Raw genomic sequence first — 53357 nt, forward strand, 5'->3', positions numbered from 1 at the left:
ATTACGATTGACATTTTTTCAAACTATAGTAGAGTTTTATATATACAGATTTATATACAAAATATAATTTGTCATAATAAAATTTCTCTTTGTTTTTGATTTAAATTAGTACTGAAACTCTATACTTAATTTTATTTATAGAAGATAGTAAATACTGTTATTATATGAAATCGCCAATCGGTGAGAAGGGTGAGAGTTGTTACTTGTGATTCATATTCAGTGGTATATTGTTGATATATTATAATTTATAAAGGTAGGTAACTGTAACAATTTTATTATTCACGAACTTATTAATTAGTAACCTTCACACTGTTTTAATTTTATTTAAAAAATTAACTATAGCTTTTGAAGAAAATCTGCGTATACTTCAATATATTGCTTGTTAATTTATAATTATATACTTATATTATTTTAATACACGTTTGTTTTGTACAGTTTCTGCTGTACAGGTGTGTATCCAAGCGTTAATGTAATATATTTAATTATGTGTCCTTCAGGCATTGCGTAGTTATGTGTATTCTTGTCTTGTGTCGAATATATATTTTGGGTAAATTAATATTGACTGTTTTATTTTAAGTCTAATATTTTTTTTTAAATTTAAAGAATATATTTTTTTTATTGTTTAACATTTCAATGTTTATTGTGTACATAAATAGTTATATGAGATTTTTTTTTATTTATAATTTTTTTTAAGATTGGATTTGAAGAATACAGTCTCGAGTACCGCCCGAAATAGGGACGTATAATAATAAAATGTTGCCTACAGTCGATCCCCACCCTTCATGATAAGTACGATAATATAAAGAAGCGCATCATCTCTTTGTATATAATGATCCGATGCCCGATTGGATTCGATGACTGATTGTATCAGTCGTTGAATATATCACGCATTACGCCATATTATGCAGACCTTAGGATATCCGACCTTGTCCACAGTTTTCAACCAATGTTCCAGCGCACAATAATTATCATGTTCGTTATTACCGTTCGTGTGTAGGTTCGATAATTTGATTTACGGCCATTGGTCATCGTTGAGGTTGATTTTTTTTCTTAAGGTTATTAATTATTATTATCATGTTATTAATTGTTACTGTATGTATGTATACCTCTCTCTCTATCTCTCTATATATATAACATTATAATATACAACAGTCATTATCGTAATACTAATCATTGTTTTCGCGACCCCTCCACGATTTATTCACTATTTGTCACGGGGACCAATATAGCGCCCGCGCAGACAGTTTGCACCAACCGTCAACCGGAACCGAATAAAAAGCAGAAAATAATGTGTTTTCTAAACTTTTATTTGACTTTTCTCAAGCGTCGTAATCCATAATTTGTTTTAAAAGGTTACCGACGGTAATGTAGTTATTTCATGTCTATATAAAACACGTAATATTATGTAGCATGCACGACCGAAGGGTATTAACAATAAGTAATAACAATAGGTAGTAATAATATTAACGATAATAATTATAATAATAATAATAGTTACGAATATTAATAAATATGAATTTATATTTAGAAATGATAAATGTACAGACACAATAGTTTTTTGAACGTGGTAATATTAATATTGTCGAGGAAAAACATTGCTCGTGTTTCAGTTTGTTCACCTCTATTTATTGGCGATTCGCCATTGTAGTAGGTAACTTTTTGGTATTCTCGAGTATTTTTCCTTGTGTTGTCGTTGTTTGATGCGTCAAGCTTACAAACGGCCATTATTATAATAGTTCATCTATAATCAGCTGTCGACAAAAAAAATAATATCTAAACGATATTAACATAGAACAGCGTATACATACATATACTATTCTATACGTATACATATAATGTACAACTTATGTTTAAATATTACGTACAGTGAATTATTTCGTTTGAAAACCGAATAACTTAAAAAAGTATCAAATTGTTTAGTTGTATATTGTATAGAATATTATGTATATTATGAATATTGTATATATTATTATCAATCAACCGATAATGCCAAATTATTTATTTTACAGCATATGGGCAGCCCGGTGCGCGTGTCTATAATATTATTATGATTTGTTGCCGGACATTTTCAGCAAGAAATCACTTGTTGTTTTATGTTCGTCGCCTGGACCATTATTGTCGCTGTGTTTATCGGCTTGTTGTACCTATAACACGATATTATTATACTATATATCGTTGTACTTTGATTTTAGCTGAACGACGCGACGATTCGAATAATCGATCGCGCATCGCTGTAATTGCAATGCGCACACATCTGAGGACGGACTGCAGCGGTTACGTCGATGGCGTGTCCGAGACCAATACCAATAATATATTATAATAGGTACTATAGGTATATAATAATAATACATAATATTTACAATCGCGTGTCATTGCGCCACTCTTCTAACAATATTTGCGGTGCACGGTTTTGTACGTACAAAGGATCTGTAGATAGGTATTATTTGTTGGGGGACTGCTTGATTCGATAATATATTATTGTGTTGCATAATCCCACTAAAATACAGTTAAAACGTTTGTAAAAAAAACATTCTTGAACTACACGAATACATGATTAAAATAACACGTGAATGCGTTTTTGTTCAATTTTCAGGTCTATGATGAAGATTACAATTTAAAATTGCTCGCTTTGTAGACAATTTCAAAATTTTAAAATCGGCCCAAAAATGCATTTAATAATTTATGAGGATTACATCACGACTTCTTATGTAATGTTTAAATAGATAACGTGTTACTACACACGTAGATTCAATATGGTCATTGCTTTTCTATGGACCATAGAACAGTATATTATACAATAATATACTATATAGGTTTAGGTACTCCATTTTATGTTTATGTTCGATTTTACAATCGGTTCACTGAGAACTTTTTTCACATATATATTCCATGTCGAATAAGAATTTTGATTTTATTCCGCCGACAATGTTTGAATAATTGTATTAATAGGAACAGGGCGCCTATATATATATATATAGGCCTCAAAAGTTAATATCTTTTATTGCTTCTTAATCAGCTTATTCAATAAGCTGTTCTATCCGTGCTCTGGTATATTTGACCATTTGGTATAAACCAAACTATATAGTAGTATATAAATTGCGACGTGTTTTTATTTATTTTTCTTTGGCACCACGGATTGCTTGTTAGCGCGATGTTGTTTATACATATCCCGATATCTGGTTGAACGTTTGCTACAACCAGTGCCGTATCCAGGGGGTGGGCTTTTGGGCTTAAGCCCCCCCCGAAAAATTGAAGGTTTTATTGAAATAATTAGTGCATTGGAAGAACTTATGTCAATAGAACATGATAAAGCAGTTTTTCCATTACATAAATCTATGTGTAATTTTAATTTTATTATAACTATCTGTATTTTGGAAAAGGTCCTTGGAATAACTTATTTTATTTCAAAATATCTTCAAACAGAAAATATTGATTTATCCATTGCAATAGAATCTGTAGAATTGACAATTCAAAAATTACAAGATTTACGGACGGAAGAAACTTTTTTTTCTATATTTCATCGTGCTTGTGAAATCGCAAAAGAAGTTGGTACATCACCAACCATACCAAGAGTAGTCGGGACTCAAAAACATCGAGAAAATTATGCCATACTCAATAATGACCATGTCTCTTACTACAGACAATCATTATATTATCCATATTTAGATGATATTTTAGCATCATTTAATGAACGTTTTAAAATGAACTCTAATATTTTTATTTCTTTATCTTCTTTATTACCAAGCAAAATTGGTAATTTATCATTTAGTGATATACAGCCAGCTATTGATTTTTATGAAGAAGATTTAAGATCTAATAACCAAAACATTCACATGGACTTATTAAAAAATGAATTTGAATTTTGGAAGCAAAAATGGTCTAATGAAGAAAATAATTTACCAAAAAATGCATTAGACACATTATCAAAATGCCCCGAAGATTTATTCCCACATATAAATATTTTATTAAAACTTCTTGCTATTTTGCCTGTATCAACGGCATCGGTTGAAAGAAGTTTTTCTTCTTTAAAAAGAATCAAGACCTATTTAAGAAACTCTACCGGTGAGGCAAGATTAAACGGATTAGCTCTTATGAATATCCACAGAGACATACAAATTGACACAGATGCTATTTTAAATATGTTTGCGTCTAAAAAGGAAAGGCGTTTAGATTTTAAATTGTGACAATTTAATAATGAATGCATAATACATTAAAAACTATGTGTATATATTATATGTTTTAAATTTTTTCCTATAAAGTTAAGTATGTTAAAGCCCCCCCCGAAAACAAATCCTGGGTACGGCACTGGCTACAACAATAATTTATTCCCACGACTAGGCTTGCACCGCGGCGTGTGTGCGTACGTTTTTTTCCCGTGTCCATGATGTGCCGTGCTCGGAAAGTACCTATACCTGGTCTTGTGCCTACCGCAGTCGGGTGATCCTGACCTTCGTCAGTAGTCTTTCATAACCCGCGCATCGCGGCTGCAGCGACGCCATCGTCTATTTGAATTTTTTCTTTCTCGCCATTACGTTATATTAGCGTTAACATTTCCAAGGGCGCTATCTTAATCGTCATCTTTGTCTAAATGTGGGTACTCTTAAACGTAATTTTTTTCTTTTCATTAATCACTTCCAAGACTTCCGCACGTGCTCTCACAAATTTCTCGGAACGTCGCATACTTAATTAATTTATATTCATAATAATATGTATAGTATTGAGATTTTTTATTCATGTGAATGAATAATACATTCAATCTAACCTATATTTTATGCGCGTTTTAATATTTATTCACTTCTAAAACGTTTTATTGAGTATAGTTTAAAACTTAAATGACATTCGAGTTGTTAATCAACAATGATTTATATTTATCTTCCGATTAGTACAAATTAAAAAAGTGTTATCAAAATTGGCTAACCATTTGCACTTAAAAGTTAATTGTAACCGATAAGAAATACAAAAATGTATAAATACCTACCTAATTTCACTCTGCGGCTGTTTTTTGGTCAATATTTTTAGGTATATCAATATCACCCTTTTAAATTATTTCTATTGAAATAGCAAACGTCTGATACTTGGAAGGGAAGGTAGTAGGTACCTATTTCGTTAGCCAAGTACCACCGTTGCTCAAGTCCACTAAACGGAAAAATAGTCCACTGCTTGTTGCAAAACACACCACTTATTGAAGTAGATTTGAGTAAAAATAATAATAGTATTCTATATACAATGTATATTTTTGTTACAATATACTGTGTAATTTACCGCCATTACTCAGTGGTAAACATCGGTATAATGTGGCGAGACAGGTTTATTTTGTATTAAATAACCTACCATAAGTCCCTATCAAATTTTGTTATTTAATCGCTAGGTATATTTTGCTATATTTTGTAACCATAGTGTATATACTGCAGCGTTTTTATATTAAGATATTATGCATACTCGCTTACAGTTTATTTAAATCTACTATCCATATTATTGTATTATTGTATTACATGTCAGATATACGTATAAGTTATTTAAAATTATAAATGTATTATTGTAGTTACTAGTTATAAACATATACCTAATATATCACCGGATCGCAGGCTGTATAATATTATAATATATCTGCACACACAAATTCGGACGTATCTATATAATATTAAACGACCAGGAAAAAAACGTAGAAAGCTAATGACATTGTTACTCGGATCGCTTAACTGTGAACTATTTCTCAACAATTATATTATAGCTATGGTTCGTTTTACATTATTCTGTTTGTTTTATTCGTTTTACTTGAATATTAATACAATTATTGATTGCTAGTTAGTATTTACACCTTCATATTTAAGGAGTATTATCAATATTGAGAATTACAAAATTTAAAATAATATATTGAAATACTTGGGACAAATTGTTCAAGTACCTACCTATTGTTTTACCAGTTTTAAAGTTGGAAAGTATTTTCATTTAAAGTTTAATGTTTATGCGCTATAAAATTAAATGTCAATAAAATGTATTATCTATTTCTTTAAAATAATGATTAAAAACATGTGTACCTACCTATATATATATGCACTTATGGGAATTTACGTTTGAATGTTATTTTATTTCATTTGTATTTCGAGTAAACTATACAATTATAATATGTTCCGGATTTTTCTGACAACCTAAGCATCTATTTTGTGTAGTTAATTGTGCAATATATATATTATAATATGTATAATATGCTGTGTCATCTGGTAATCAATGTTTAAAGAAGTTACTTTTTCATTCAATATATAAATAGTTATTATGTATTTATATATTATTATTTTTTAAACTAAAACATACAATTTTCATCTGTTTAGTACAAGTTTTTAAATTGTTATTGAAATTTAGCTAAGAATTAATGAACATTTTTTCAAGGTAATTATATTCTTTAATGCTTTTGGAGTTATTTCTTGATTATTGCGCCTTAAATATTATTAACCTAAAATATAAATCAGTATTTTTTATATGAACCATAACTATTTTAGCAATAACTTACACTAAGGCTTGTTTTTAAATGAGACGAGTTATTGGTAATTTCAATATTAGTGTGTTGTAATAATTATACATTTTTAAGTCAAGATAAGTATTGTTGCATTTTGTACAATCATTCGAGCATATCGTCATTATTTTTTTTTAAAGTACACTTTAATAAATAATATTTTAGACTAGACGCATTAAAATACATTTTGTATATACAACTTGAATGTTTTGTTTAATATTTGAACAGTTAAACAGTGTTATAGGTTCACATATTATATAGTTTTGCACTATAAGATTGCATTGTTAAACAAACAATATATCGCTTACTATTAGATTAACATATATGTATATTTTATAATTGCAATTTAAATTGCTCCTCATTTACTATAAATTTAAATATATCTACCTAATCATTTCATATTGTAAACGACGTAAAAACAAAATAGGAAGACATTATATTTTATTCGGGTTATGTTGGAATTTTTCTCATTTTTCATATAAGTAGGTAATTATAGTTTATATGTATAATATAATATTTAAATTATTAGTTAATTGAGTATCTAATTATAATTAAAGTGTATAACCCAATTTTAAAATTTAAAATTATTAAACAAACCTTATTTAAAACCTTGGATAAGTAGCAAAAAAAATTTTAATTTTTACAAAAATGTATATTTCAAGTACCTACTACTAACTAACCAATACAATTTTTTAATAATAAATTACAATGTAATAAGAATCTTTCGTATCAAGGTTTAGAATGTTACTTTTATATATTAGCTTATTTCCAGTTTTTCAAGCCCATATGGCAGCCTATAATAAGTAATCATAATATCATAGTGAATTTTTTCTCATTAATAATAAGAACATAATTAGAAAAATGACTTATGTATATAATGTTATGTATATTGTATATAATATAATAAATTATGGTGTATTATGTGTGATATTGCCTATTAGATTTATCAAAATAGATGTTATAAACTTATAGCTACATACGATTCTACATATCAATTATATGCAAAATAACCGCTTTATTCATTTTTAATACGTAGGTATAGGTACTTACATATTATTATATTATTATGTTTGCTAAAATATTATTGTGCGTTTTACTTGAATATAGGTAAACAAAATAATAGTTTAATTTGAAGATTTTAATATTTTTTTACATTGTCATTAAGTACCTTTAATTGACCTTGCCATTTTGTTAAGATTTGTTGTTCTATGCATTGCGTGTTATCGACCACCTACTTCTCGTACATTGTTGTTATACTATAATATATATCACATATTATATACCGTGTGATTACCGATCGGATCATACACCATCTCTTAGGTAATCGATAACCCAATTTAATGAATGCGTTTTTTTACTTTCAAAGCCATTGTGCCAGGACAATAGTAAAATCGTCAAAATGATAGCAACAACATGCCATTATGCCAAATAATCCCTATTTTAAGCCTCATCATTAGGCACCTGTTCTATATTTCTGATGGAATCGGTAAATTTGCATACTAGCATTTATTGTGTATTCGTTATCACTTATCATTGTAAGTTATTTGACTTTTCTGTTTACTTGTGTCCTTGGGAAGGCGGAAGTTGTATGGGACAGATGATCATTGTCGCTATTTTGAGTTAAGACTTCTAGAACATTTTGTATAGCCACGATAGTAAACAATAATAATTTTCAACCTGCACGTCTCTGCACTAACTGCAAACGACTTTGTCGACCTTGTGTAATGGGCCATTTTGAGTTGCACGATTTCGATCACGTTGGATTCAATTCACATAGGTATTGTATTAGTATTCTAATCATTGTAGTACTTATTTATAAAAAATGTTTAACTGTAGTGTATTTCAGAGACTACCGAATATTATTATCTACAAAAACCTACGCATTGTATACGTAATATACATTTATCTAGGTATATGGTATCTATATAATATAAATTGTCAAAAATCAAAACTAGTTCTCATTTGTCATGCTTTCGCTTGTTATCTTAACGATTTGGAACTGTAAGATGGAAATTATCTTGATATTGGCTAACACGCGTTGTATAATAATAAATAATTTATCGGAACATTCAAATTATTATCGGTATGTTATACTGTATTTCAGTTGATTAAATATGTTTAAATTAATAAGAATTTAAAATAGAAACGGATTTCATTATTAACAAAAATATATGTGATTTTATCTATACCTAATAAAACAATATTATATTCTCATTTCACATAAATTCATAATTACATTTTTTGCTGTCAAATATAGCTTTTGTATAAATATATGTATATATAATATAATATGTACATATAACTTCGAAATCATAATTTTCGTTTATTTCAGTAGTCTGAAGTTTTATTATAGAATGTATATGTCAAGTCTGTCATATCGCCAAGTATTTTGCAAACAATTCCAAATCTCTGGTGTAAAACATTATTCTCGGCACTATTGTAATAACAGTCCTCGGAAACACAACAAATTGATTATAATTAATAAGTATTACATTTTTCTTAGTGCAGTTTAATAATTAATATAATATGTACTTATATCTACCTTTGTATTTGTTTTTACAAATGTTTTGAACTACCAAGACGACTAATTGACTATCGTGCATTGAAAAATAGTGTTAAAGCTAATAAAAAATTTTTTTATAGAATGTTTATAGCTTAATACAAATAATGATTTATTATAGTGTCCCACTGACAAAATAATATTATGTATTTGTACAAGATTATAACATAAAAAATATTATTTCAATGAACTTTTTTCGTCTAACGGTTTTACCTTGTAATACATTTTAAATATTTTACTATTTTAACGTTCGTATAAAATTATTTTTGGGGGACGGAGTGGCCGAGCGGACTAAGGCGTCGGCTACGACGCAGCTTACCCGAGTTCGATACCTCGGCCGCTGGCGGCATTTTTCTTCGGGCAAGTCACGATGTCCGGAGAACAAGTTCCGCCATCCCCCCACCCGGGGCATGGCAGAAACCTACGGGTGCCCCATTAGAAATTCTGCCAAAACACAACAAACACGTGTACCAACCTACCCAATTTAAAAAACCTACAGTGCCCTCCCCCACACCCAATGTCCTATGTTGCCGCGGGTTACCCAATAAAAAAAAAAAAATAATATTTTTAAAACTAATTATTAAAATTTAGTAATTACTATTATAACTTAATACAACTGTTTATAAATTATGTATATAGTTTAAAATTGGTATTTTTTCGAAAGTTGAACAATCGTATAGGTTATACCATTGATTATACATTTTTAAATACTAGTATTTATAACCAATGGTTAACCTATACGATTTTATGAATAAAATATAATATAATATGTACCTACAACCATGCGTGAATATTGTACTCATATTCACTGTGTTTAAAACTAACACTTTAACTTTATCTTGTTATTAATGACCTTTGATTTATTTATCGAATATCGTTTACATATTTTTGTGTACCTACTTCATAAATTATTATCAACATGATTATTTAAATATTTAATAATACCTATATAATATATATATTATATAAAAAAAAAATAAAGTCATACTGGATGGACGGTAATAGTCATAATTTATTAGGCAGGTACTAGGCACCTTACTAATAACGTATACATATAATAAGTATACACATAGGAATATGAGTTAGGTAAGTTCGACGAAAGAAATTGATTATGAATGGTGAATGTAAAACTCATGGTTTTTGGAGACATTTATTATTTGAATCCACTATTTATAATCAATTGTTTACTGATACGGACATATTTTCTATGTTTATGACATTTCTATACAAATTGAAGAAGACTGCATTATTTTATGTTAAATTTCTAACCTATGTGACGCATAGAGCATGCCGCTTTTTGAAAAAAAACTTATAGCCGCTCCCAAGCTCCTCTCGGAATCTAAAGTATATTCTGCATCTTTATCGTCGAGTAGTTTTTTTTTTTTTTTTGCAAATATTTTTACCAAGATAAATCATGTTGTGCATATTAATTGTTCACACTTATGCGATTCCGACAAATTGTTCACGGCCGTCCATAAATTTGTTGATTATATAATACATTTACAATAAAAATAATATTTCTAGGTTAAACCAATAATTCACCATCTGCACGACTGATGCACGTAACGTATCGTATCGTACCGTATAGTAGTTTTAGCAACTTGAAAAATCGTATTTAATTTTTAGCAAACTCGCTGCCGTTTGTCCTTAACACGAAATTCAGTGGTATCTTTTGTTTGTTTATATAGTATCGCAGAAGGCAATAATGTGATATACGGAGTGTGATGGGGAAAAATGTGTACGTATAATATAATATAATGTTGTACATGTGTGTTGAAACTGGTTTGAAGGTTGGAATCGAATTATGACGACACGTTATTATTATTGTTTTCTGTGTGCCATAAATATATATTGAAGTACGAAGACGTTCAATATAATATAGAGAAAAAAACCAACCAGTGCCAAAAAAACACTGTAAGTATACAGTAGTGAACTTCAAAGTCAGCTGCGTGCATAGGTATATATAATATGAGCTTTCGCGTGAAGGGCTAATTCGAACGCGTGTTGCACGCGTATGCGTTTTAAGAATTTTTGAACTCTGATAACCCGGCCCAAACATAAATATAATGTAAATATAATGTACCTATATCAAAACTATTTAACATATTCATAATCGTCCATATATCTGTAAAAAATAAAAACTAGTCATTGGATGAACGATAGACGCACTATAATAAATACATTATATTATTTACATGACTGGGCCCACATTATATTATTGCCCCGAAAGAAAATAAAATACTATTTAGGATCGGGAGACGCCTCATGATTTCGTTTCATGCAATTTTGTTATACTATTAAGATAGGTATCTGTTCCTCGTCTTGTGTTCGCAAATTCTCCGGCCACTGCAGCAGCATTGCTCCCCCCCCCCCCCCCCCCTCAATCATATTATAATAATATTATCACACGTGCCAGTTAACGAATTTATATACATTTGTATTATACTCGGCTCATTGATGTCATGTCCGTCTTGTTTTAAGATCTTATACACTACCGAATACACAAAACGATAAAAGACAATTTTTTTACACCCCTTAAAAGTAGACAGTTGTCAAAATACTAACCGTATTTTAACACAATATTATCGTTGTACGTATTTAATAAGACGAAATAAAACGAGTAAAACCGTCTTTTACGCTCTTGCACGCGGTCACCCGATCACGTTTTTTTTTGTTTTTATATACGACGTGCCGAAACCTTCGTTCAAGTTATATTTTACATATTATTCAATAACCATCGGCATAATGTATATTTATCGAGATACAACGAGGTGCTTTATTATTATTACTCAACGCTGTATATATAATATAATATTGTTTGCGCTTCCCCAAACGTTGCATTATGTGTGCGTTATATTGTTGTGTGGCGTCTCCACTCTCCAGCTCATTTTAAGCGCGCCGATGAAGAATATAAACACCTAGAGAAGAATCTTTACGAAAGATCTACGAATTTTATACACAGCGTACGTCGTAATGATTATAGGAATGGTTTTAAGTATACCTACGGTTTTTTATTTTTATTTTTTTTATTGAAATTTCTTTTTCAAGGTAATTCAGTGACATACTATATATATATATATATATAATAATTCATTCTCTAATAACTATGTAAAGGGGGTCACGTTGACTTATTTGAAGGCTACAGCTGAGTGCGATATTTTAAATACGCAGTTTTCTCTCTCTCTCTCTCTCACTCACTCTCACTCTCACTCTTTCTCCCTCATTAGATATTATGTGATGTTATTCATTCGTCAAACAAGCTTCCTTCGGTATCTCGTTGTAATTGATATATTATGACATTGCTAGATAAAACTATTTGATAATGCCATCCGATAACTAACCTATATATAAAAATTATATAAAAGCAATCGTTTTCGTCGTGGACTTTAATTTCGTTAATACCAAGCTTGTTATATTTATTTTTAATACCTTTAGTATTTTACTACCTAGATATTAGATAAGTATATATATCTAATTTTTTTTTGTTTATGATTATTTGAAGATTTACATACATCAATGTCCGTCTTACGAAAATTTTTTGTCTTGGGTTAATTGATGATTGATATATTTAGGAGAATCCAACGTCAAGTTCGAATTCACTTTTACAAATCATGCAATTATTGTGGGCTCTCCGACAAACTATACCACACCGATGGGCGATGATATAACGAACTATTATATTCATAGTCCATGGTTCAACACTCTCCGACCTTGATTCCTTACTGGTATTAACAACTATAATACAGAGTTCAAAAGTTTCACACTTCGTTTTTTATTCTTTTAATAAACTGTTTATCACTTTTTTCAAATATTATCATTAATAATAATTAGTCAAATGATATACCTTGATGGTTTAATATGAAAACTAATTATTTATTAATTCGTTTTGTTTCGAAATAAAATCTATTAAAAACATAATTTACACAGGAATTAACTATAATACTATGTAGTCTATATCCAGAAAGTTTGTTTCGCAATATATAAGGCGCATATATAAATTACAGATAAAGGAAATTAGTTTTACACTTATCCCTAGCTGAGCACAACAAACCTGTATAAATGTAATGTTTTGAATTAAATTCTGTCCATATTCTAACCTTTTTTTCGTTGGATTAATTTTTCTTATCTTATTTTTGACAGTTAAATTGTATTTGTCAAGTCTTAGTAAAAAATATTTTTCCATTAAAATAATACTATAGATGTTGTATTCATTTATACCTACCATAATTTTGTAATATTTTTGTTTGGTTGTTGAGCAATCAAATACCTACACACAAAAATCTAGTCACCTACTTTGAGATTTTACAATATATATAAACCAAAACACAATGTGTATACTGTATAATACTATATAACGCATATTGTGTACAGTGTCAAATTAGATATAAATTATAAAAACTAAGTTTTTTGTTTTCGTAATGTCAATTGTTTTATTTTCAACGCTGAATAGTATTACAAATTTGTAAGTTTTACTTTATTGTGTTTTTTTATATATATTATATCAGTTAGACTTCTCTAATTCTATTGCATTATACCAGACGTCCTACTAAGTTCGTCTATGCCATTAAGTTTTTTTTTAAATCGTTTTATATCGTTTTATTTCGTCGAAACCGTGTAGGTGCAGCCGTTGAAAAAGTAATTATTAATTTAATTTAGTTGAAAGTTCTAAAGTTCATAATTTTATATGTACCTACACAATGAAATTAATCATGAACCATATTTTAAATTGTTCGGAGAAGACGGGCACATAAATTAAAATATGTTTAAATAAAACAATCAAAAACAAGTTAGTATTACCTAAATAAAATTATAATTATGCTATTTGGTAATAATTTTCAAAATAGAGGTTCAAATAAGTAATAAAAAGTTTTTTGACGAAGACAAACGAGGTAGGAAAATCTAAATAAAATATTTAAAAATATATGGTACATTTATTTACTGAAAGTTTAGTAAGTTTTCACTTAGTTTAATACGATTTTAGTTTAAGATAAAATAAAATATACTCACTGTAATGTTGGACTTTATATTTTGACAACCACTATATTATTATCTTTGTTGTTTCGGAAGAAAAATAAAATTCAATAATAAGTTTTTGATTAAAAAATAAGTACTTAGATATTATAATAAGTAGATAAAGTAGATTGCTACAACTTTTTCAAATGTGTATGTATATTTGCTGCCGTTGCTGTTTTAAAATCGTGACTTAACAAATTAACATTTAACCAATTTCTAAACTTAGCACTAATAAGTTTTTAAAATAATGTAATATTTTTTTAATTTGTTGTTTTTGTAAAAACAATTTATCAACTGTTTGTCAAAAACTGTTTGTACAAAGTCTGTAGGTAATAATTATTTATACTCTATATGTGGTTAAGGTAGTTTCTATGTAGCCCTTTTGAATGTTGTCTGTCTAGCTGACATCAATCAAGTTGTAAATATAAGGGTAACATTATTTTCATTTATAAAAATTGTGTTGTTTGCATTGTAGTATCGTGTAGTGAATATCGTAATGGGATTATTATTTAAGCCTGTGTAAAAAAATTTAAGTGTTCATGGCTCGGCGAGCGACGTGTATAAGGTATATACGTATATACCTATATAAAAATTTCCTCGAAAAACAGTAAATATTGTATGTGTTGATACTTGATGAACATTGTAAAATAAAATAAAATAAACAAATAAATTGTAAATTACAATAAAATGTTACGGTCTATATTTTTAAACTCGTTAGATTATTTTATATTTTTATGTTCTGCGGGTTATATTGGTTATTCAGGGTCTTCTGGTGCCTCAAACAGGTTAAAGTTTGGCCATAATAAAGAGGCATGATATATGGATAGTGTTTTTGTAAAATTATTTAAAATTAATATTATAGGGTGTAAGTATACTATTCCATTTTAACCTATAAAATATAAATTATCATGATAAATATTTAAATCTATCCGTCGCGTTCAAAGTAATTAGGAATGATCAAACAACCTATCATATAGATAAAATTTGGCTTGCACAATCGTTTGTCAATGACTAATAATTCAATGTGAAAGTGAAACGATCGAAAAGTCGTCGCGCGTCGCTCAAAAACTTATTCGTTCGTCACGTGTGCTCGGACCTATATAATTCAATGGCAAAAATAATAGTTGTGGGTCAATTTAAAAAAAAAAATTTTAATTTAAAATTTGATTTAAAAAATCTACTGGTAAAACAAATCTAGGGACGATTCTTTCATTTGATTTATTTATTTACCTGCAGAGCCATAATAATAATATATTTCTGCGCTTATTATATATCATTGAATGTTGTATGTTATAACTAATAAATATCTAGTGAACTAATACTATGCGTTATCGCCTGTTAGGTTAGGTTAGGTTAGGTTAGGTTAATTAATAAAATATTTTACGAAGTTGTGAATTATTACTTATTTATTTATGATATTAAAAAAATAAATAATAATTTACACTTATTATTTAAAAAAAAAACCAAATTGTAATGGACCATAGAAATTGGTAAAATATTTATAATTTAGGTACTTATCTATATTTCAAAAAATCATTAACGGTATTGGCGTTTATGACGTTTCTCGACCATCAATAGTTATCATCATATTTTTTTATTGTCCGTTATACATACGCTCGATATCACTAGTACTGTTAAGAGGACGTCTCACTCACATATGTTCAGTGTTGTCTTTTTTTTTTTTTTATTATGCATAGTTTTATGCAGTCCACAAACTCTGTCTGGAATTTTGAATGGTGATTCGTAACAATGTATAAATAATATACCTATTATACAGTTTCTTCTCTTAGTTTATAATCTAAAAAAGCCTTTATTTTGACTCTTCAAAATGAATGCATATTACATAGCATAGGCCCATTGGTATACTTTATTGACATTATATCAATTGTCAATGAATAATTTGTTACCTGCAGAGTTCGTAGTGCAACAACCTTCATATTTTCAATCGTGATATAATATAAGAATATTTACGTGGGTACTTAATCACATTTTAAAACATTTTTTTAAATAACCGGTAAGGTGCAAACTTTTATCTATGTTTTAGGCCAACCAATTTAAGTAAAGAATGTCAAATTAACAAAATAAAGGATTTAAAAATACGCAAATGTGTATACCTTGTGTGGTTCAAATGACTCCAATACATGTGTTGTCTCCGACTTACAAACGTATAACATAAAACATTATACGGTTCAGCGGAATCAATTTTGTGTCATTATGTTCAGATATTAGAGCGAATTTACTTTTTATCAAACTCGAAGGGAAAAAAAACTATGTTTGTTGGTAAGTATGTTTTTACGATATTTAAAATGTTTAGCTTATCATGACCAAGTAAAATGTTGCGTATCAGAAATGCTATAATAACTCGCTTATAACATGTAAATATCGTGAAAAATTGACGCACAAACACAGACGTTACTCGCTACCTATACAGTACACACACGCGACACGCGGGTATATGACGTCCTCTTAATAATAACGATAAATAATATAATAATAATAATATAAGTGATGTTAACCTATCCTTATGTGCCGCCGCCGCCGCCGCGTGGGATGTGCAGGACGGCGGAAAACTCGGTCGCAGACAGCCGGGCGGCGGCGGCGGTGGAAATTCGCGCGCGCGTGCGAAAACCGCGGCGGCGAGGTACGCGCGCGCGTGCTGGTGTGTGCAATTGCCGATATTTAATACTTTCTCGGCGGCGGCGCCGTAGTGGGGCTGGTGGCCGTCGGGCCCGGCGGCGGCGGCGGCGACGGCCCGCCAGTCGTCGCAAACGAACAGCGCCAACGCCACTCACGCCGTCGTACTTACTATACGCCGCACCGCTCGCCGCCGCAGTGTGTTTTTTTCCGCGTATTTTCGTCGCCTAATCCGCCGCGCAACCGCGGTCCACCCCCCCGGCCGCCGCCCGCACACCCCGCCACGAAGAGTGCGCGCAAGAAGAAGTCATCGTTCCGCGGAAAAGCCAAAGGCCGCGCACACCCGACCGACCGGATCGGTAATCTTACGTCATCCGAGTCCGATCGAAAAATTTTCTTCCTCCTCCCCCGTACTTGTGGTAGTGCACATATCCGTCGGCCCGTCGTCTGCAGTCGTCGTCTGCGGCACCGTCGCATCCCCCTCCCCACCCCGCCTGGCATATACAGCGCAGTGGGCCGCCCCGCATAATATCATATCATCACTATTATAATATATGCACAGTTATTGCTGCACGCACGCATTATAATATCATTGTTGTTTACAAGATAATTATTATTATAAATGATATTATAATACTACTGCACGGCGACAACTACAGCTGCAGCCCGCCGTCGCCGCCGTCGCCACTGCCGCGGCGAGCCCGCGAACCGCTGCCGCATCCGCCGTCAAGTCCGTTTTCCCCGCCGCTCCGCAAAGGTATGCAATTCATCACACGATCGGCGTACACACCGAGCTTATTGTACATAACATGATAATAATATTATTGTTGAACGGTCCATCGTAATCGAAACGTCCGATTCCAACGCCTCCGCATAATAATATCTCTGTACGGTACCCGAAGTCTGTATATGCGATAATAATTATAATGTTACGATAGGCGTTATGTCGCGCGGAGTTAACGATTTTCAAATCGGCCGCATATTATCATCTCATACATCGCGCGGGTCGTCCCGCCGCGACCGTTGCACTGCTGCTGCTGCTGCTGTTTCAAACGTCCTCTCGCGGACAACGATCCAACTATAACCGCCGCGGCGCGGCCGTACTCGTATTGTACCGTAGACGCCGAACGATAATATTATTAATAATAATTATTACTAATCATATATTGTGACGTGCAGCTGGGTCTGAGTGTGAATATTAAACGCGACAAACGCCGTGAAAACGGATCTGGAATCTGTCGTTTTTCGCGCGCCCTCGCCCGCGCGCGCGGTCGGTCCGTTTTATCTCCGTAATATTATTACAATATAGGTACGTACGGTCGTCTGCGCGGTGCACGATACCGGTGCGCGCCACCGCGCGGCGATAAATCGATTTGGCGCGTGGTACATATTTTATAGGCGTAGGTATGATATTATTATTGTTCGTAGGATACATTATAAAACAATAACGATGATGATAATAATAATGTCATCCGAGACGATCGCGTCGATCCTTCCCGCCACTGGATCGCGTGCGCGGTACGCGGAGACGACAATAACACAATACTATAATAGGCATAATACAATAATATTATTTTTCGGCTGCACATATCGGCGACGGCGCTTGCATAGGAATACTATTATTACGTGTAACACTCGCACTCGCCCGAAACATAATATTTGGCCAAAAGACGCGACATAATTAAGATACGTTTATATTATATTATATATTATATTGTACGCGCGCGCGCTCGGACACAAACACATCTCGCATGCGCGCGCAATGACGAAACACGTCTGGAAATCCTTCACGGCGTTCCAATTTGAAACTCGTATATAATGTGTGTGTGTGTCTACCTACAATTTTTTTTTTCATCCCGGTATATCATTACCAGTGCCTAGGCACGGCGGCCGTGTTATTATACTGTTTTTCTGTGGTATATTATACCAGTTCTGTAAACGAGTTCCACGCGCGCTTTTGACGGTCGAACCGCTCGTTGCAATTTTTTTTTTTTCTGGCCGCGTATAGTAATACGCACTACCCAACGGTCCTCTGGTTTTATTCGTCTCTGGGATTAGAATTTTTTCTATTACCCCTCCCCTTGCACAGCTCTCTTGGGAGACAGCCGCAGCTCCCTTGTGTATAGCCTCGCGCGAATCACACGACGACGACGTACAGAAGTACCTACGTCGTATTCGTGCGACGGATACCGTCGAGTGCATACCAGCTGCTATTACCACGGTCTAAGATGGAATTTTTTTTATCCGTATGGCTTTAGTGTAATATTATTAGCTTTATGGCGGGTTTAATATATACGATACAATATTGTAGTGGTGATCGCTTCACGCAGCCCGAAATATTTAATTCTCGCCGCCGCGTTTCGGGGACTCGGCGGTGTGTCATACACCTTACGAAATTTTCGTGTTCTTCAGCGGTTTTCAGTGTAGTACATATAAATATTAAATTATCGCCTAATATGCTGAGACCCGCAGTATATAACATTATCATAATGACTATTATACGTGTAACTCTATATTATATCGAATCTATTAAGGTCGGCGAATGAAAAAATAAACATGTTGTATGTATATATTTGATGTAATATAGATATTATATTATACACACCGTGCGGTCAAATTGCTATTGTCCAATTTCCGTTCGAATTGTGCAAAACACGCGAAAACGATTTGTTGAATAAATCGAAATAGGTCAAAAAATTTAGCCGCAAACCAGCGCCGACCGTGTTGTAAAAATATTATATATAATAATATAACGTTTATGGATGTATATGTGTGTGCAATACATGTAATATTGTTATAATATTATATCTGTGTGTGTGTGTGTGTGTGTGTGTGTTTGCGCATACGCGAATGACATATAGATAGGGAAAGGCATTATACATAATATATTACAAATATAATATATATATATACACATGGTCGTATATCGATGCGTTCGGAGTTCTGTTTACACTTGTTTTTTATGCACAGGTTGTTGCCGTTTGCAGCGGTATATTATTGCCGATGCCGCACTGACATTTGCACGAAAACAAAAATTAAATTACGCGTTTTCGAAAAATATAATATACTCAACGGCGAACGAACGAACGAACGATAATAATAATATTATACCGACACTGCAGCAGATCTACATCACCGCTGTTATCCGCGAGCATATTACAACAATAATAATATGTGTGACCTAGACCCAAACTGCACACAGGTTGATACGTATTATGCGTGTACGTGTCTGCGCGTCGTCTTTCGAAATAATTAATATTAGGTAGGTATATACCTATACCGCGTTTATATGAAAAAAACATTGTCCGGCCGCGCATATTTTCAAACATCAAAGTGTAAAACGCCGTACCTAATGGAAGCTTAAGATTTTTTAAGAACTGTAATATTCTTTCATAATACTTTTACTAAAAGCAATAAAAACACCACGTCACAGATACGATTCTCACCTATAATATTCTTATGCGTATTGTGTAAAAATATCGAATCTTTATTAATTAATGATTATATCTCCGTTAAAACGTGCCGACCCGTTTGTGGTCAAAATTAGTATAGGTGGTACACTCCGCGGTCATTTCAATATATTAATACCTACTGTAAATAACATTATAATTACCGCGGTCTTTCGAGTAATATATTATTCTCATTCTTTATTATACGTTTCAACACCTCGTCGTGGCGTATAATATAATATTATTATTACTATTTTTTTTATTTTTATTAAAGGCTTCGACAGCGGAGGTCATTAGCCCGCAAAGGTTTACATTGATAAGTTGAAATAAATAATATTTGTATAATAATATAATATTATTATATGATACGACAATGCAATAGCGTACTCAGGAAGTTTCAAGGGGGAGAGGGGGGTATACCAATAAATCTATATATAATACACTTGCCTATATGTTTAAAAAAAACATTATTTTCAAGCTTTTTACAAAAAAAGCCGTGGAGGGTGGGTGGATTTGATTCTTCCCTCCCCCGTGTGTACGCCACTACATCGACACGGCGCATTTGAGTTGGCTCCCTCTTTATAGCGATAACTGTATACTGTATAGTTGGGTCCCACGGGTAATTATAGGTATGCCTATAGGAACTATAATACTATAATTTACAATATGAAAAACCAAAGGGTAGTATTGGAAAATTTGGATTTCATCACGTGTCTGCCTATATACCTATCATCATTGCTGTTGTCTGTTCGTATCGTTAAACTTTTATCACGAACATCATTATATTATATTATTCATCAGCAATATTCATAATATTTGATGCATGTAAAAATTACGTATAAGCATAAAAAATCAGTGATTATTACTTATACTAATTTATTACTTGAAATAATTCGGGACCCAACGGTCCTTGCGACGCCGCTCATCAAAAACTCTAAACGGTCGTCGAGGCTTTCGACAATTTTATGTTGGCGCTGTATAGGTAGGTATACGAAATGTTATACTATAATATAAACCACGGTATATACCGTGATATAAACTAACGTGTCGTCACTCGTCATTATTATTATTATTATTATTACGTGACACGTCGTCGTCGTACACCGTGTTACGTGGTTTACCCCGAGGGATTCAATTGACATTTCGGGGACCTGCAGTTGAACGTTTTACGAATTTTACGCGTATCGTGATGTTATATTATTATGGTAACCGGACTCGATCGAATATTCTCCAAATGGCTTGTACCTATATTATGCAGTTGTGGTTAGGATCGTAACGAGAAGACCAAAGACCACGCGACATGTGTCAGTTTCGTTTCGTTTTGATTTTTTTCTTCTTACAATTGCGAACTATTTTACTTTGACGTTATTAAAACAACAGATTAAAAAGTTTAAAATTAATGTTTCCGAAAAACCGTTTTAAATATAATACGAGTTTTAACAAGGGCTATAATATCTGCGTGTGACTATAACTAACGTTTTCGGGTTTTTTCCCTTGATATTTGAATATTGTCAACGAAATAATTTTGATGTTACATTATTTAAATTCAATTCGAAATGTCAGTATTATCAGCAAAACAATTTTAATTCACTTGGTTGACACGATTAATTAAATGTTTTTTTTTTAATTTTTGACTATAACAGGAAGAAACTGATTTCAAAGACAAAATTAAAACGAGTTATACATTTCTGATTTGTCCTTGGTAATGAACGTACATTTTTCAAAAATGATGCAATACTTACTTCTTAGGTACTTACATGAAGAGTTTCTTTTTAAATACTTACAAGTGTTGGGATAAATTGTCATTTATACATATATTATTAATGCAGTTGAAAATTCAATTAAAATCAAAATACAAATAAAAGTTACTAACACCTTCTTAACTGCATAGTATAGGTATGTCGTTTATAAATTATACTGTTTTTTCTCAAACTGATTCAGTATTTTAAATTATAATTATTACCTATTTATTTATTAATTTATTTTAACACCATTTGACATTATTATAAAAAAAAACCATTTATACATAGTTAACGTATCAAGATAATATTGTATATAATTTAGGTCTTATGCACCAGAAATATGAAAATAATTGTTAAGGTCTGCGTATTATTTAACAACTTAAGAAATTTAAATCATTAATATAAGTAAGAAATTAAAATCATTAAAATACAATATGGTAAAGCAAATTGTCAAATAAAATAAGTTATCATCTAGTTATGTGGCCATTACGAACTATAGTAAGTTAGGTTAGGCGTAGTCTGTACTTTCAATTTTAATATTTTTTTACCAGAATATCGTTAATTGGTATGTATACCTATTGGAATATATAAATATTAACTATTTAGACACATTTATTTATTTTTAAACTAACAAAATACAATTTTAATTTATGCCTCATCTGAATAATATTTATCTTACATTTTTAAAGCTGATTTAGTAAATATTAGTAAGTATAATTAGGTATGTACACCTGTATTAGTATGGACGTATAATATTCTGGGATTTTTTTTTTAAATACTTAGTTATAATTTTATTATAACTTAATACATAGTTCTTTCTAAAAACATCATGTCTAAGAAAGGTTCATAGATTTTATAATGTTATTCAAGTACGTATTACAACAATGACAATATTCGAATGATGTTTTCAGAAATTTAATACCTGCACATGTATTATAGTATTTAATGCACAAACAATTCTTCTTTAAGTATGTGTAAAATAGTTTTAATTTTGTTTACTAGTACTAGGTACACAACATATTATACTATTAGGTATTCATGTTCACTGTGCATTTTTTTCAAATGATGTTGATAATAATTCATAACATATATTATATACAATTTATTTGAACAATATTATCAATACATTTTTTAAATTATTGTGTTGGACATTATATTTACGTCTATAGAGAATATGCACGTTGAATTTTAGGTATTATATGAGTAGGTACTTTGTCTGATCACTCTTTAAAATTACTAATAAATATAATATAGTACCTAATATATATAGCGTGGCAGCATGCCTAAATTTATTATAAAACAAGTATAGCAATAAATGTAATGTTATATAGCTGGTAATGTGGTGAATAGTTTGTTCGAGTTTTTAAATTCTTTCATAAAACGTTGATTGTTGAAACAATTTGAGTTGAAAAATATCTATACGATTAACCGTGGAATGTTTTAAAACCGCATGAGGAATACTTTTATATCCATTATCAACATGTCAACTAATTCAAGTTTATATTTAAAAAGTATTATTAATTTTATAGTTGCCATATCATTTTATATTTATCATATATTTCATATAATATAATATTATAACCCTCCTGCGACAATACCGTATGTATAATGTATATTGTATAATTTATTATTCTATACATTCCACGATAAACAACACTTACAAATAAATAAAGTCTATTATATAATATTGTGAAGCCTATATAGGATATGGACGAAAATGCAATTCGAAACATATAGTAATCTTGTTAATCCTTTAATAATCGTATGCAAGAACGTAGCTTATTCACTCACGTACCCAATCACAAAAACAATTTTTAATTTAGGAAACATATTTTATTAGTATTGTTTAAGAATATTATGATAGTAGTTAGTTGAACCGTTGCCTGTAAATTATATTTTCAAATGTGACATGCGAATATAATAATATTTGTCAGTTGGTTCTTACAGATGGAATGTAGTAGGTATAACATATTAAATACAGAAATAGTTTCAATAATTCAGTACATTCAATTGTGTATTATTAGCTTAAAGATTAGTATAACATTGTACATACTATTATATTATCACGTTTAGGGAATTATTTTAAAACAATTTATTATAAATTTTTTTCAGAAAATTACTTAAACCGTTGCATTTAAAATCTATTAAAATTGAAATTGTCATATAATTTTTGTATAAGTGGTTTCATAAAATGTGATGTAACGTGTAATATCATTACCTAACTATTGTTTATTACTAATCAAAGCAATTTTTTGACCCGGGATTTGTATTCATGTACAATGTACCTACCTAGAGGATAATATAGTGTATAATAATATAATCTTAATACGACATTTTGTTAATTTAAAAAAAAATATTAGTAATGGTTATAGTATATCGTTTAAAACATAAGATCGTTTGCCCCTCGACTGTAGGTCTAAAATATAATTTTATTTTGAAAAAAATTATGTTATAAAGTTTTAACTAATAATTAGGTGCACTTACTATATCCGTTATTGTTTATTATTATCGCCGTTTCACGATTATGAAAATAATGCATGAAGTATACTAGTTACCTATCTACTATTCATTAATCATACTTAGGTACTGCAAGTGTTAAATCAGAAGTTAGTTAGTAATTATTATTTAGTGACTAATCACAAATTACTAAGATTTTAATTTTTTTTTTTATTATATTTTCCCTCGGGTATAAAGCAATATTAGTTATCCTGTTTTATAACATAATGAACTTATTTTTTAACTAGAATGTTTATTTTGTAATCTTGAAGTTAAATCGTATAATTACTTACCTATAGGTACAAAAAATATTTTTCAATGTTAATAAATAATATATTATAGTGAGATGAAAAGTCTAATGTTATTTTCATGAAGCGGATCTTGTATTTTAATTTTAAATTTCTTATTTCCGTCTTAAGAATTAAGAGTGACACGTCATCGGCGGACCTTGAATTTTTTACCTAAGTTTTCGGGTTTCTTGAATTTTTTGACTTCAAGACACATTATATAATTATGTAATGACTATCTACTAATAAGTTATTTATCGGACAATAATTTTTCGTAAGATAATTCATTTGCGTTGTCTATGTACAACTGGAATTCGCTTTTCGAATGGTTTTGCATAGTAAATAATATGATCTTGAATCTAAAACGTGTTTAAGAAACTTGCTATGAACAACTCGTTTTTTTTTGAAAATGTTATTTTTATCATAAGTGTGATTAAATAGGAAGAATTGTCTTATACATACAGGGTGTTCCGGTGCATGCTAAAAACCGGACCAACCCGATTGGTCGGAAGGTCATCCCCTTAAGTCCAACATCCTAGGCAACGAGAAAATATAATATAATATAGCTTAGTTTTGACCAAGCCATCATTGTAGTGTGCTTACCAGTGTCCAGCGGTTCACAGGTGAGATATTTATCATAACATATCAATAATTTTATATTAGATATTTGTTGAATATTTCAGTAATTATCACTGAGTAATTTTAAACTTTTATTTCTTAATATATTCGTTGATTAAATAAAATATTTTCTAAATGCCGTTCCATTTAACGTTTGTTTTAGGTTTTTGTATTTGTTATGTGTATCTGAAAACGAATTTTTTTGAAGTTAGTACCTATACCTAATAATAAAAAAAAAATCTCGTTAGAATAAGCCATAAGGCAATAAGACGCCGTATTCAGACATCGCTTGCATTAAAATAAAATCGGGTACGTTGAGATTAATTAATTTACTAATTGAATAAAAAAAATTCGTTGAATCAATAACTGATTAGTAATTATCTTTCTTTATCGCATTATTTCATTGAAATAATTATAATATGTTTTGGATTTATGAGATAAGATTTAAAAACTAAATTATAATTGTATTCATATTACTTAACGATATCAACACACGCTGTCTATTTTAAAAGGACGCTACACCCGTATGTGTTGTCTCCGTCTTACAAATTTACAACATAGCAAAAACTTCTTTGCGCAGGTAAGAATCACTCAGGCTGTATTCCAAGTTAAGCAATCAAATTTCCTAACTAGAAAGAGGATAACATTGGCTGTGTAACGTTGTTTTTAATTTTCGAATATCACAAATACGAAAAAAGTTCTTAATGTTTAAATATTTTTCAGTTTTTCAAACTTAAATAACTTTTTTTTTAAATTCTGATATCGAAAAAATAACGTTGCACAGTAAATGTTCTCCTCTTTATAGTGTAAAAATTTGGTTGCTTAGCTTGGACTACAGCATAAGTAGTTCTTACCCATGAAAATCAGTTTTTGCTATGTTTTAAATTTGTAAGACGGATACGACACATGCTGGTCCTGTAGCGTTCTCTTAAGGTCGATCATATAGATCAGATGCGCTAGGTCATTTTAATGGTTGATTGACCAATATTTTGATAAATAATATACAATGATCGTTTTAATTTAAAATATTCTATTGTAACAATAATAATATTAACTATTGTAATACGGACAATTTTGAATTTAAGTTACATGCTCGAATTATTACAATAACTACCACTGTATTATAAATATAAAATAAATAAACGATAATATTGTTGAATATATAACAGTATCTTCTATAGTATTATCATTTATTTATTTTTTGTTTTTATTAGGTTTATGACTTCGACGACTGAGGTCATTATTAGCCCGTAGGTTGGTAGGGTTGGTAGTTTGGTACAGTAGGGTTGGGGTGGTTGGTACCGTCGGTTAGGGACACGTGTAGCAAGGTTTTTGCGCACTACGAACTCGGGTGGTCACCCATCCGAGAACTAGTGACAGCGGCCGTTGCTTACTCTCAATCACGTCGCGTGATTAATTTCAGCCACTGCGCCGTGCTGAGCCACTATAATTTATTGTTACTCTATAATATTTACGTTTAGTTAAATGTAAGCGATGCTACTTTTAGATATACATTACACGTTGTCTTTTCATTATTGTCTTAAAAATCCCAGGAGACATATAGGTATTCGTTTTCTATCATCACCCGTTAAGAATATTTTTTATGACAACGTTTAATAATAACACTAAATAAATAAATACTAAATAGTAATTTTCCAGATAATTAAATTTCGTTAAATTTATTCGTCAATAATTATGTTTTGTTTATTAAACATAATTTACTAATACATAGTCTGTATACTTCGTGCACTATATAGGTACATGCTTTTCAGTACTACAATACTGTACCTAGCTAAACGCATGGCCGTCAAACGTGACATTGCAGGCTAGTGCATGGTATTTTTCTATTATAATTATGACGCGTGCACTATTTGTGATGTATTAAATTAATATTTTTTATAATATGCAACATAATAATGTCTTAGTATACGAATGCCACAAATTAAAATTCCATAACGAGATTACAGATGTTCGACTTGTTCTCCTCAGAAGTGTTTTTACTTTTATTTAACCATATACTGTTGTTTAGTAATACCATATAGAGCAGGTTACAAAAATAAACATGAGATACAATATTTTTTGTGTCTATCGAATTTCGAGTTTTCTTCACGACATTAAAATCGTTCAACTTTTTGGTTCCGGTTTTTTTTGTTGTTGCAAAAACAGGTCCCATTGAATTCTAATAAAATATTGTCTTATTATTTTTTGACAGTCAGTGTTCTGGTTTTCGTTTATATTGCGCGGGCCCATCGTCTGATTTATAATTATTGCATAATTCTTAATCGTGTTCCGACGAATTCCTTATGTTCCGGCGTCCTTCCCCTTGGAGGCCAACAGGAAGAGTTCCGTCGGCGTGGCGTTCGCAAATCGATCCCAATCTAATTTTCGAATCGAATAACCTTATTAAAGATTACAAAACCGGTACGAAGATCTGCCGAGTGTATCAAATAATCATGTAGGTAGTTATCCAAAACAATTTTTATTTTTTTTTAACGGCGATTTTGAGTATAGTCATTAGGTATAGGCCATTTGGGCTGCCAGACGTCATTATAATTTATATTTATATATTTTTATAGTCGTAATATATTATCGAGTCACAGTGCGGTGAGTTAATCAAAAGTCAAAACTGGTATTGTTAAAATAATAGTAGATTACCTCTTCAAAATAATGTAAATTGTCATACCCAATTGTCATGTCGTTTAACTGTTTATTATTAAATCTATTAATATTTCTCTATTATAATATCGTCTTTCTATTAATATTTAATTTTCTATTTCAATTTTGATCAACACTCACTCACCCACCCAACTTTAAGGCGTGGCCCGAATAGCTGCACATGGACCATATTATTGTTACACGCCACTGTATCAAGTCGTATGACGTGCGGAAATCGTCGGAAAATTCCCAATGTTCGCGGTGTTTATACAATAACATAATTATACTAATTAACACACCCTATGTAATCAATATTTTGAATGGTTAGATATAGGTGAGGAGAGAACCCAAAAGCGAGTAAAACAAGTTGCCTATACCTGCGGCGCTTGTGTGTCTAATAAATCCGGAATTAAATTTTGCAATTATTATTATAATATTATTGCAAAACGAGATTTTTGCATACCCGTTCGGGTATAGGACAACAAAATCCGCTATTCTCGTCTCATAGATACTTGAAAACGTAAACGGGAAATACCGGTATTCTGGGTGTATCGACAGCCGTCACGGTGGAGGTCTGTAAAAATAATTATGATAATTTTCATCATACGCGTAGACGATATTATGACGTAGTCCTCGGCTACAGTGACGTTTAATTTTGGAATTTACCGCGTAAATATGTTAAACCCCTCAGGTGCGACGTTATTTAGCTCTTGTCGCGTACCTACGGATTTCGATGCTCTTTACATTTTTCATATTATGTTTCACGTCTTTTTGTGGTATGAACCGAATCTCATTTTGAATATTTAAGTTTAATGGTATTTTTTTTTAATTTTTCATGATTTTTTGAGATTAAATCGAAATAAAAATATTTTTTTTCAAGTTAGGTAAATCGAATTTTATATATATTTTACTATCGACGCAAATATTTAAAAATTAAAATGTGTCTAATCTCAAATTTAAAGTTCCATAAAATTAAGAAAATCGATATGGACCAATAGAAAATATGTAGGTATGTTTCTTATTTTCCTTCGTTTCCAGTCTTATCGTAGTCGTAATATTTTACAGTCTCTAATTGTTATCAGACTAGTGGAAGGCTATATTTGTCATCAATTTCTTATGTATTTATAATGTACGTACAGTGCTTCATATTATAGTACAACAACTATCGTAGGTGTGATACACTTCTGTACGAATTTAAAACCATTATGTCATATCGATATAATTACGTCAAACACATTTTTTTTTGTCCATATTTTTCGCTCTCTTTCCGACGTCTTCACGCGTCGTTTGCTCGGAAAATCACGCACGCCGTACACGTAACGACTGTAACTAAACGCCGGGCGAGCGGACAACATAATATTATGATATATATATATATCGATCGACTGGCGACCACGATAATAATACGATACTTAGGTAACGATTTTTTGTTATTTTTTCGGCAGCGGCACGAGTAGGTTAGGTTACACGTAATTTTACACAGATATTGCATAGGCGCGCTGATTCTGTTTGCTACCTATGTAATATAAATGTATGTGCCTAAGTATTATAACATCTACGCAACGGTGTTTTACCGTGTCGGCGGCGGAGATCGATTGGCGAAATTGGATTCGTGACACAATACCAACCCGACATGGGTTCTCGTATAATATGTATTACGCTTGTCCTTTCGTCGTTTCTTGCGGCTTTTTTCCCGGTCACTTTTTTTTTACATATTTTTACGGAAGAGTACACAAACGAAATTTAATTTTACGCGATTTCCTGAATCGCGAGTCTGAGCAACAGCATTCGTTTCGTTTTTTTTTCAAGAAAAAATACCTTCGTGCCGTAAACACGATCAATGATTTAATAACACACATATAGTATGATAAACGTACGATTAATATATTAATATATATATAGACTATTGTGGAATCGCGGAATAGTCGTTGGACGATTTATTTGTTTATTATTCAGTATAATATTATTATTATTATTTTCGTATAACATGTCTCTTATAAACTACTTCGCAGTCGTCGTACTTGCCGTTTCCGCGTGCCCGCAACCAGTTTTTCTTGATCAGTACACGTTACAGGGTAACCGGGAAAACGAAACGTAAAAAAAAACCGATCGTAATAATAATAATAATAATATTCACGATATCATATAAATGTGACAATATGTGCTCGCACAGTACACACGTACGTATCGAGCGGGAAGCACACAGGTCGCCGACGCGAATAGAAAATCGTTTGCGAGTCACTTTTTTTCGCCCCGTCGACCATATTATCATACATACATAATATATTTACGGACTGCTCGCACGCACAGACAATTCGGACGGTTTACAAACGAGGTGATGTACCCCATTTATACATTTTACTGCATTGGTTGTCCGGACAGACAGTGCATTTTATTTCATTCGATACGCAACTTGTAAAATATTTCGACCTTTTGCCGCATATATTGCAATCACATGTACCATGCGCATATTGCAGCATGCTGTCATATAATTTTATTTCACTTATAGCGGTTACCTTACAAAATATCATCTCTCAGATAAACTCGTATATGATGTATAAAATGTGTTCGATTTAACTTGGCGGCGGCGTTTTTCGCTGCTGCTGCTGCTGTTGGTCGCAATAAGCTCACTCTCGCTCGAACCAATATCGGACGACGCGGTATAAACGGTATCGTATGGTATATCGTAGACGACGACGACGACGACATAATGACTTATTTATTAGGCGTGAAAACCGCGACGACGGTGAGACGTGCGCGCGCGAACGGGTTTGAGCGGCGCCGCCGACCTTGCGTCCCTCGGCCGGTCTTGACCCTGTGCGCAGAAACGCGACCAACCTGCTGCGGCGGCGGTCCGGTTCGGCGGAGAGCGAATAATAATAATAATAATAATAATAAACGACCTGCTGCTGCGCGTCGACCGGCCGCCGAACGCCGCCGCCGTCAGTCGTCAGTCGTCGCTCGACCGTCAGCCGCTTCAGTAGTCGTCGTCGCCGCCGCCGTCGCAGTCGCAGTCGCGTCGCTCGTGTGTTGGCCAAACGTTAACGAGTCGCGATAATAATTTCAAATTTTCAGTAGTCGCGATCCCGCCACCGATATAGACGCTTGTTCGCGTGTGTGTTCCCGCGCCCCCGTCATATTCGCGGACGCTATTCGGCGGAACACAATATTATAATATTATACATATACCCATACAGTAATGATATTTTTACGTTTCGTTCGGTATCGCCGTCGTCTACCATGACCGTGGTTCCGATTTCGATTTTATTTTTCAAAGTTTGAATCTATCGTTATCTAAAACTTTTTTTTTTTTTTTTGTTTCATCCGCACGACAGGTGAGTTCAAACGATATTGTAGCCGCATCATCCGCACTCCAGCTTAACCATGGTGGCTGTATTGAACGCCGTTCAAGGATTTTTCGACAACTATGGAGGTGAGTCAATTTTATCAAATTCAAATTTTTTAGTCTCATTGACTAGGTAGGCAGTACCTACCGTCTGCAATGGTTGGCAGATTAATATTAATTTTTTTTTTTTTTGGGATAAATTTCCAAAAGCCGATTTTACTTAAATTTAATTTCATGTCACAATGAATAAAAATAATCTTGTTAAATATTTTTTGTTTGTAACGAACAAAAATAAAAATACTTTTCACTATAAATTATTCCATCACATAAAATTTTGTAAGCGTTTTAATTTGTCCACTAAAATTACTATAATCTATTATAATTATTGCTATTTTTTAAATGTATATACCAATATGTTTATTTAGGAACTTCAAATTTATATAATACAGTAGGTACCAATATTTCAGTATATTTTATAGTATTTTATTATTACATGCAAAAGATTATGGATGGAAATAAAATTCAATAAACATGTTTAAGTAGAATAAACATAAAATTGCACATTACTTCCAAGGCTAATGTCCATGATTTTTTTATGTGATTTAATTTAAAACTAGAATTAAAAAATTACCTTAACGTATATACAACTAATACATATTATTAATTATTAATATACATAGAATTATTCTATATAAGTCAGTAGTTTAAAGATAATTTTTTATCGATTCCAATGTTTTGCTATTATTAACTTTAATGGTTCGTCAATCGATTTCGTAATATACTCGGCGTTCGTAACGACAATCTGGTAACCTATTGCAGAAGGGAGTCGACGAAACCATATTATCATATTATACGATAAATCGACGTTCTAATTTCGATTTTTGGTTTATATGATAATGTCTATTGCAGATGAAAAAAAAATACTGCCATCGCGCTAATCGATTTTTTTACGTTTCGCTTATGTACAAAAAACTGTCCGTTAATACCTACGCCATGTGATAATAATAAAAACAACACGTCGTAGCAGTAATTTATAATTATAAATTATATTATATTCCCTGTAGACCCTCGTACCAAGGATTGGTTTTTGATGCACAACCCTCTACCCACGGCACTGATATGCGCAACGTACGTGTTCACCGTCAAAGTCGCGGGGCCGCGATTTATGGCCAACCGCAAACCGATGGAGCTGAGGAACATTCTCATCGCTTATAATCTTTTCCAAGTGATTTTCAGCTCTTGGTTGTTCTATGAGGTAAGCGCGGGTATTATTGCGATATAGGAACAACAAATATATAATAAAAACAACGACTGCACTTACGTTAAGACCGTTCGAACCATTTTTTAAGGTTATCGTTCAATGTTATAGGTATATACATTAAAACCACGTTTTTCATCGTGCAACGATTTTTGGAAAATAGATCCGGGGGAATTTGCCTAACCGTTACACATGTATGGGTGAATAAAGACATTTGAAGTTGATCGCCCCGGAAAGGAATAAAAGCGTCAGAGATAAAAATTTGAGAGAATATTTAGTTAGGTAAATAGAATTGGTGTTAAAGTCATGAGTTAGTGATTGTTAGAAAAAAATTAGATATCATTAAATAATATTAATAAAGAAATAATTGCAATATAGACGTGAGTCGGAGCAGTTTAAAATACTGAACGAATTGACAAGCTCGATTGTGTTGATATGCATTTAATTCGAAAGATGCGGAGAGTTGTACAAGTTTATGGTGTGAAAATATGAAACACGAAAAGGAAAATAATAGTAAATATATTTTGAAGGTATAATCAAAAAAGTGTGGTTGGCTTTAGTATATGGTATCATTTTTCTTTTTTGAAGTCTTGTACAAAAACATTACACTTCATATAAACTGTATTTAAAACTTAGGTTCACTTATGTTAATACGGTGAAAAGTTTACGGCTGGGAATTAACTTGAATATTCTATCTTTTCATACTACGTAGTATAATGTGTCGATAAATAACAACGATGATTTTTTCTTTTAGGTCTAGGTATATTATAATATTATTATTACTTATATAAAATTCATCCTCACGAACATAACATTTGCTTTATATGTGATCGACGAGTGGTCTAGCGTCTTTTGTTTATTCACCGATTAACTATAAACACACTCTTTCACACACACACTCACACACACATACACACATACATATATTATATACATACACATACATATTTTATAATGTACACGAATTTATGTAATATTTTTTATATAGACGCAAACACCACTTGTTTACTTTTAATTATTTCATAAAACTTTCATAACTTACTGTCATGACTTTGTAAGTTAAATATTCATTAATTGTTTTTCTATACATTTACTTGATGGGCATTGCAGTGTATGATGGGCGGCTGGTGGGGTGAATATAGTCTCAGTTGCCAACCGGTAGATTATTCGAATAAACCGTCCACAGTAAGAGTAAGTTGACAAAACTGAAATGCGTCAATAATTTCAGAATTTGATAAAAAATCAGCCTCGTGTACTTGACACAAATGTTTACAGGCTGTGTTGGGATACGCCGACAATAATGTAATTACTATAATAAGTAATAATGTTTAAAAAAAAATGTATACAATGAATTTCAAATTAATAGATACAATTAGACACACATCTCTATATATAAACTAAACAATTGAAAAACGATTATTTGGTAAGTAAAAAGCGTACAATATGCTTAGGAAAATGCATGGTTACCATTCATTTTGGATGTGAAATGTCAAGAATAATTGGTTATTTTACACTTTAATACTAACATATTATACATATATCTTTTGGCTATTAACATCATTTACTTATCATAACAATAACATATATTTTATCATATAACAATACCTAGACCAAATTTAGTTGGCGACTAAGTTTAGTTTAGATTTATTTGGGACTTAATTTCTTAAGTGGTATTATATATACGAATAATACATGACGAGAAAATATATTGTGTGAATGTTGAGGTGTTTTAGTGTTTTAAATTTAACAAAAATTGCATAAATTATGTGCGTTATAGAAGGTTGTGAATGTATTTTCTGACACACTAGTAAAATGCAATTTATTGAATGCTGCTGGGTTTTGGTATATATATATATATATATATAATTATATATAATATATATAAGCATTAAGCATATAGAAACTATTATTGGTTAATGCATGCTACGAGCAGAATTAATCTGATTATTTATTTTGATGTATGTTTGTTGTATTGTAAAGGACCATAAACTTGATGTTGGGGAATACAGGCAAAATTAATATTATTCTACGATTGGTGTTGAATGTAGTTAGCTATATTAAGTTTGATTGGATATCGTAAATTTTTAAATGTAAATATATTGAGAGGAAATGAATCACAACACATATGCCAGGAAAAATGATTAAATTGGGTATGCATGTAATGTTTATAATACAAATTTTAAAATGATATTCTCCAATTTTTTTTTTTTGTCTTTAAAAACTATTATTGATTTTATAAACTTCGATGTAAAATCAGTGCGGATTAGTTATTCGATAATACACTCGTTAACAGTCAACGATATTCGATAAATCCATTATTCTATTGATTCGGATTAAGTAAAAATAATTTGACAAAAAATCGGCAACATCAAGATTTATTAAGTACCCATATATATTATAATATATTATATACCCCTTTACCCTTTATTTTGAACCAATTGAGAAAGAACTAAACATATAAAACTTAACAATTATTTGTTGGGAATAACTTACATTGTGCTTTACTTGACCGTGAAACTGATTTTATTAAGCACAAAGTTTAATAATGTAATACCTATCTATGATTAATATATTTAATAATTTATAGTTGTAAAAATTGTACATTGTATTTTATGATGGCGGTGGTGGTTTTTACAGCTTGGCATATCAGGTTGGCTGACTGGCAGGTATAATTTCCGGTGTGAGCCGGTAGATTATTCGAATCATCCAATGACCCTGCGGGTGAGTTAGCATGGCATACATTGCGTCGTTTTTCAAATTTTCCTTTATTTTTATTTTTTTTTTTAACTTAGAGTCATGTGACAGGTTTTCACCGTCATTGTTGTAGATTTTTTTATAGTTATTATACATTTTTTTTTGTGTCAAGTTTGCGTGGTTTTTCTTTTAATTCAAAAGCAAAAATGTACACTCGACTTTAATGTGTTTTACTAATACTTGTTTTCTATTCTCGGATGACTGTATAGATGGTCAACGTATGTTGGTGGTATTATTTCTCAAAATTCACAGAATTCATGGACACGGTAATTAACGTTTTTTTTTAAATTTTTAATTACACACTCGTGAAATTATCATATTAACCGATAAATAACACACCGAAATGTATGTGTATGTGCGCAGATATTCTTTGTTCTCCGCAAAAAGGATAGACACATTTCGACCCTGCACGTGATTCATCACGGAGTGATGCCAATGAGCGTGTGGTTTGGAGTGAAGTTCACACCAGGTAACGAAAACAAATAATATTTTATGACTATAACTACAGATTATAAACAAATTTATGGTTTTAATACTTTTACCGCCGAATAAATTAGCCGACGCTTTCCGACCTCCGATGACTACGATGTCGGTGGTGAACCGGCTATATCCGATTACTATAATTATTAATATAATTGTGTGATAATAAGGTTGACAAGGATTAGCGGTGACCTTTACCGAGACCTTATGCCGCGAAACTTCCTGTTGCACATAAAATTACGTTCTCGCCCACTATCGTTGTACAGTGTTTAGGTTGTTTTTAGAATTTTCAAAAATATCTTTAAAGACTGCAGTATTATGTCATATCTACTGAAACCTCCATATTATAATATAAACACGACTTCGTATAATATACCTATACTCGCGTATCCGTATTCCGTATTATTATTATGAGGTTTATCCGGAAATCCGATCAAGGGCGTTCTCCACGAGAGATTAAACATAAAAACTGTATTATTAAATCGAATAAACCCAGATAATAACTTTTCGGGAGCGTGGATCTCTAGATATCATGTATCTGTAGAAGATTTTCGACGTGAGGCGGAAGGACACTACAAAAACAACAAAAACTACCCCTCGATATGACTTAACCGTGGTTTTTTTTTCTCTACTCTTTTCCAACAGGTGGTCACAGCACGTTCTTCGGATTGCTGAACACGTTCGTCCACATAATCATGTACTCGTACTACTTGTTGGCCGCCCTGGGCCCCAACGTGCAGAAATACTTGTGGTGGAAGAAGTACTTGACCACCCTGCAAATGTTGCAATTCTTGGCCATCATGCTGCACGCGTTCCAACTGCTCTTCATCGACTGCAACTACCCGAAGGCTTTCGTCTGGTGGATCGGCATGCACGCCGTTATGTTCTTCTTCTTGTTCAAGGAGTTTTACAAGCAACAGTACACGAAACCGTCGAAACCATCGGTAAGCGTACGCCCTCTAACTATATACCTACCTACTACATATATATTAAATATTTTATAATACTTACGGGAAATGCTGCCGCCGCATCTTTTTTGTTTTAAGCAATATTTAAAACCATATTTTATAGCGAAATCGCGTGTCAGTCGCCATTGCATGGGAGGGGAATGCGAACCGCCTGCTAGATCGCGTAACCTGCGTCGTTATTACATTTAAACGTTTATTCATTATTATTTATAAGTATGTCGTCGATTTCGCGTTATGCGAAAATCACAATTGCTTAGGTGTACGATGCGCGTGTGCTGGAATCGTCTTTTGTTTAAAACCATACGATCTTTTGTACGCTCGCTGTTGACTTCACTCGGTTATACGGCGAAGACTGTGTATAATATGTGTCATAATATCGAAGATAATCACCTCCTCGCGATCATCGTTAGTAAAAAATGTGTAAGACTATAAAAAAAAAAAGCTGTTGCGTAATTTATTCGAAATTATGGCAGGGCCATGTCTGACGATCGGTGATAGCGCATGGCATTCTTTTTTGTTTCGAGACCTTCTGAATACGACTTTGATGCGTCTAATCCATACCAATGCGCATAATATAATATAAACTCGATATACACACACACGCGTTGTTTTATAGTTGCGTTATTTTTTTTATCGCCAAATCACTAATTATTTTCGTTTTTGCGTTTATCCGATTGCCGTACCAATTTGAATATGCGAATCTTTTATGTGTTAAAAAATAAACAGGTTACTATAGCAGGATCCAACATAACTTTAAATGTGCAAAGACCTCGTGCTCTTCAGTACGGATATTTGTCTCGCTTTTGGAAAAGATCCGTACGGATTCGGTGTGGATCGAGTGGTCCGTGCGGCCGACATCGATTCATACATTGATATTATATCTTAGATCATATTATTATACTATGGATGTAGCCAAAGCGTATTATTTTGTGGCCGATATTAGCGACGAGTCTCATAGGCGCAACTAGGGTTAAAATTCTGGGGGGCTAACAAAACTATTTATTTAAAATAACCTAGAGGAGGCTTATGTCTAAATCAATAAGGGATATTTTTTTTTGGGGGGGGGGGGGGCTAAATCTGAGTGAGAGGAGGAGGGGCTAAGCCCCCCTAGCCCCCCTAGTTACGCCAATGAGTCGAGTCTCCGAATTAGGTGATCGGTGTGCGCATGCGCGACGTAACTCCTCGCATAATTATCTATAGGTTTACTATCACAGAATTATAATTAATCTTAGTTCGTGGTTAATTATATTATTATGTTAATTGTTATATTATTATATTAGAAATCATACTGTTCTTTCAATATAATATTATATTCAAAACATAATAATATGGTGATTTTATAACAAATTATCCGTGGATAAAAATGCTAGAAGTTGCGTCGCGCATGCGCGTATCGAACACTTAAATCGGTGATTCGTCGCTAATATCGGCAAAATTTTTTTGTATTGATTTAATACGCTGTGAATCCATAGTATATGATCTAAGTATTATATTATATTCCTAATAATCACATGTGAGTGTGTGTGTGTGTGTGTGAGATGATAATAGGTATAATAGGTAATATAAAATATATCGTTACAACTCAAAACATGTAGTAAGAGACGTAGTAAAAAGTGGCATTCCGCCGACGTCCGTCTGGCGTGTAGAGCCGGCCAAGGCGGTCGCCGATGGACGCGACGTGACATTGGAAAAACCCGACGCGAATTCTTAAACTAGTTCGTCAGCCGACTTGCGTGTCTCTTTCTAATGACACGCGCACACGATAATAATATATTTTATGCATATATATATAATATGCGCACAATCGATATACTATGTAGTTTCCTTGCGATATTTTTTTTTTTTTTTTACAATTTTAATCTGTTAGCAAATCGCAACACTGTTAATATTACAGTCGTGTACGCGTCTCATCCATCCATATCGTACCCTAAACTAGTATAATATGATCGCCATCGTGATTAATAACACTGTCGTTTTTTTTTTTTTTTCCACCTTCCGTTTTCCAGGCCGGCGCCCAGTCCAGACCCTCGGCCAACGGCTCGTCCAAGTCGTCCAACGGCTACAGCAAACAGTCGGACTACTACATAAACAGCAACGGACTGTCTAGGCCCGACCTGGTACACAGGACCACGGCCGGATCGCACTGACCGCCGCCTCCGATGCCGCCGCCGCCGCCGCTGACGACGGCAAGCCACAGCAGCCGCCGACATCGCCGCCGACGCTGCTAAACGGTCGCTGCTGCAGCCGCTGTCGCCGCCAACAAAATTGCTCAACACGCCCAAATTAATAATATTATTTGACCTGCAGACACGCGTCTGTGTTCCGAGCAGACGTTTTTTTTTTTTTTTTGAAAGTGGACAAATTTCTCTACCCCCCTCCCCCATCCCTCTCTCTCTCTCTATCTCTATCTCTCTACATCTCTTTTTCCCCTTTTTATTATTATATATAATTATTTTTAATATTATATTATATCGTTTATATATATTATGCATCATATGTATATTATATATATATATTATTATTATTGTTTAGAGTTAACGTGGCCTATTTATTGGTTTTCGTACCTACTATATACCGCTCTGTCGCCGTTGAGTCGGTTCGCCAGGTCGTTGTGTGGCGATCGCCGCTGAGCATGCGAAAGAAAAATCTATTCTGCCTAAAAAAAAAAAAAAAGAAATCGAGTGAGATTATTGTTTTTTTTTTTTTTTTCATTATGATTATTATTTTGAGAACCCGGGGCTATTATATACATTACGATATAAAAAATACCACATAATATGTATATACGATATATTATATATATATATATATATTAATTTATAAGTCTGTCTATTTATCGTACGTTATAGTAATAATTATTGTATACTATCGTGTTAGGTGTTGGAAATGAACAGTCCGCATATTATCGTGTGTAAAAACGTTTTTACGCATTTTTTTGCGTTTTGTACAATTATTTTTTTCGTTTAAAATTTGTGTAAGACACGTGAACAGATAAAAAAAAAAAATCATTTGTTTTTCAGACGAAACCATTTCGATGTAAAATCCAGTCGTGTTTTTCAAAATATTTTGATGTGATACCTATGTAACGTTTGTTTTATATATTTTGTGTAATGATTTAAACCATATGTGATTATTATTATTATTATTATTATTATTATAATTATTTTTATTATTATTATTATTATTATTATTTTGTACGAAACACGGCGCCTCACGTGCCTTAGTATTACGGGACCAGTGTAATTACTAATAATAATTAAGAGATTATATACGCTCTCGTGTATAATAATATTATCATGTTTACGTTACAAAAAAATTGTATACTGTTTAGTATTGTATAATATATTATTATAATAATGAAAATAAAGGTTCCCGGTATTTTTATGTGCCAGCAAATACGAACGAATCATATTATTATTATTATTATTATTATTTGGACGCCTCACCGTGTGGTGTGTATAGGTACGCACAAAAAATTATTCCGAAAGAAGACACGAGTCGTGTGTTATGATAAAATATAATAATGCACATCGTAAAATATTCACAACGCAAATAAAACATTGTAACGAACGCGCGTCTGACGAAAACAAAAACTACAGCTAAACGAGGTATACTCTGCCTTCATATTTTTTTTTACGTATTTTGTGTGTATGTGATTTAATATTATTCAACCTTGCATTATTCTAAATTTTTTTTTTTTTAAATTGTCGTCTCTCCCTCTCACTCTTTCTGTGTGTGTGTTGTTTTTCTTCGTCCATTCGGCGGCCGAGTGTGTAGACGACAAGCAACAAAACTAAAAAATAGAAATGTTAACGTTAAGCCAATCAATTTTTTTATTCGATAATTATTATTTTTTCCAGTCTATTTGTGACATTTTTTCTCGATATATTCTTTTAGACACCGCGCTATTTTTTTTCTGTCGATCCGCGGAATGACATAATTCCCAAACCGACCGACCGCTTGTTGTTATACGTTTGACCACGTCTCTGGTTGGGTACACGGGTATTCCACTGTCAAATAGAGTTCTTCAACGACGACAGCAATGTTTAGATTACATTTTTTACTATTTTCGAATAGGTATACTTGTACGCAATTATATTATAAACGATTCATCATCGGTGTTTTGTCGCAAAAATTTTAATATAAAATCGAAAAAGTAGGTTATACCTGCCATTTTAATTTATATTATTCATAGGAGGGGGGGGGGGGAGAGCGAGAGAAATTTTCTCTATTTTTATGGAGGATTGAATGTTAAAAAAAAAATTTGGGAACTGCTGCCTCGCAGTTATCTGCGCGAACAAGTCAGAGTGAACCTATCCATACAACTACAGGCGCGTTATCGTCAAAATATTTTATAAACGTGTGTGCCCACGTCGTGAAAACGGTACACTAATTATGCGTGTCGCGGTAATGATATGATTATGATATGAGCATAATATCAAACCTAAATAACGTTATAGTTTCGCGTGTGAGATTACCGAATTCGCGTGATAATTTATCGTTATTTTTCAATCCATGTCCACGATACGCCTACCTGTCTGCATGCCGCCGTACCGACGTGTATGTATAATATATAGGCTTATATTGTGTATATGCATACAAACAAAATTATTATCGCTGTTATATTATATTGTTATTTGGATCACACTGTAATGTTATTATTGTTATGCCATCGCGCCATCATTGCCTACCACTGTACTCTATCATCGACATTACGATTTTACTGTTGTGCTGTGTACAGTCGTGTGCCGCGGAACGCCGATAATAATATAATACAACAGTAATGTAATAACATTTCAATATTATCATGTATTGTGCTGCGATTGATAAATAAAAACGAACAATGTGCGGTAAAACCGAGTGTGCCCACCTGTACGTTTGTGGATTTCGATTGCGGTTTTATTTTTCACAATCCGCACGCGGGGTCGCCTCGCCAAGGCGAATCGCCTCGCGCATGCCATCGTACCTCTTCTATATAATATTGTATTATACGATACCAATATTTAATAACGTGCGCGTAACGTATATTATGCCACAAGACGTACACAGCCATACATTTATATAGGTCATACGCGCGCACACACACACACACACACACACAAACATATTATTATTATTATTACTGTACATGTATGTATATAAAATGTACGTCGTATTGGTGTGGACGCGTGCCTGCGAATTATAACGACCGACTTGGCCTTGAATTTCCACCGTCTAATTAACTTCCGGAAGTGAACAGTAGTCGCGGGCGCGCGCGACGCGGTTATACCTCTGCAGGCTCTGTGGCCGTGCTCGCCGACCGCGAGCGATCCGTTCCGCGACGTATCGTTTTCCCGTGCCTCCGAAAATATGACTGTGGGTAGGCTTATTATATTTTGCAGGTCACCGCGGCACACTCCCACCGGTACCCGCGGGTTTATCGTCGCATGTTATCATTTCGGCAGATTTGAGACGTCGTGCAGTCGCCAGCCGATTCCGTAGCCATTTGTACAGACGAACGGGAAATGTCGACGCCGCCCTATAGTGTGAAGAATATTATGATACATGTACAGAGGGCAGTCGGATACGGTCGGCAGCGAGTGCGTCTGCGGCGAGCGCGTGTTGTGTATCCTATAGTCGACCGGAAAAACTCACCTGCGCAGCATAAAATAGTCCGGACGGATGCGTTGTGCGATGGACTTCTTGCTTGATTTATCGGCGCGGACCTGAAGCAGACTTTCTTCATATTTTTATATAATGTACGACGCGTATTATAATATATAGTTTGATCTCCCGAGTGTCCCGTCGACGTTGTCCCTAGTAATGCAACTCTTTGCAAGTTCGTGGGTTCATTAATTTGTCTCGTTTGCATCGGTACACCGATAATGGTGCCCACCGCATAATAATATAATATTTCTATTTTACCCAGCTATTTCTTAATGGTCGCTTAAGAGGACGTCGCACCCGCTTGTGTTGTCTCCGTACTGCACACGTACGACGTAGCAAATTTTCGTTCGCTAGTTTCCATAGGGTGCTGTCGGTTTTGATCTTAGAGTGAACATTGATTTACTATATTATCAAACTTGTTTAGTAACGAGATTATCTGTGTTCTCTCGTTGGTTTCATACGATGTTTTAATTTTTAATTAAATTATGAGCGTTTTAAAATATTTATGTTTTGCATATACTCATAAGTCATAATTCCCTTAAAAATTAAAATATCGTAAACACCCAACGAGAGAACACGTACAATGTTGTTACCTAAAAAAATTTTGATAACAGGTCAATTCACTGTAATATCTAAACTGACAGCACGCTAACCTAAGCGAACGAAAATGTTCTATGTCGTCCGTTTGTATGACGGAGACAACGCATGTGGCTGCGACGTTCTCTTAAAATCAATCGGATATCAATATATGGCTTGCTGAAGTGACGTAGCCACTTTGATTGGTCGGTGGAAGGCTAAATACTCGTTTGCGTGAGTCATTAGGGGTGGGGGGAGCAAGGGGTGTTCTCGCCAATGCGCGTTTTCAAAATCGTTTCTTTGGCTCGATCATCTATACTTACCTACTGGCCACTGATAACCTTTTAATTTAATTTTTATATTGCCTACGTACATATACCTTGAGCGATATTGGTACCTATAATACGAATAGAAACAGTTCAAAGTTAATAAATGTATTTTTTTTTACGTGGAAAACTTACAGTGATATGCAATAAACCTGCTTATACAGTTGTTGTTTGTTGACAGGCGGCGATAATTACGTTATCAATTTTAAAGTTTATCGTTTACCGCCATTGTTTATATATCATATATATGGGCCGCGATAGGACGTGAATCGATTGCTACCAAAAATAAATTTAATAATAACAAAATTTCACGTGGAAAATATTTCGTAAAAAGAAATGATTAACTTAAGGTATGATCTCGGATTAGACACTTATAGTGATACAATGCAGTGTCAGTTGATGCTTAAATGTAATACCTGCCTATGACAAATATATTAATTCCAAAAACATTTAGTTCACAGTTGCAGAACAGTATATATACACACGTGGCCCGCGGGGGGGAGGGCATAACCCATTTAGCCCCGCTGATTCACCCATCCACACGAAAGTTAATGCGACATATAATGCGAAGCAGTTGTAGTCAGTATTCGCCAAATCAATAAGCAAAATTGGATCAAATTGGATGTTTCAAATGGTGAGCGGAAACATTGGTACCAGATTAAATTTGAAATGGTTCCCCGCTCATAAGATAGTCGATAGTCCTACACACATGTCCATTTGCATATCTATTTACCACGGCCATGGTCGTGTGATTCGTAAAAACCCGGGATCTACGAGCTCGAGGGTCTGTGATGTGCCTGCCGTGGTCACCAATTACCTCGAAGGCCCAGTAGGAATTCATGAAGATTTCTGGAAAAACCAATGAAAACCGGTCGAGTTAAATCAGACCGTAAAAAATAAATTTCTCGCCTGCGAGCCAGATAATAAATTGGTGAGGTTTAATGACCCCCCCGCCGATCTATGCGATACGAAGTGGTTATTCCCGGTGATGGGAAGGGAGAGTGGAGATGAATATTGTTTCCAGTTTTCTTATCCGGGTCAGGATTTGTTGTTGTTGTTGTTGTTATTGCGGATTTTCGCACGTTTATTTTTACCTACCTGCACCTGGCGTTTACGTCATTACGCGGCGTCCGATTATTATTATTATTTTTGGTCGTACCTGTTAATTTCCCGCGGCGGTCGCCATCGTTCCGGTCAAGCCAACAACTACACACGGTACCAATTATTATTATTATTATTATATGCGGTTTCCTCTCGGCAAGTCCTTTGTAGATTGTAGGATAGGTATGTTGTGTGGACCTCTACCTGCGCATAAAAATATTTACGCGTAGTTCTGACGTCACTGCGTAGAGTCGTAAACACGAAAATTAAATACATACCACTCCGCCGACGATTATAATCATAATATTATCAATTGTCCATTAGGAGGTATCTATATAGTTGTGCGGAAATCCTATGCAAACACACATACCCGCCACTATTCGTACCAAGGCTGGGCATTAACGAGTTCAAAAGTCAAAGTTAAGTTAAAAAGTTAATTTTATTTAAACTTTTTAACTTAACTAGTTACTTTTGGCTTTTCATTAACTTAACTGTTAACTTACTAAATTTCTTTCTTAATTAACGTGAAATTAACGAGTTAATTTTTCATTTCAAGAAGTAAGTTAAGTTGATTTATTTTGTTTTTAATTTTATAATATTTCACTGTTTCAGTCTATTTCGTTTTCATGTCAAAAAACATGTATCGTAAATTGTTTAAAGTTAAAAATTTATATCATTCGAATCTAACTTATATGGAAATACTGTATGAAGTATTAACACTGTATTCTAAAATTTAGTTTTGGATTGGAAAAAAATTAAGTGCGCTAGCGTTGTATAAACAAATTAACTTTTTTTTAACTTAATAAAAAGTTAACAAAAAGTGTGTATTAACTTTTAACTTAACTGAGTTAACCTATAGTTAAATTAACTTTTAACTTTTTGTTATTGGTGCATATTAACTTGACTTAACTGAGTTAAAAAAAAATCATTAACTTGCCCAGCCTTGATTCGTACACGTGTGGGCGGCAGTGGTCGACCGATCGCGCTGCAGAAGAATGTGCCTGCATAATATACGCGCCGGTTCCCTATTTTCGCTGTCCGCGCTATAAATTTGTTGAATTTTCTCATTACCTAGCATCGGTGATATTAGTATTATAATACCGCGCATACGCGTTTCGCGATTTGCATAACAAATTATGCTTCGTTAGCGCTGCAGAGTCAACACTGGGTGTACCGCTGTGCGTAGTGTTATCATTGATAACTTATCGATAATATAATTTACGCGAACTTGGCATAATATTATTATACGTCTTCTCGACGACACGACCTGTGCAGTCGATAATGCGTTTTTACAGCCGATCGGCCGCGACGGACATTATGTCGGTGCGCCTTGTATAATGTGTGTGTGTCGGAGTTTAACGACTTGGTCGTGCATATAGAGGTACATGCGACAATGATATTATTATTATTATTATATTATGCAGCGCATTATCGCCTATGGTATACGTATAGTAGTAAAATGTACTGGTGTCTTGCTGTCATGGTGCCGTGCCGCCCAAGTGAATTTTACAAATATGTTATGCCACGTAGTAAGAAACTCCTCAAACCCGAATATCGTGTGCGTTTGTCGAATATACCATGTATTCATTAAGATGATAACATTTAGGTGCCTATACTATATTTTTATATTATTATATGGCCACAGAGGCGTATGAAAAGTTTTCAGAATGATTTTTTATTATTTAACATATATGTATATGCCCTAGGCGACTCAGACCATTTAGATACATTTTCATAGTACCTATATTTCATTTGTATACATAGGTATAATCACAGATTACACGACGATGAATGAATTGTTAAAAATTACGACATTATAGGTACCTACCGTCGTACAATCGGTTTAGAGACATTACATTTGGCTGAGTACATTAAATGGCTGAAAAGACGAATTTTATGATGGCGGGGACACAGCAAGGGTCCTTATTAAGCGATCGAGTAAGACGTGATTCCCGAAGATTAGAATTTTCTCTTTCCTGGGCATATCATCGCATATATATTATATATTATATTAGCGGCATTCGGTTAAAAGATGCGTTCAGATGTACTGATCCAGGAGGACACCTAAATCGTACGTAGGCATAGATAGCCTAGAGCCTTACTCGGCATTTAACGAATAAAAAAAAAAAAAACATGTAATCACAATATAATATTCTCCCTTTTTCGATGGTTTCATGTCAAATTTAAATATTGGATCAAATTTTCACAAGGAAGAGTATAATATAGATCGTAAATATCGTTATTTTACCGAGATAAAAAAAAACTAAAACATTACAATACTAAGTTATCATTCCAAACTGTTTGGATAGTTCGGGTGCCGACGGGTAGAAAATGGTTAAGGAAGATTCAGAATATGAAAAAATAATCATGTATTAGGTAAAAATATGAAACCCAAAAACTATTCACGATCACATATTGACTATTCAACATTTGATTTCTCTGTTTGCAGATATTGAGTGCTGTATAAGTTCTTCAAATATTATCACGCAAATAGCAAATATGAAAAAAAAATTTTTCCTGTAGGTATAAGGTATATAAGTGTATAAGAAGCTGTGCATTAAAATAAATCGTTAATGTCCGATACGAAACGGAAAATTACAAGTGTTCCTTTTCAAATAGATAATCTGACAAATTTTCCTGCTATAAATTGCGCAAATCACTTGCAGGACAAGTCCTCGAGAGCCTTGACGATGGTTATACCGTCACGTCGATAGTGTCTCATTCGTCTTATTTACGCGTATTTTTTTTATTTTTAACATAAGAGTGAATCGACATAATTATATTATATATTTGTTAAACCTAAACATATGAATATTATCTAGTAGTAGGCTGTATCTAGCATCTAGTAAAGTTCCACGTAGGCTTTTTTTTATATTTTAATTTTACCGACCAGTTTTCAATATATAATATTAAAAATAAGAGAGTTTGTCTATAGCGTATGTAAGACGGAGACAACGAACGCGGTTGTGACGTCCTCTTGAGTTCTTACTCACATTATCATATAATAATATAATATCGTAAGAATTATTAAATTATTATTATTTAAATTACGGAGAGCTCCGATAAAAAAATTTCAAACTAACCCTCGTCGTGCAGTAGTAAAAAAAAAAAAAAATAAATAAACAAGTTCACGAATATTTGTCGAACTATCGAGGTGTTTGTGCAACCATAGTGATTTTTATAAATATAAAATGACACTATATAGGTACAAAATGTAAACAATATTTTCGAAAGTGTTACTTGGTATTTTTATATTATAAATGCCTGTATATTGCACAATATAATAATATTGTTTGTCTCTAGCGTAGTATTCTAAATCGATGGTGTTTGTCAACCAATTTTTACCGATACATAATAATATGGTTAAAGGTATTGTGTTTTTAAAAAGAAAAGATACAGCAAACGCCTTTGCAATTAATTGTACTAATATTTATCACTGGTGTCAAACAGTATGGTTCTAAAATAACTTTTTGATGATCCACTTCGCGTGGATTTTATTTCGACAATACTTTCTACATCTATGAAACCGAAGTAAAACATGCGTACCTTGGTGGCTTGGTGTAGGTATCTATAACAGACGGCCTCTGAATATTGTAGTTGGATTAAATATCAACTAGATAGATTGGATGTTTGTTGATTACCATTTAAAGTTTAATTTAATATAAGATTCAAAACTGCTAATATTTCAATGAATTACGGCTGTAAAATTGTACATAATAATTATGATAATATGTAATCTACGTATATGGTTTTATTTTTTTCATATTAAATTTGATAAACATGTAATTTTAATCATTAAAACTAGACATTTAGACAAGGTTACTCGTTATGCAATATTATTAATATAATAGCAATAACATACTATATTATGTTCGGTGCGTTTTGAAAGTCATAACAATAATTCGTTGATATACTTTATTGGAGATTAAACTTGAAATCTTATACGATTAAACGAACATTATACAATAATTTGTTATAACGTACTATAATATTATTAAAGATGGTCACCAAGCGCCATAATTTTTCTCTGTTCCGAACGGGTTATAAGACTCGTTATCGTATGAAAGGGTGGTGATATGGGTCTCGATGAAAAATGTCCACTGTAGTTACACTCAGGAAACGTTCGGAAACGCACATGGGCGTCCGCAGACATTTTCGTCGTGCCTTCCCAAGAGGCCCATGGATAGGCATACCTTCATAAATTATAGTGGTGTATCACGAGGAATATTCCTCAAGGAATTTTGGAAATATTTCCCTACTTCTTGGAAACATTGCTTAAAAAATCAAAAATAAAGTTAATTTATACGAATTTATATATAATATATATATATATATTTATATACGAATACGGTGTACTGTACAGTAGGGCTTGAAACCGATTGAAATAATTTCGGTTTTGGTTTCGATTTTGTATACCGGTTTCCAATTTTCTTTTGCGAATAATATGAAATGGTTATCAACATTTTAATCATGATCTCAATTTTATTATGAGTATTAATTATAAGTGTTAATGGAATATTTACGTATTTAAAAACACGTAAATTGAAATAAAAATAAAAATTTCCAATTTTTTCAGATTACGGTTTTGAATTTAATACCGGTTTCCAATGTTTTACGGTTTCGATTTTGAATTTAATACTGGTATCCAATTTTTTTCGGTTTCGGTTTTAAAACGGTATATACCGGTTTCTGAAATCGGTTTCAAGCCCTGCTATACGATACCTTTAATGGGGGAATCGTATTTTATTTCACATAAATCAAAAATCTAATATTTATATACACTGACGTATTATTTTTAAGTATATATGCAACTTGAATTAGACTTGTAAACCAATGATATTCCTATAATATATTTTTGAAATCATCAAATCATGACTATAAAAGTTCAAATTGTAATTTTCCTATATTAGATTATTGGGATTATCAATATCCCAGGGAATTTACTGAAATTAAAATTTTCACGGGTTTGTACGACTGCACATGAGACATGACTATTCTTTGTTCAATAAACGTCACACACGGAATCTAACGCTAATAATGCCATGACCAATCACTGCTAACCGCCCGTGATGAACACTTAACTCTGGCGGAGGCTATACAATATTATATACACCAAATCGATACACATTTTTTCTCATCAGTCGCCTTCTGCAGTGTGGTATGTTTGGTGTGTGGTATACGCGTTCATAAAATGCATAATTATTCCATATTCGTAAATTTGTTTCCCGAACACAAATTGTTATCGTTACGGCACAGAGTAGAGGCGGGCTAATGGTAAATAACTTACCATTTTGTTAAAAATCCATCCTTCTATTCTTTGAATTTTTCTTATTGCACACCACTGTATAGTAGTTTAGGCCAGCGTTTCTCAACCTGTGGGTCGCATCGGTGATTGGTCAGAAATAATTGACCACTTATGTAGAAAAACAATCTATTATTTACACTAAAAAAATAAAATACATATAATAGTAGGTACTAATTGTATGGAATTGAATTGATTTTGATAAATGTAGGTTGTGCCACGTACAACCAACACATGTAACACACACCAAGTCCATGTAAACTACGCAAACGTCACTAGGTCCAACTTAATAATTTATATTTTAACTATAATAATTAATTCTTTCACAGTGTCATATTGTTTACAAAAATTAATAAATAACTAATTTTGCTTAAAAGAAAATCATTTAAAACAAGCAAAAACAAAATTTGGTTACATTTGGCATACATTTAACATTTGAAAAAATTGCTAAAGCTGATACTCAAAAATCATGTTTTTGGACTTGGGGTGCTTGCATGGATTGTGACGAAATACACTATAAACTAGTGTAAATTAATTTGATACTTGAGATTGGTTTATACTCAAAGGTTTTTTATTATGAGGGGTGGTCGTGAGGTGACTGATTTTATTTTTCACCTATTTTCGGGGTCGCGGCGTTAAGAAGGTCGAGAAACGCTGATTTAGGCAATCATAAGTTTGTGTCTTGCTAAATTCTTACATCAAGAAATATTTACTGCTTTACTCTTATTTAAAACCAACAATGTTTACACAGCGTGATCAAACAAAAATATATTTAATCGACTTTTAATTTCACCTTTCACCATACCGTTATAGGATTGTATAAATTGACCTGACGTACCTATTTATTATTTTTCAAATTAACGGGAAAATCCGTGTTATTAGATATAACGAGCATTCGAAAGTAGGTAAGTTGGTCTAGGTATGTTGTTGAGACGATAAGAAGGGATAAGTAACTATTAAAGTTTAAAAGCTTAAAAAAAAAAACTCGGCTTTAAAATGTTTAACAAGTTAATTCCCACCTTTGACATTGAAAATAGTATCTATATGAATGTTCATGAGAATTGACACGGCCATATAATAGTAATATGTAAGTAGTTTATTATAGTCTCATATGATGTTTGCGGGTCTTGTATATTGACAATGGCGTGAATTTAAAAAATAAATGTTCTGTTCAAGCGCTCAGTTTTAAAAAAAAATATATTTATTAATTTAACACTTGTAGTGTTATATTCATATGTTTTGAGGAGGCTTTTAGAAGTTGGGGAGAGGGGGGGGGTAGTCCCACTGGGGGTCCCTTGCTATTTCCACCATTAATAATTATTGTACTTGGAAAAAAGCGTTTAGACTTTGAGCCGTTGTGGCAAGATCTAAGTCGATGCGTCTGCGGTGTACCAAATTTTTCAGGGTTGTGCACCCACCACTTTTGGGCGTTTCCACTTTACCACCAGCTGGATGGACAAAGATCGCTTTCCAACGCTTCAACCGTCATCGAAAACTAAACTTTCGGCGCAGGCGTGACGAAAAAAAAAAATTACTCTGTACGAGATGATGTTATTATTCTGTGTAATAGTGAAAACGTTTAGTAATACTTGCCGGCGCTGCCCCGAACGTGGTATTTTCCTCGACGAAGGTCACCGCCGCCGCCTCCACGCGCGTCCACTTGGTAAGACTATACTTACCTAATGAAATATTATAATGAGCTACGGAAACTAACATAATATAGTACAATAATATTTTATTATTGTTGGATTTCGCAACCCGGCGCCAAACACATATGCATCGTGGACTCTGCGCACCTCTACGTAGCGATTATAATAGTGTAGTGTACCAATTATAATTATTATTATTATTAGGTACCTATTTATAGTTGTTACTGGTACCTAAGCGCGTGACGAGTACGCATAATATTAACACTATGCGTATACACCTATAGCTAAGTAATCGGACAACTGCTATTGAACGACGACGGTATTCTCGTTTCGTATACATACATATACATTATCGAGACGAGTGTACTAGATGTATATCGGTGGGCAATAAACATATAATACGCACGTTCGTCGTGTCAATATGTTTACAGCGAAAAAAACCCGACACGCGCCCCCCTCCACAAACATGACGTGCAGGGTGCGAACTATGATGATGCACACGTTAGTGTACTATATCATTATTTATTACACATCCGCGCGTATTTTATTGCATATAATCGCCTGGACAAGGAATTTCCAAAGACGCGGGGAGTCCGTCAATATGTTATTAAGTTTGAGTTTTGAACGCACCAATCGTGCGTGTCGAAAGACTTTCGCGGTCATTCAGTGCGTAAGCTCGATTAGACTTTGTACTTTACTGTACACGTTGTTTCGTTGTGGGTTTTTAGGGATCGAAAGCCGGCGTGAAAAATTTGAACGCACGTTTGGATGCCACCCATGGCCACCGTTTATTGATCGGGTGAAACCCATATTGTGCGCCGATTCGAATTTCGGATGTCTACAGTAGGTACCTCCTATCTATGTCCGGAAATATTTCTTAGATCACCTTCTTACATTTATTTTAAATTTCCACACACGAAAATATTGCTCTCTGATTTCCACTTTTCAATTCCTTTATCACCAAGCTTTTGAAATGATATCCGTCGAAATTTTCTGTTACCCACCTTTTTTAATTCTTAAGCTGTCTGAGCATATGGCAGTTTGCCATACCAAGTTAAAGCAGCATACCAGTGTATCTTGGACCAATTCACCAGGTTTTCCTCATCCTCGCAGTATTTCTGATTACTGACTTCCTCGGATTTTGAAATTAGAAACATTAATTAGGCCAAAATAACAGAGTGGTAGATTTTCAAATTTTACGTTTTTATTACTGACTCATCGTAAAAATTATAACGCACTTCTCGTATGGGCGGAAACATGAAATTTGGCACATCGATTAGGTTCATTTGACATATAGTGTAAGTAAAGGCAATTGCAATTTTCTTAAAATCAGTGCCGCTTTAAAGGAAGGGGAGTTCTAAACGTGGGGAATAATAATAATAATAATTTACCATGGCAACCAAAAATAAACAAATAATAAGTGTCTACTAATAGGCGACTCGTGGCAAAGTGAGAGGAAATGTCAACCGTCACTTAGGATACTTTTTTTATATAATAGGTAGGAAGGTAGGTACTATATAACTATATGACCCGACTCCAACCGGGTTATAACGAATATAATATCTTTCTTTCGTTTTCAATTTTGCTTCAGTTAAAATATATAATAAAAATCCGTATCAATACAATTACAATGATTACTTTTATGATTTGCCACTTCTTAATCCTGGACGTCATATATTTTATGTAAGCGCAAAAAACCGGAAACAATAAGACAGACATATTCCCACCAGTGTCTAGTGAAAAACGAAGACAACGCCTACAATGCCGAAGCTATAATTACAAAACGTAATGATCTCTCCATCAAAAATCTAACCGTTAAAAAAAGGTCAAGTTAAAGACCATTGAACACAAAAAGTCAGCCTGTCAATGTAGTGATTGATCTACATTGTGGACAAGTCTACTCTTTTTTTGATCCATCATAACTTCACTTCACTCCGACTTTTATGGACATTGAGAAACAATCAATGGCCGTCTTAAAAGACTCAC

At 33.0% G+C, this 53357-nt stretch overlaps 2 protein-coding genes across 7 annotated transcripts; both read left to right on the top strand.

Annotated features, from left to right (window-relative positions):
• The first annotated feature begins 3261 nt into the window (after positions 1-3261).
• On the top strand, positions 3262-4233 carry LOC132952312 (52 kDa repressor of the inhibitor of the protein kinase-like). The gene has a single exon (XM_061024587.1). The coding sequence runs from the start codon at positions 3291-3293 to the stop codon at positions 4182-4184; it is 894 nt and encodes a 297-aa protein (XP_060880570.1). The 5' UTR covers positions 3262-3290; the 3' UTR covers positions 4185-4233.
• A 12607-nt stretch (positions 4234-16840) lies between these two features.
• LOC132952793 (elongation of very long chain fatty acids protein AAEL008004-like) lies at positions 16841-40177 on the top strand. 6 transcript variants are annotated; one of them, XM_061025225.1, is made up of 9 exons: positions 25258-25315; positions 25474-25619; positions 31301-31398; positions 32376-32566; positions 35207-35290; positions 35533-35589; positions 35687-35792; positions 36449-36747; positions 38778-40177. In XM_061025225.1, exons 3-9 carry the CDS (start codon positions 31350-31352, stop codon positions 38916-38918), a joined length of 927 nt encoding a protein of 308 aa, XP_060881208.1. In that variant the 5' UTR covers positions 25258-25315; positions 25474-25619; positions 31301-31349; the 3' UTR covers positions 38919-40177. The 6 variants fall into 6 exon arrangements, with proteins under 6 accessions (XP_060881206.1, XP_060881208.1, XP_060881205.1 ...); XM_061025223.1 differs by lacking the exons at positions 25258-25315; positions 25474-25619 and adding an exon at positions 16841-17475; XM_061025222.1 differs by lacking the exon at positions 25474-25619 and having other exon boundaries at positions 25259-25315.
• Positions 40178-53357: the final 13180 nt, after the last annotated feature.

This window comes from Metopolophium dirhodum, chromosome 9 (assembly GCF_019925205.1).
Source record: "Metopolophium dirhodum isolate CAU chromosome 9, ASM1992520v1, whole genome shotgun sequence".
NCBI lineage: Eukaryota > Metazoa > Arthropoda > Insecta > Hemiptera > Aphididae > Metopolophium > Metopolophium dirhodum.

Coding starts and splice junctions, on each gene's coding strand:
- LOC132952312 (XM_061024587.1), top strand. CDS start 3,291: ATGTCAATAGAACATGATAAAGCAGTTTTTCCATTACATAAATCTATG.
- LOC132952793 (XM_061025223.1), top strand. CDS start 31,350: ATGGTGGCTGTATTGAACGCCGTTCAAGGATTTTTCGACAACTATGGA. Junction 31,399..32,375: donor ATTTTTCGACAACTATGGAG/GTGAGTCAATTT, acceptor TATTCCCTGTAG/ACCCTCGTACCAAGGATTGG. Junction 35,291..35,532: donor ATCATCCAATGACCCTGCGG/GTGAGTTAGCAT, acceptor ATGACTGTATAG/ATGGTCAACGTATGTTGGTG.